Here is a 72,089-nt window from a genome sequence, read left to right as displayed (position 1 = left end):
GTGGAGACCCCATTGTGCTGCTATTCTTAAATATCTGTGGTGTATATTTTTCCAACTCATAGGTTAAAGAGACTGAAGATGTCTATGACCTCCTGAGATTCCCTAGGTCAGGACAGCAAGCCATGAAGTCACCCAAGAACAGAGAGTATTCTGATTCTCATAGTCAGAAAACCTGAGCCCAACAGATTAACCTGAGACCCAAGAAAAAAAATATACAAGAATTCATCCCCTCCCCAAGTCCTCACATAGCTTGTTGGAGGTGAATACTATGTGGGGCAATGCTATTCTTCTCAGGGATTGAGGTGATGGGGGGAGAGGGAGGGTTGTAGAAAAGTGTTTAAACTTCCATTTTTACTTATTTTCTAAGTGAATATCCTGTTATAAAACCAAAAATAGTAATAATGAGGAGGAAGATGAAAACAGCAACAAATGAGTGCTGAATATACTGTCTCTCATAACCTTATTTAGAGGTTGGATTTTTTTCTTCTTTTAATGAAAAAAAAAAAACCTGTTCCTACCTGTTACATGTCAGCATATTCCAATATTTTTTGAATTAAAGAAGAGTGACAAAGGTTAAACCGTGATATTTACACCTTGGATGAAACAACCAAGAGCCAAACGTATGATGAATTCTGTGCTTGGGAGATTTTCTCTGATCTGTCTCAGTATTTTTCATTCATGAGAATAATGAGTAGTGTTCTCTCAGGACAGAAACAAGTGCTTAATAGGATCATATGCTTATTTGTCAGAAATGACTTTCTTTGAATATTTGCCTAGAAAATAATAAAGATGGAAGAAATAGCTATATATGAGAGGACTCCAATGTCTTTTAACTGTTTAATGTTAAATCAGAACTAGTTTAAACTGAACCAGATGAAAATATAATTGAGAAATATTTAACAAAATAAATTAAAATGAAACATATAAAGTATTACATTAAGAATGATTCAATATGTAGTCTTAATGGATTATTATGTATGGAGGAGAGGCCCCTATTAATATTTTAGTTTGATATTCCTGATGTGGAGAGTTAAGATGGAAGTGAGAGAAAAAGAAATGGAGGTTTCATTTGTACAAGGTTTTTAAAAAGAATTTTGACCACAAAAGGATAGGACAACTACAATGCTACTACGTAAGAACCATTTCTTCACTGGACACTGTGGAGACTTTTTCATGAGGTGATTTAGTAGACTGTTTAACCAGGACTGGCTGATTTACCTATGAAGAGAGAACAATTTTTGCATTGTATTCTTTATTACCAATGAAAATAAAATGAATGTGGTAAGTGAACCAAATCATATGTCTGTGATGATATTCTTTTCTGGCAAGGACATAGATGTGAAATGTCAATAGGTACTTTCTGTCTCTCATACTGACCAGAATCTTTGGACATACTACAATAATGGTCATCATCCAATTTGGTTTTAATTCAGTAGCATGGTGCTCATTTAACAAGGAGTCTCAGAGCCATTTCCATTATGTTCTCATAACAATGAAAAGTGGAAAAGGTTATATTTGGCACAGTATGTAACAATTACCTTCCAAATTTTTCATGTAGATGTAACAAAAATCAATCAATAAATCAAAGAGGACATCTATGAACTCCTAATTTGATTAACATCAAATGTAAAACATCATGAAAAAGCATCAAATATAAAATACTGTTGAATTCCAAAAGAATCTTCTTTACTGTTGATCCACAGTTCAGATGGCAATATTTACCCCCATAACATGTAATAATTTTGATAAAGAAATAAAATTTCAGAACTTCATTGATCTTTAATCATGGTAGCAAAAGTGAATTAAGGAAATTAACCTTAATTTGTTTTGAAATGATGAACTATTCTATGCATATGTTAATTTCTTAAGTTTAAGGTTCTAATAAAATTCTAAAGTAGAAAATGGCTTCCACTAGTTACAAAAGGAAGTATATGATAAATATATAATCATTTAATCAGCAAACAAAAAGAAAATTTAAATTTTAACAAATATTAAATTAATAAAACCCATCTGAAACAAGAGTTCATAAGTTTTGCTTTTTTTGCTATTTTTGCCCTCTTAAATAGCCAAGATTTTATTTTTATCTAAAAATTACAAGCTTAAGCACTAGACTCAAAACAAATTGAAGTTCTATGATGAGTAAGCTATGAGGAAACAAAGATAGTAGAACGATGACTTTGGTGACATGAATAGTTAGACTAAGGGCCTACATCTGACACATAATGGGTTTATGATTCTGGTTAAGTCATTTAACTTCAGTATTTTCAATAACAATTTAAGACTATAGTCATCTAAGTCTTGTAATGGATAGAACACTTTATATGGAACAATGAAGAATTGAGTCCAAATCCAGCCTCAGACACTTACTAGCTATGTGACCCAGGACAAATCATTTAACCTCTCTTCACCTCAGTTTCCTCATCTGAAATAAGAAGATAATAATATCTACATCACATGGTTCTTGTGAGGATAAAATAAGGGAAAAAAACATTGTAAAATGCTTAGCACGGAGTCTAATACATTGGTTGCGGCTACTGCTACTGTTACTGCTGTTCTGCTGCTGCTACTACTATTACTACCACTTCTAGAGTATATGGGATGTTCACAGAAAACTAATACCTCTGGTGTGAAGCCTTACCCAACGCTTTTAAGAACTTTCTTCCTTTGGTGTCCACCTTCTAGCCAGTTCTTACTTTTGTCTCCAAGAAGCTATAGCAAGAGCAGAAACCACACCACAGTAAATCATCTCCTTGGTAGGTAGGCTAATTCAGGTTTTGGGTAACTGACCTGTTTTAAAAATATTGGTGAGGTATTAGGGTGTCTACCCTAGGAATGTGAAGACTTTCCCTAGTGGAAAAGATGAATGAGAATAATTTTTTCATGATGGCCATGAAGGTGACTGAAAAGGTGTTATGGAATACTTAAGAGCTTGATGGGATATTGAAGAAGAAAAGACTAAGGACTACATTTAGAGTCGTCATTCTTGTCTTTCTCTTGGACTTTGTTGACTCTGGAAGAGAGTGAGGCTAATGATTTTGTGTAACTCTCATATAAATTCAATTCATTCATGTCAAAAGATATCACCAAGGATAAAATTTAGTTCCTCATAGTACAAAGGACAACAACCAACCAATCAACCACCACCACCACTACTACTACTATAAACTAGATGGCAATAATTATTGGTATTAAGATTTGCCTCACTGGAGTCACTTCAGCAATGCTTTTACAGGTCTAGGTCAAAAGGGAAAAAAAGGCAAAGAGAGAAGGGATAAAATGTAAAATAATTCAACCAGCAAGAAACATTTCATAGAGTTCTCTATAATAATATCCAAAACTATGTAGTAACTGACATTTTTTTAAGAAGCAAAAATGAAAGTGAAAGGACATAAAACAATTGAGAAAATCTGAAAATACTCCTGATATTCTACACTTGTGGACTTCCATAAAGAAGGCACACTTTATATCTTTTCTTTGGAGTCATACCTATATTTTATAATGTTGGAACATTTTTATTATCCTTTTTCTTTCCATTTACATTGTTGTAGACATCTGGGTTATTTTCTGACTCTCCTTACTTTATTATGCATTGGATCATTTATATTTTTATATTCATTATTCTTTGTATGTTACCCCCTCTAGCACACTAATATTCCATTATATTCATTGATTACAATTTGTTTAGTCATTTGCCATTTAAAAGATATCTACTCTTTTTCCAGCTCTATGTTACATGCAAAAAACGATATTGCCATAAACAATTTGGAATATATATCAATGGCCTTCTTGTGATATTATGTGACTTGAATTTATTTGTCTAAAGGTATGGACTATTTTTGTCACATTATTTGCATGATTTCAAAATGCTTTCCAAAATGGTTTTACCCAGGAGTGTGCTAAAGCCAGATGTCATTAACTGGTAAAATATTATTAAATATTGATTACATATATTTTAGAAAATATTAATAACACATTAATTCAAAAGTATATGGGCAAAGACATGTTGCAAAGTGGCTCAGTGAATAGAGAGATAGACATGGAGATTGGTGGTCTTAGAAACAAATTTGGCCTCAGATACTTCCTAGGTGTGTAACCCTGGGAAAGTAACTTAATGCCAGTTTCTTAGCCCTAACTGTTCTGCCATGAAAAAAAAAATCTAATATCAATTCTAAGACAGAAGATAAGGGTTTTAAAAACTACATATCCATATTTTTTCTCTGAGATCCCATGTTAAACATTTAATAGTGAAATACTGTATTATTCTATAAACATCGCTTGGACTCAGAAGAAGGATAGTGGAAGGATTAGGGAATGATGTTTTTCCCAAACTGATGACTATCAAATAATGATTATAATGACAATAGTAACTGGCATATATAGTGTTTAATATTTGCAAAGTGCTTTACACTCACAATCTCCTCTGAATCCCAAAATAAATATTGTGTACCTTATTACTTCCCACATATCAAGTATTGTATAGCAGTCTACCCCTAGCTATGAGCAAGGGAAACAGTTAGTATGTACAGAGTGGTTTAGAAGAGAGCATGCTCAGTCTTGAGCATGCTCAGTCTTGCACATGGCTAGGAAAGCCTCTGACCCTTGACCCCAGCTTCCCCCAGGTTAGGCTGAAAAACAGGTTTCTTTGTGCTCACCTGGCTAAGAGAAACCACACCTATACCTTGTCATTAACCAATGATAATCATGCCTGTGTATTGTGTCATATCAAAGAGATTAAGTACCGGGCCACAGCAGGCTCCGCTCTCTTTTCCTCACTTGGATCTCAGCTCTCACTGATGCCTGTCCTTGCTGGAGCTTGGCCTCTGGCCAAGCTCCATCTTTGATTCCTTTCCTGATCTACCTCTCCCACCTCGGACCTGACCTTTGGCCAGGCACTTTCTTTTCTCTATCATGTCTCCGACCTGTGTGGTATTAAATTTGGATCACTGGATGGGTATAAGCCTTCTGAGTAGTCCACTGATGGGAGTTTTGCTGTGGCTCCTTGATAATTAATAAGGCCTGGATTTCTGACTCATTCCTGCCACCTCATATCTCTAATTTGGCTCTGCCACCCCCCTCGCGGAATACAGAACTTCTATTCTTCCTCTATCTTCCTATCTTGAGGCTTCTCGCGGGTTCGATGAAGCTTCATATTGACTATTTCCTATGTTGTCATCTTTGCCAGTTTGTAGATTGTAGAGTGAAACAGCAGGTTTGTTTTGATGTGGAATTCTGTTACTATCAGTGATTTGGAACCTGTTGTTCATCTAGATGTTAACAGTTCACAATTATTTTGAGAAACATTTATTCTCTTTTGCCACTTTTTTATTGGAGAATCACTGATGTATCACGTTACCATATGACCTGCTCCTTAATTATATTTTAGTTATACACTGTACCACAACATTAACTAACATTGAAAACTCTGACATTCTTCTATGATCATAGACTCTTATCCTTCTATCTCTTCTTAGATACCCTATAACAACAATGGTGAAACTTTTAGGGACCAAATGCCCAAATTTCAAGTCTCATCATGCATGTGAGCCACCCACCTTACCCCAGAAAGAGGATGGAGGAAGTGCTCTAATTGGGCTTCTGGGCAAAGGGGTGGGTGAGGGGAGAAATATCCTCAGGCGTATGTAGAGACAGGGAGGGGAGCAGCTCCCTCTGGCATGTATGCCATAGGTTTGCCAACACAGCCCTATATCCTCTAAGCCTATTTTTATTCTCCATTAATTTATTTCAATAGTTCTATTGCATGCTTACATAATTTATAATAACAATAGAATGCAAAATAAGAATGCACAAACTTTATTGTGTACAATAAAAGTCATGTTCTCAAACTTCAATATCTAACTTCATTATTGCAAAACACAACTTTTTGTTCCTCCTTAAGTGATTCTTAAAGAATTTTCTGTTCTTTAAGTCTTTACACAATTCCTCCTTGCCTTCTCCATCTCAGCTATGGACCTCAACTCTTATTTCAATGAGAAAACTGAAGCCATTGGATACAATTTCTCCCTTGCCTCCTTTTTATCTAAAATCTCTTGATATTATTTCCCATTCTCTCCTACTTGCCTAAAGTCTTTGACAATGAATTTGTTTTTGTTGTGAAGACTAAAGCATATACATGTGCCCTTGATCCTAGGCTTTTCCATTTCCTCCTGCATATTCCAATCAAAAATATGCCATTTCCCCAGCATTCTATGCCTTCTACAACCTTCAATTATACCAAGGTCTCCATCATTTTTTTAAACCTTTCACCAATATCAAATTATGTCATCAAGCTACAGTCTTGGGCCTCTCCTCACTTTCTCAAACTCCTTAAAAATCTGTTTCTAATCAATGCTTCTACTTCATGTTCTCTGACTTACTTCTCAACTCTCTACTAATTTGGCCTTTGAATTTGCATTTTACAAAAACTGTTCTCAGATGAGTTGTCAATAATCAATCTCATATTTGACCTTCAACAATTTGGAACTATACCCAAAGGGTGCTGAAAGACTGCCTACTCTTTGATCCTTCTGGGTCTATACTCCAAAGAGATCATAAGGAAAAAAAGACTTGTACAAAAATATTCATAGCTCTGCTCTTTGTAATGGCAAAAAAATGGAAAATGAAAAGATGCTCTCCAATTAGGGAATGGCTGAACAAATTATGGTACATATTGGTGATGGAATACAATTGATCTCAAAGGAATAATGAACTGGAGGAATTCCATGTGAACTGGAACAACCTCCAAGAATTGATACAGACTTAAAGGAGCAGAACCAGGAGAACATTATACACAGAGACAGATATACTGTGGTACAATCAAATGTAATGGACTTCTCTACTAGCAGCAATGAAATGATCAATGACAATTTGGAGGGACTTATGAGAAAGAATGCTATCTACAGTCAGAGGAAGAACTGTGGAAATAGAAACACAGAAGAAATACAACTGCTTGATCACAAGGGTCAATGGGGATATAATTGGGGATGTAGATTCTAAATGATTACCCTAGTGAAAATATTAATGGTATAGAAATGGGTCTTGATCAATGACACATGTAAAACCCAGAGGAATTGTGTGTCAGCTATGGGAGGAGGTTTGAAGGAAGGCAGGGAAAAAACATGAATCTTGTAACCATGGAAAAATATACTAAATTAATTAAATAAAATTTACAAAAAAATTTTCAAAAATGACCTTCAAAATTTTTTCTCCTTTTAGATACTTTTGTTGCCTCTGACAATGATTATCATTGCCTATACTATTACTTATATTTTCTCTGAATTCTATTAAATCTATTATCCCACATTTTGAAGAAATACTAACACATCACCAGTTTTCCTCTTCTCTGTCATGAATTTTAAGGTGAACCCATTCCTTCTTCTTAAGGTTTAAATCATATCTATTTCAGCAATCAGGATTTCCTTAAGAATATAAATTAGATAGTAGTACCCTTTGTTCGTTCCTTAACTTTTTAGCACATTTCAACTAAAACTAAGACAAGACAAGGATTTATCAGTCTTTTTGCTTTAGGAAAGAAATAATATGAAGGTAAAAAGTATTAGAGGACTTGTTTTACAATCCTTACTGATATCACAGTTCCCTACTGTGAATTTGGGAATGTATGTTTTCCCTCCTAGGCCTCAGATTCCCTATCCTAATTTGGGGATAGAGAGTGGAATTCAACCAGGTAATAGCTCTGTTTTCCTTCAGATTTTTATCTGAAATTAAACATGTAAATAAGTGGGGGAAATACTGAATACAGCAATATCCCATCTTCCCTATATCTGTTGGAAAATATTCAGTAAGGATAAATCAGCTATTTATTATTGTATTAAATTTTATTACTGTGTGTCATGTACATATACAATACATGTTATCATAATCATTATTATAATAATATTCAGTGAAGATAAATCTGTGACAGGATGGTTTCATTTCAAATCCTACAATAACTTGGTCATAATAGTCTGCACAAAATTAGTTAAGAATGTTGCATGGAAAACAAAACAACTCAACATAAATAATGGAATATTGTATCTGTAAGTTAGTAAAAAGTACACAGATGTATAAATGAATGGATAAATAGATAAATAAGTAATAAAACAAATATCCCTGAGACTTCATTAAAAGAGGCAGTAACTAGAATTAAAGAGGTTGGATTCTTGCTACATTTTGTACTGAACAGAACACCTGGGTAAAAAAGATAGTATACACAGGTCTTGTTTAATTTAAAGATAGAAATGAGTTTTTAGAAGCATTCAGAGTTCATTTCCCTATTCTTTCATTGATTTTTGAGAACACATGTTTCCATAGATTCATAAACTGGCACTAAAGTCTTATAAATTAGTATTTCCCTAACAGTTACCAAAAATAATACTGGATCAAACAGCATCAGAAATAAAATTTCTTTGAGAAACTCAAGATTAGGATATAGATTTTTTTTTAAATGACCATGAAAATATTTAATTGTGTTTTCTTTGGCTGTTTTGTATATTCTTGCTTTCTTGACTTTTAAGCTCCATGTGGACATAGACCTAGGAGTCTAATATAAACTTTAACTATGCAACAGATGCTTAATAAATGTTCAGTCTATTTAGTTGAAATATAAAAGCAAAATTCACAATAATCTTGATTTGCCCAGAATTTCTTCTTAGAAATTAATTTGAACTGGTGACCAATTATCATTTGAATTAATATTTTTAAATGTTATAATACATATTGAATGAAAAAAAATCCCCTCCTCCAGGGGAACTATTAATATATTTTAATTTTATAAAACTTTATAATTTTTAAAATATATATTTAATAAAAAGTTGATTATTAAAATATATATGTATTACATGTGTGCTCATAAATGCACACAATATACAGATTTATATATTTTCATGCCATGTATGATTGTGTGCACATGCGTCCTTAGAAGTGCTTTGCACACATTTCTTCCTCTATCCACTAGCTCATTACTGAAATAGGCAGAGTTAAAAGAATTCAAACTGAGAGCATAATTTCATGGGCTTTTTGATCTCTCCATCCCTTCCTCTCTCTCTCTCTCTTCTCTCTCTCTCTCTCTCTCTCTCTCTCTCTCTCTCTCTCTCTCTCTCTCTCTCTCTCTCTCTCTCTTTCTTGTCACTCTGAAGGAAAACTGCCTTTGAAGTCAATAAGAGGGACACATGCAATATAGAATCAAAGATGTAGTAAGGATTATAAAATTACTCTTTTTTTTTATATGATTAAATTTTTTAAAGCCAATTGAGAAATACTTTGGCGAAAGTTGTTTAGAACAGAAATAACATTGCATGAGATTTTCTCAGCACACAAGTTAGGAACTTTGAGAAGCTTCCTTAACAATTTGGCCCTCAGGACATGAATAAGCACACAATAATCTGTACTTCAGGATACCTACAGTTTTGTCAGCATGAGAAAATATTTTCCATCTTTAATCTATTTAGTAAGAATTATTTCCTTTTTTTTTTAGCATGGTGCACATCTTCCCATAGCCCCTATTCCTCATGTATAATTACTCAAGATTTGTCAGTTTCTACATTTAAACCCTCTCATCCCTATTCTTTACTTTTTTGGATGCCATGAAACCTATTTTAGGCTTGCTCAAAAAAAGCATAGTATTTCAGGTTTTGGAAATAAAATGAATCTTATTAAGTCTTTTACAATTATACTTCTTATTTGAACAAATATAGTTTGCTGCATGATAATGTATCATACTGAACAAGATCAGTTTAATATTTCCTTTTTTTGTAAAAAATAAGATAATATCTCCTTAGTATATTATCAATAGCTACCTTCTGATTATAACCTACCTCATAGCCTAGGTTTTTAGGTAAGCTATTTCAAATTATAATCCCATCCATTATTTTATCATTACTATTTTAAAATTTTCATTCTCAATAACTGAGATTGGCTCCCATACTCCATCACTGCCAAAAGGAACATTTCATCTATTCACACCCTATATAGGAGTTCCTTTTCTGTGGAAGTTTCACTAATTTGCTAAATATTATTGATTGCTCTCAGACTTGCAAAGACCATTGAGGCTAAGTGGTCCAACATTTACAAGAACAGACTCTCCCCTAAAATCCACTTAGAAGTGGTCATTCAACTTTTGTTTAAAAGCCAAAATGAAAGATATTATTACTTCCAAATGTAGCCTATTACACTTTTGGAGACTTCTAATTAACTGAATTTCTTCTCAAGTGTTAATGTTAATTTTGATAATTTTCAACCTATTTCTGTCCCCTGGGATCAAGAATAACTATCTATTCCCTCTTTCACGTTATGTTCCTTCCAAAATTTATATTATATCACTCTCTATTTCTATGATTTCAACCATGCTATATTTTCAGGCAAAATACATTGATGAAGTACGCAATATGTGCCATGGAGTGAACTGAATACTAGACATACCAACAAAAGCAAAACATGATGATCTCCCCCAAGAATAATATATCCTAACTGGGGAGATAGCATACAAAAATATGCATAAAGATATACATGGTATAAACAGATAGTCATCTCAGAGAGAAGGTAATATTGTGTGTGTATGTGTGTGTGTTAGGGATAAAATGGAAAAATGGGGGGTGGTTCCGGCAAAGAATATGACTTTGATTTAGTTTTTGAGAAAATCCAAATGCAGAGGTGAGAGAAAGAACATTCCAATTATGAGGAACAGAAAATGTAGGAAGACATGGGAGAGGAAGATGAAATGGCATATGAAGAGAGTAAGAAGTATCCGTAGGTCATAGAGTGACTTTGAACAAGTAGATGTGACTTTGAACAAGTCATTTAAATCTCATTTACCTCATCTATAAAGTCTTAGCAATTATATTCAATGGTCTCTAAAATTCTCTGATTTTCGTTCCTTTTTTAATTCATTTAAAGCTTCTGAGTGCCTATTATGTAAAAGGCACAGGGCTAAGTACTATTTAAGAGAAAAATATGTAAGATATAATTCTATCCTCATGAATCTTATAATTACAAGGAATATGAGATATGTGTACAAATACTCCAAACAAAAGGTAGTATATGGAAAGCATCTTTAATAAAAGTTCCACAATAATATAGCAAAGTAGTGAAGATAAAGGCCATATTTTAGTGAATCAGAAAATAAAAGTTGAAATTCAGAAGCACCCACTCCGTATCCAATGTTGCCTTTAAAATATAATTCATATTTACATTAATATTAACTAACATACTTTATAAATGTGTTAAAATATATCAATTTAAAATCAAAATAAGGAATTGCATGTTAGTCATTTATTCAAATGTGTATTTATTAAACACCCCATCTTAAATCATAATAATGTAATTTCATTTTAATCCCTTTTCCTAGCACAATGATCATGACTTAGATACTATAAAGATTTGCATAAAAATAAATGTACAATAATCAATGTCATTTTTTTCACTAAATTTTTGGTTTGGGATATTTCAATTATTTTAAATAAAAATGTTAATTATGTAAACATATAATTAGTTTATTATTTTAATTATTGATTTTAATTTTAATTAAATTAATGAAAATATTTTTAATATCCATATGTATGGATAGAGCAGATTTAGATATAATACAAATAAACAAAATCTCTTTAGTGTCTTTAACACATTTTAAGAGGGTAAAGGAGTCATGAATACAAAAGTTTGAGAAGAGTTAACTTAAAGAATCTATCATATAATCTTTTAACGTCACATAGAGCATCAAAGTGTTAACTTCTAGTAGAAGTTCATATGGCTAAATGTATCAGAGGAAAACTTTAAATGAAGGTCTTCATTGCCTTGGGATTAACATCCAATGAATTCTGGTGATATATACACAAATGTGTATGTGTCTATGCATATATTTATATCTCCTAATGAAATATAAGCTGCAAGCTCTTTGATGGTGAGTACTGTTTCATTTTATATATATTCTTTATCTAGTACCTCCCACAGTCCCTGGTATATAATAGATCCTTAATAAATACTTATTGAAATGATTTTGATGAAGAATTTCAGTGTTCTAGGGGAAAAGATAGATATAGATTAGATAAAATCACAATAGATTTAGATCCTACTGTTTAACTAGGCTAAAAATATCTATTATATAGAATTGCAAGATTTTAATTTTCTTTCTATTGAATTTTATCATATTAAAGTTAACCTAATGCTCTAGTCTGCCAAGATCCTTTTCTTCTTTTCTCTATCACACAGTTTGCTACCAAATTCTTCCAATTTGGTGTCATATAAAAACTGGATGATCATTATATCTGTGACCTAAAGGTTGACTTAAAGATATGTTAGGATTACCTGTGGAGAACAGACATTTTTACCTTGTAGAAAAGTAACCAGAGTCATAACAGTTGTGTTCAGTTATTTGGAATAGTATCATGGAGAAAAGGATTAGTCTGGTTCTACTGAAGTCCTAAAGACCAAACTAATTGCAATTAGTGAAAATTGTCAAAAAGTAAATTTAACCTATATATTGGGGGGGAATGCTCCACCAATTAGAAATTTCCAAAAGTATAATGTCTTGCATCAAGAGATTGGGAGTTTCCCCTTTTTTTTGGTGATCTTCAAGCATGGGCTAAAAAGCCACCTGTTGAGTACACTATACACCTAGGAATATACTGCCTTCAGGCATGGTTAGAGTAGATTACTTCAGAGTTACTTTCCAGCTAACAAATTCCATGATACATAAAGGCTGAGTAAAGGTCATGACAGTTGGTGATAAATACATTACTGGCAATGTGAGAGGGAGCAGTTTTATTTTAGTAATGAATTTGAAAGCTCAATTGTAATATGAATCCTAAAAATCTGCTTCCTTCTCAGAATGTATAGGACGAGTTTTAAATGCATTATCTTGATTCCAAATTTGAATGGTTCTTGTCTTTCCTTTCCCTTGCCTTAAATATTATTCTTACCTCACATTTTCCAGCACAGTTTAAGATTGTCCTTTATTGATGGGGGATAGTTTTTGATATTTGTTTTCTCTACAAAGTACTACTTTCTTTCTCTTAATTCTTTCTTCCTAAGCAGTAATGGATAGAACACAAGACTTATAGAGTTAGGGAGACCTAAATTTGAATCCTGTATCAGAAACTTCCTACTTCTGTATTAGACATTGTCATCTGTGAAACTGTGAGACATATGATAAAAGCACTTACAATGCAGAGTTGCTTTGAGAATAAATTGGGATACTATTTGGGAACTATTTGACTAACATTAAAATTCTACATAATTCTATAATTCTATATTAATACACATATACAAATATAAAATTTTATATAAAATCTACAGAATTACACATAATAAAATATTCTAACATAAAATCATAAACTATAGCTATCATCATTGTTCTTATAATTCATTTCTCCTTTTTAAAAGACAATAAACATTTTTAATCTTATTTATTTATTTAAAGAAACCCTTATCTTCCCTCAAAGAATCAATACTGAGTATTAGTTCTAGGGAAGAAGAGTGTTAAAGCTAAGGCAATAGGGATTATGTTACTTGCCCAGGGTCACAAAGTGAAGAAGTGTCTGAGGCCAGATTTGAACCTAGGACTTATTGTCTCTAGGCCTGGCTCTCAATCCACTGAGCCACCTAGCTGCCCATAAAAATTTGGAGAAAGATATCTCCTTTTCAAAATAAATTCAGTTTTTATATGCGGCAATAAAGAAATCATTGGTAACTTTAGGAAGAGCAATTTTAGTTTAGTGATAACCAATTTGCAAATGACTGAGAAGTTAATGAGAGGGAAGGAAGTAAATTGAACAAGTATTTACAATTTTTAAATGATATTTTACTAAATTAAATATAGATACATTTTTAAATAATTATTTTCTGACATTTTTCTATCTATCTTTTCTCCCTTTCTCTCCTCTCCTGAAGATGGCAGGAAATATGATATAGGTCATATGTGTGCTCTCATGAAATACATAGTTCCATATTTGTAATATTATGAAAGAAAACCTATTGTTTATACAAGAAAGGTGATTGACAAAGGAAATTAAGTAAAGAATGGAATGTTTTTATCCTCATTCATACTTTATCAATTCTATGATTATGGATAGTGTAATATTTATTGGGAAAGGAAATAGGATTGGGAAAAATGGGATAAATGGGGAATAATGGGAGGTTTGTATAGGGGTAAGGAGGAGTTAAAGGGAGAGAGGGAATATTGCTTGGTGAGGCAAGGGAGGGAGATGCCCCCTGCTGAGAGGAAACATAAGGGGTCCAATAAGGATGGTTTGCCTTTGAATGACTGAAACTGAAGTTCAGCTCCCTCTATGACCAGAAAAGATAGTCCACTTATCTGACTGTGAATTCAAATAACATAAAGTTTAATAGCTAGTTGGGATTGGAGTTTTTCTCAGTTTCAGACCTGAGGCCAGGCCCCAGAGGCTGGCGGAGAGTTTGTCCCACTCCCATCTTGTTCTAATTCAGAATCTTATCTGTACACAGAAAGCAAACAAGAACAATTCTATACTTTAGAAGCCTGTGCCTTTGGGCTGAACCAAGAAGAGCATGCCACTCCAGACTGGGCTGAACAAGCTCCTCTCTCCACCAACACCCAGAAGCAAGTCCCACCCTGCAGGAAGGAAGGACTCATCACAAGACCCTACTGCCGCTCCCAGCAGGAAGGAAGTGGTAGTCACAAGACCCAACTGCCACTCCCAGTTGGGCCCTTCCCCCACAAACTGTCAGTCTTGTTTCCTTTCCACAACAGCCTTTTCTATTATAAGTCACTTTGAATTGTCTACACTGCTGATAATAGGTCATTCACAATTGATATTTAGCCATTATTGTTGTTACTGGGTACTTGTAGACAACTTTTAATGCAATCAAATATTAATAGTTTCAAGCAACATCATGTGTCATCTATTCTTGTCAAATGCCCCTGATTTTATAAATGAAAGAACTTTAACCCAGAGATTATGACTTGATCAATGTCTCACAAGTGTTATGAGTTAGAGGCAGAATAATAACTTTAAGAGAGAGTAGTAATCCTTGAGGCTTATTATTATTATCCAGAGAAATCTGACTAGAGAAATCACTTAAGTACATTAGGTCTCAGTTGAGCTTTTGGAGATGATTATTCTAGTTATTCTTTTCTTATAGTTTTAATGTGATATTTAAATGATATCAATATATTTAAAGTATTTTTCAAAATTTACATAAATTTATATATAGGTATATATGCATTAGTTATTGCTCTTAAAATATGAATTTCAAGCACTTTTGTATGAATCATTGTTAAAGAAAGATTTCTTAGTTATTTAGAAATATAAACCCATTTAGACTTTATTAGGTGGTATATAAGTTTTATATCTCCTGGCAGGGTGGGAAAATAAACAGTATAAAATTAGCATTAAATTAAATTATTTCCATGTAAACTAAATTCTAGAAGATCCATCTCTGTTCAATATAACTTTAGATAAAAGTGTTTGCCTCAGTTAAAAATCCAGATGGTATAATTAAAGGCATAAAATATATTGACCTTGTCTACTAATTTTTTAAAAAAGGAAGAAAAATACCTTAGTAAAATCAAATATTGTCTGGAGAATACTTCTCAGAAAGCAGATCAATTTTTTTGTGTAAATGCTGCATTCTGCATTACAAAATACATCTAATACAAATGTAAACACAAAAATGATTTCTAGAAAAAATAAAGTAAAAGGGAAAGTCAAATGAGAAGAGATAAAAAACAGCTAGAGGAAAACTGATAGTATGATCTGTGGCAATAATACAACAAAAGAATTATTTTTAATAGAAATAGGACCTAAAAAAGAATAAAACATTGGAAGTCTTCCATATAATTAATTCATTCATCACAATTAAAACATATAGCTTCAGCTTAAAAAATCTAATTATTGATTAAACATTTAGACTCTATGATCACTCATCATCAAAATTAAGAAGAGCTACGCATTTTCAGAAGTTAAACCTAAAGCTACAATGTGAAGAGATTCAGGAAGATATTTGAGGATTAATAGCAAGAGGTCTTGTACTCTGTTCTCTGAGGAGGAGAGGGCAACAGAAAAGGTGAGCTATGAAAATGGAGAAAGGAAAGAGCAATTAAACATGGGGATAGTTTTGAATAGAGAAAAATTGCATATTGTGAAGTAATCCTCTATGGGATTGCAAAGACTGATCATGGAATGGATCACTTATTATCTTGGTTCTTTACTGTATAGGCTTATCTTTTAAACCTTAAAATTTCTTAGACTTATGAATGTTGGAAATGTTGGAAATCATTGGGAAATTTCACACTTGGAAAAAATTTCCTATTGATAGTAAGAACTCTATTGGAATGTGAAACCCCTTGGAATGGGAGGATCCTTCTCCTCCCTACTTAAGACTACTTTAGGACAGAAACCTTTTGCTAAACAATGGAAAGGGCTTTGACCTATGCTTAAGCATAGAACAGGAAGTTCTTTGAGTCATGATTGATTTTAGAATTGATACAATAGAGATATTTGGAATGGCAGAACCAGGTCTTGGAAATTGCAATCTCCACCCTACTCAGTCCTAACAGGATTTAGGAAGGGCTGCAGCATAGATCAAGATTTAATTATTTGAGAATATGACCTACAACAGACATGTGCAAAGGAAACAGACCTCTGGGGGGTCCTGGGTTAAGCCAGAGCCACCATTGGCACAGGGGAGACATCGACAGTGATTGGTAGATGTGAGAACTGAGGGGAGGGGACTTAGATGGTTTCCTTAAAGATAGCGGGGTCTGAGGAGAGAAGGGGGAGGTTTTGCTCTGAGCGAGGTGGCAATGAAGGAAGACTGAGGAGGTTGCTCTGTGGGAGTACCAGGAGAGAAGGCTGGCTCTGAAGGAGGAGAATTCTCTGGAAACATTTCTTGAAAGGAGGCTCTCTTGAAGGTGGAGCCTGAGGTTGGCATGAGAAGCCTTACCTAGAGAGATCTTGGGTGAGTGATAAAACCAACTGGCTGATTTATTCATTCTTATTCCTTTCTTACTTTCTCTCTTTTTCTATTGATTAATCAGTGTATTACAAATTAAATTTCTCTATAAAACCCAGTTGGCTTGGGCATATTCATAAATTGGGAATATATTCCCTGGCGACCATCTTATGTTTATATAAAACCAAGACACAGTAGAAAACATATTTCAGAGGTCATAATTGTTATATATTTCCCTTGCTCCCAAAACATTTTTAATTATCACAATCTCCAAAGATTATGAAGTATTTAATCAGTAACTGAAAAGATAAAATATATTATTTTTCCATGGGAGATTTATTTTAAGATAGAATCTAATGTTGTCAAGGATTTCTAATACAAGTTTCCAGATTTTCTATATTAAATATTTACCAACACCCATCCTGTTTTCCCAATTAAAAGTGCTTGGACAGACAATTTTATACTGAAAATTTATATAAACATTGTGTTTCTGTGATGCCTTAAGAAATATTTGGCCAGACTTTGCAAAATGTTGGGGAACTATGCCGTGGACCCTAATAGAGGAAGTCTACTTATGAGTGAAAAAAGTCAACATTCCGTTCTTATTACCCATAAGTCAGTTACATTTTTCTTTTTAAAGGTCAATCAATGACAGCATGAACTTTTTCTTTTCCAATACTGAAAAGTAGGAATAAATTGCTTCCACTATATATAGTAGAACTATATACACTGTTGGATAAGTTTTAATTCCAAAAATCACAGAAAGTGACCTTCTTTATAATATCACTATTGTTTGTCTAGATTCAAAGATAGCCTCTGTGACAGTTTTCTTAAGTTTTCACAATACTGATATTCCTTGTCAGGATGTCATTCACAAAGTGAATTTATATTAAAGCAGGTGATTCGTCAAGCTTTGGTTATAAAAGTTCAAATATTTTCTATAGTGACACAGGGATCCATAATACCTGGACCATGGTATTCTGGGAAAAAAAATTTAATTAAGGTAAGTAAACAACTGAAGAAATTGAATAAGCCAAATGTATATCTAATGCAGTTAAACTTTGCCAAATAAAATTTAAAATATTCTCTTTCAAATATGATGCATCCCACTTTGACATTTTAGTCACATGTCTATTCCAAAAGCAATTGATTGAAAAAGGAGAGCAAGGAAGAAAGAAAAAAAATGAAGGAAAGTTTTGTATTTGTAAACATGGATAAATGAAAGCATTTTAGCACTCTAAACAGAAATATGAAAGTTTTAGTGAGAAAAGGTTTATTTTGCATGTATTTGCTTAAAGAGTCAATGGGATATTCAAGTAAAAGTCCATTACATACATGACTTTTCAAGCCTAGAATTCAAGAGAGACTACATTTGATAGTTATTTTTTAAAAGAAAATGATGTAGTCCATGGGATATAATTGATATTACCAAGGAGATTTTTAAAGGGTTTTAAGAGCGGTAGCAAGAGAACCAGTAGAAAATAGTGTCACAAAAGTCACAGAAGAAGAAGAAAGCTTCTGGGAGGAAAAAGAAGTAAACAAGTGTCAAAATTAAATGTCAACAAGAATAGGAAATATAGAAGGAATAGGTAATAAGAGATATAGCAAGTGAGAAATAAATAGAAATCTTGGAGGGAATAATTTTCAGTAGAAGAGTGTTACTTAATTTTACAGTATTAAACAACTAATTTCTTTGTAATAAAGTATAGATAACAAAAGTGGACACACTCCAGAAATTGATAGTACAAGATGGGGGAAATATAAAATGTTAGCTTAAAGAAATGACAATATCAACTAAAGTTATCTTAAGAATGGTGGCTTTTCAAGGTAGGACATAGGGAGGGAAATTTCTCATGCCTGTACAAAGTGAAGAAATAGTAGATGAGGGAAAGGGAATGATCTCTCAGGAAAGCTTTAAAAGGAGATTAGAAGAGATGGTATCAACAAATGGTGGGTTAGCTTTGGTAATGAGAAGATCTATCTCTTCTTTAGAGATTAGAAAAAAAGGATAAGATAAGTGAAGATACAGTTGGGATGGAGTAAGGTATACAGTGGGGTAAAATTAGGAGCTCAAAATAGCTAATCTCACTTTTACTCAAAAGTAAAGGAAAAAATCCTCTTTTGAGAGAGTTGTAGTGGGGAAGCAGATTAAGAAATTTTGATATAGTCTTTTTTTTAAACCTCTTCATCAGTGATTGTTAAAGAAAAAAAATCACCAAATAGAATTTATTGCATTATTTGTTAAATTGATTTATTCTGTAATAATTAAAGGGATAGTTGAGTGATTGAAGAGGTACAGGGGATAAGGAAGGTTTTGTAACAGGCAATGGAGGAGTTGAAGGGATAAAGGGAATATGACTGCCAATGAGGTAAAATAAGAGAGATATCCTTTGGAGAGGCTATCTTTGAAAATTGGGTGTCCTGAGAAATGGGCCACCTATGATAGCCTGAGTGAATGTCTTCCATATTGATTAATATTTAAGATACCCCAGAGCAGGTAAATATGGACCCCCCTGAGGGACAAGCCTCCTCCCAGACCAAGGTTGCTCAGCAGGGGTCAAATAAGGACCATTTATGGTTGAATGCCTGTCCTGAGGTTCAGCTCCCTCTATGTCCCCTGAATGGCAGTCCTCTTATCTGACTGTGGTTATTTAAATAAAGAATAATTTTAATAACAAATTTGGATTGGAGAGGTATCAGGGAAGGCAGAATTGGAATTTCCCTAGATTGGGATTGAGTCTCTCTCAGCTTTTGAGCTGAGGCCAGGCCTCACAGGCTGGTGGAGTGTTTCTTTTATTCCTATCTATGCTATATATATACTAGCTTTCTTAAGTTCAAATACATAGCAGGAGATAGCAAGAGGAAGAAAACGTTCTGACAAGAACTGGGTGGACTTGTCTCTTTGAGCTGACGCCCTTAATGAGTGGCCTTACAGTTCAAACTGCTCTCCTTAAATCCTTTTGTCCAATGACACGATCACAGGAATCCAGGTAGAGCACATAGTTGGGAACAATCTAAGAATAGAGGTACTTCTATTCATAGACAGGGAGAGAGGGCCCCTTCCAATCCATGGGCCAGGAAAGAGAGTCCAGAGACCAACTGTTACTCTCCAAGTACCCCTCCCCTCACCAATTGTCATTCTTGTCCATATCTTCTCTCTAACATTCCAATTGCTGTTTGTTCCACCTGAGTGGCAGAAAATTCCAAACTTGCTTCAGTTTTCCTTTCCACAAAAACCAACCAGCATGTATTAAGAGCCTCTATTGCACCAGGAACTAGATACTAGTTAAGGTTGGAAAACATGAACTTTTAGTAGTTTTAGAATGGTTTGGTCAGAAAGACCTGAGTTTAAATCATGTCTTAAACACTTAACGGGATCTAGCTCCACTGCTCAAAAATAGGATCCAAAATAGAACTTAATACATAATGTTGGTATGAAAGTCAAATGAGGTAATATATAGAAATAATTATGTAAATATGCAATGTTACATGCTGGGACATGCTGTCTGTCTTGCATACAATAGGTGCTTAGAAAGTCTATTGCCAGTGGGATGAGTTCTCCTTTATACATTGCTGTTTTTCTTTGACTTATCATATGGTATTCAGTCATGAACAATATATTCAGAGTTTAGGTGAGTTGTGTTTACATGGTTGCGATGTATGAAGCAAATAAGTATTCAAGAAGATATTGCCACTGAGTGTCAAACAAAGATACCATACTACTTGATTTATTTTCCCTTTTCCTTAAATACAAATCCCAAAACATGTGATGTAGTAATGTAGAATAATGCATGCCATAAACAAAGACTAGAAAAATGCTGTTAAACATTTTTCATTGTACATATTTCAAATTATCAGATAAACAAAGTCTGTTTTTGCCTTTTTGTAAATAGCTTTATTACACTGAGTTGCTTCACAGTGATACTTGCTGAACTTGGATTTTTACCTGAACTAAAAAAAGATGTTAAAATTCCCTTCTCAAAAATCAGCTGAAAGTGCAGTTCTTAGCACTTTCTCCACAATTCTTAGTAAAAAGTGAACCATATTGAGATCTAGTGATATCCCTCTGGATTTGAGTCTTTACCAGTCTGGAATGAATAATTAGGACACTTTGGGGCTAGTTTCGTTGTAGACTTCAAACTACTCCTAACTTCAGTTAGTCTATTCTTCACCTTTCTTTTATAAAACTTTATATGTCAATGTTATGTTTTTAAAAAATAATAACATGCTATTAGCTACAGATAGATGGGAAAGGATTACAATATAATGTCTTCATTGTATTAATTTAATTCAAGATTAATTTTTGTTTCAGTTGCTTCAGATATTTACTCTGATGCTATTAACTTTCATATTTCTGTCCACCTCTGCCTGATTTGATGAGCTGCAACATCTCATTTTCAATAAGATCTCTCAGGTGTTAGAATTTCCTTACAGTATCAAGTAAACTTTTTTTTTACTCTTGACTTGCCACATTCTGAAAAGTTTCTAAACAATGAACTCTTTTAGGTCTTATCTCACTTTTAAATTCTTTCTATGTTCACACAAACTTCCATATACTTTAGCCTATCTATATCATCTTCTTAAATATTCTTCAGTTCAAATCACAACCTCTAACTTAATCACCCTACTTTTGTAATATGCATCAACTAGCACTGGGCAGTTGAGAAATTTAAAAACCTAGGAGACAGAAGGTATTCACAAGGGAATTTTCAACTCATTTCATGGTAACTTTGTTTATCATCCAATAAATGGATCGAGGAATACTTAAATTAATTGCATCCAACCAATGATGCATGAAAATCATCTTGTAGTCTAAAAAATATATAAGTTTGGGCTATTACAGAAAAGATGGAAAGGAAAATCTGTATGTCTATATGGGAAGATACTAATGCTAGACACAGTGATGATTTTTAAACAATATTTTATTTATTCATGAGAGAGGTAACAGCATTGCTAATTTGGAAAGTGAAAATACCTGTATCAGCTATAATTATATAGGCTTTTAACTTAATAGTTTCTTGTAGTGGTAAAGAGATTCTATTAATCTCTCCCTCTGTCTCCTTAAGAGGCAAGAGAGCAGGATTTCTAAGTATAGCACAGGTGTCAGTGAGCCAGATCTAAAGATTCTCTTTATCAGGAAGACCAGGAGTGAGATAAGGAAGGCTCAGTGATAGTTAAAGCCTTTTGCTTCTGGATCTCAAGAGCAGGAGGTCTGTCTCTGAGGCAAGGGTCTACTGGCAATTGGCTACTGACATTTGGGTGATATAAACTCATTGGAGAATTACTGTTGATTATTTATGAATATAGATAGTAAATCAATTTTAGATAGTATGGGTTAGAGCAGGCCTGGTGTTTGCAGGCAAGAAGAACTTGTCCTTTGAAGACAATTAGAGGTAGGTTATTAGAAATTTAGATAGTATTAGGAATTGGCATAGTCATAGGGTATTAAAATAATAATCTCTCTTCCTTTTCTATTTTCTACCTGTACTTCTCAAATTAAACTGTTCTATTCAACTCTTCTCACTTAATCTGGAAGTATAATCACAGTATTCTTTTTTTTAAACCCTTACCTTCCGTCTTGGAGTCAATACTGTGTATTGGCTCCAAGGCAGAAGAGTGGTAAGGGCTAGGCAATGGGGGTCAAGTGACTTGCCCAGGGTCACACAGCTGGGAAGTGTCTGAGGCCAGATTTGAACCTAGGACCTCCCATCTCTAGGGCTAGCTCTCAATCCACTGAGCTACCCAGCTGCCCCCTATCACAGTATTCTTTAAGTAGTAGTGGTAGTCTCTCGGTGACCGAGAATGACAATTGTCTTTGTGCATTATCATCTATTGATGTACCCTCATGTGGCTTTGAAGTCCAAAGACTGAGGTGCAAAGTTTGTGACATATGGGGCCTGGGACTCCAGTTGTTACAGGAGGTGCAGTTGTGGCCTGGTGTCCACGTTAGATAATTTGGTAATTTAGATAATCTTTAACTGTGTTATTCAAGAAAGATTTTCCTTAGGAAATGTTACCAATCTACATCTAGAAAGAAAATATAATCTTCTACATTCAATGTTGAGTAATTCATCCATTAACAAATCTTTTAAACAATGATAATGAAGCCTGATTTCAATACCACTTTTATTCTCTTAATGCTCACATGCGTTTGGCTACAATGACCAAAAACAAATATGTGAAAGTTGAAAGCAATGTAGGGAAATTAGGATACTAATATACTGTTGGTGGGGCTATGAACTGTTACAACCATTCTGGAGAATAATATGAAATTATACTGAAAGGTCCTTAAATGTATACATACCCTTTCACACTGAAATACCACTATTGAGTCTTTATTCTAAAGAGATGGGAGATAAGGGCAAAAGATCTACCTGTATTAAATATTTTAGAAATTCTTTTTGTAGTGGGAAATAACTGGAAACTGAGGAGCTATCCATCATGTGGGATATTGCTGAACAAGTTGTTGTATATGGTGGTAAGGGAGTGTCATTGTCATAAGAAATAATGGACAGGATGAATTCAGAAAACATGGAAAGACATATATGAAATGATGCAAAGTAAGGCAAACAGAATCAGGAATACATTGTATTTAGTAATAGAAATGTTGTATGACTATGAACTGTGAAAGGCTAATCTATTAGCAGTAAAACAACATTCCAAGATATACACAAGGAACTCATGATGAAAAATGCTACCCACAGCATAAAAAAAGAACTATTGGATTGCAGAACCAGAGTGCAGAACAGTTATTTCAGAACAAAGCATTATATCCTCTACTTTATTTCCTTCAAGAGATTTTTTAAATCAAAATGTGATAGGTCTTACATCATGAATATATTTCATGAAAGCACTGCTATAACTTTTATCAAACTATTTACTGCCTGGGGAGGGAAGTAGAGGTAGGGAGAGAATCGAAATTGTCAAATATCAGAAAAAAATTGTCAAAAGTTGTTTCTATGTGTAATTGAAAAGAAAAGTTAAAAAAAGGTGTCCCTATCCTGTGAGTTATTAGGAGGGGATCTAAATAAATTCAAACTACTCTTTCCATAATAGTTTAAGAATATATACAGATCCCAAAGCCTTTTCAAGAGGCTTTGAAATTCATTGAAACGTAGAAGACAATGAAACCAAAATAAAATAAAGGTCAATTGCCTGAACTTTTAGAAAAACTATATACTGAAAGAAAATTAAAATCATGTGATATAGGGAAAATGAAAAGTAATAACAGAAAATTATAGCATTTTATGGAAGTTGGGTGACATAGTGGATTGACTACTAGGTCTAGAGTCAGTAAGAGTCATTTCTATATTCAAATCCAACCTCTACACTAGCTGTCTGACTCTGGGTAAATCACATAACCTTTTTTACCTCAGTTTCTTTGTCTGTAAAATGAATTGAGGAAGGAAATGACAAGCCATTCTATTATTTTTGCAATCATGAATGAAAAGACTGAGCAACACCAATACCACTTTATCTATAAAATGGAGATAATACTTTTATTAATATACTCCCAGGATTGTTGTGGGAAAAGAAATTAGTAAATATATATATATGTAAAGCTGTATAAATATAAATATTCTTTTTTCTTAATTTTACTTTTAATTATAATGAAATGAACAAGCAATGATTAGTAATTTATTCCATAATAGGAGGATAATTTCATAGGAGTTTTAAATAGTAATATTATTTATAATTGGAAACACTGAAATGTATTTCCACTACCATATTTTTGTAGCAGAATTTTTGGATGAGGACTAAAAGATTTCAAGTATTATTCCTAATTCTTTCCCCTGTCATTTACCTGAAGAATTACTGATAATAATTTCCATATACTTCTCTCTATGTCCTGCCTTTTTTGTTCCAAGGTATCAGGTTCAATAGTTGTTTGCATTTTTATTCAAAAGAAGAGTGCCGTACAGGAGAATGACATTGAATTTGGAGTCAGAAAAATTGGATACATATTTCACCTCCAGTCAGAATATTTATCCTGCCATTTATGACCAGAATAGTATTGTATACTTTTTAAAAAACCACTATAAATACTTTTAAAAAACCTCCATTTCCTTCACCTGTGACCTATGAAGTTTTAATTATATGACCTCTAAGATCACTTCCAGATTTAGGTCTATGTTCCTATAACTTATTTTTCCCTATTCTTCATATTTCACTCTAATATCTTTCTGATTACATTATCATCACCTATCATATATATACATATATGTATATTTGAGTTCTTCTAAGTTAAACATTGTAACAAAATAGGAGTCCTTCATACAAAGTGCTTCAGGAAAAAAATATGATGTGATCATTGCCACTATCTATATCAATCACTTCTTATATTTTGTAGTTCTCTTTTTAAAAATTTTATTATTCTCTTTTATCTTCCAAAGTGAATTTTTCATACCAATTAACAAAATCACTGTCCTTTTCCCTTAGTCCTTAGTCTTTTGCTGCAAAGACAAATCATATTATTTGTTTACATGGGAAATGATCAGTGTATAATGATGTCACTGGGACTGATGAATCTTTGCAGATTTTCAATCATATTCTAGATTCAACCATGTCTTACAATGAGGACACATCATATCTCTCAGGAGAGAGACCTCTCTCATTAAGCCATTTCTTTCCTTTATGTGGACAGGAAAAGGACACCTTTATCTATCTATCTATCTATCTATCTATCTATCTATCTATCTATCTATCATCTTTCTATCACATATCTGTTCATTTTAGAATCCTATTGAGGATGTGTTATTGATAATTGTTCAGAAGACTTGTACCCTTTATAGAGGATACAGTAATTTCTTCTCCCCACTTCCTTTACTTTTCAGTTTCTTATTCTTCCATTTTTCAACCTTCTGACACTGGATCTAATTTCCCTCATCCCCTTAAGTCTTTTCATTCTTGGCATCCTTCCCATATTATTATACTTTCCTCTATCTGGGCTAGAAATATTTCATTCTTCTCTAATAAACTAGAAGTTAGAAAGGGGATTTCCAAACCCTTCACAGGAATAATCATTTATATTGTTAACTTGGCTTCATGGTTTTTTCCACTACATTTGATTCAAAATATCATACTATAATTTAAAAAAGGTTTCATTTTAGTAATATCTATATCATGTAATATAAAGATTTTTAGATAGTGCTAGGTTATGGTAACATTTTATACATTTAAACATTTTATTTTAAACATTTAATATTTTATATTTTATTTATGAAGGTCAATTTATCATCCTGATCCATTTATAGCCCATCTATACATGCATAATTCCCTAAAAGAAAAAAATTTATCAAATTAAAGCTAGTGGACACTTTTCAGTCATCCTCTGTTCCTTCAATTGTTGGTAAAATTAATCAGAAATTTTTAATAACTGCTCTAATGAAAAAACTGGATATTGTGTGCATATATTTTTCATTATTTTGATTTTGATTTATAATTTTTTAATGTTTCTGGAAGTCATTATCTTCTAATTTATCAACTCTAATTTTTAAAGACTGAATTTCTTCCATGACCTTTGGATACTTTTTTTCCTTTTGATCTGTTCTTCTTTTCAAGTCATTCTTTTCATCTTTTAACTTTTTGTCTCATTTTCCAATTGGTCAATTCTGACTTTTATAGCAGTATTTTCATGATTTAATTCATGTGCCTCCATTTCCTGATGACCTATTTTGCTTTTTAAGCTGTTTTTCTCCTTTTCCCAATTTTATTCAATCTCTCTTATTTGATTTTTTAAAAATTATTTTTGAGCTCTTCCAGTGTTTGCATCCAATTCCCTGGACTTTTTTTTGAGGTTTTACTTGATGTTCCTTGAGTCTCATCCTTTTCTTTGGTTCTATTCTTTGTTTTATATATCCATAGATGCTTTTGATCATAACTTCTTTTTTCTGTTGTTTACTAGAATACTTTTCCCCTCCTTGTGGAGTGTACACTCATTCCTCTGATAACTAGACCTGGGTTTTTGAGCTATTTTGCTCTTAAGGGAATCTTAGGTTTTCTCTCTACTCTGCTGATTTGTTGGATTAGACTGGTTGAGCAGATGAGCAGAGCTTATCTGCCATGAGGCCAAATTTATTTACCAGTGTTCCTATAATAAGTCTCCTTTCCCTTTTTTTTTTTGACCTAGATCTGTGCAGATCAGTAGCTAAGGATCATATAACAGTATATGTGCAAGTTGTAATTTGAACCCAGTTAAATAATTCAACTATTCCTTAAATTTTGGGGGTTTTACTATATATTTTAATCATAATGAGTTAGTATCATGGTTTTTATTTAACTATCTGTCTTTACAAGTAAAATTAAATAAAATAAGTCATTCAACCTATATTTTCTTGAGTGTCTTTTTCATAAATTCCATTTGTACAGCAAATTGACTAGTCCAAGCCAAATTCTCATATTTAATTATTATAACAATTTTTAATTTTACTTTTCTTCCATATAACTAGCATCACAAGTGTAATGAAGAATTTTAGTTCATTCCTTGGGATACTTCCTCATTACTGAGAGTTATCTCTGTGGTTCAGTCAATTTCAGTCTTTTTCAACTCTTCATGACCAATTGGAGTTTTCTTGGTAAAGACAGATACTTCAGTGACTTGTTATTTCTTCTCCAACTCATTTTACACGTGAGGAATTGAGAAAATAAGGTTAAGTGGTTTGCCTAGGGTCAGAAATCTAGTAAGTGAGGCCAGTTTTGAGGTCAGTAAGATAAGACTTCCTGACTTTAGGTCCAACAGTCTATAAACTGTGATACTTAGCTCCCCTTAGCTAGCCTGAAATGCACCTTGAATACTGTAGTCAATTTTCTTCCACTCTTAGACATTTTCCCAATAGCCTCTCATTAGGCATTCAAGCTCCTCTCAGACATTCACTCATTATTGGTAAGAAAATTGCATCTTTAGCAGGGTTTTTTCTAAGTACACTGCACTTCCACCATATTTTTGGTATGGCTCTCATGCTTATACACTTGCAGGTTCTCACACACACATGCACACACACACACACACACACACACACACACACACACACACTTTTCTGGCAGTGTTCTGGCAGTAAATAGTAACCAAATGAATTTGGCATTCCTGGAAACACAATACTAATGAATTTTCCTGTGATTCCACTTAGCATTTCTGAAATCCCAGACAAAAACATTGCTTGTTTGCCATTACTCCCCAAGATGTGTAATCACTCCATCATAGAATATAAGTTCCTTGATGGCAAACACTGTTGCTACTGTATTCCTATTCTTACAGTTTGTCACAATGATTAGTATTGATTTAATCAACAATTTTACATTAATTCAATATTATGTATGTCATCTATATATTTGAAATACTGAATTATTCATATGTTACAAAGCATCTCATTTGCACTCAAATTTCAAGATCAATCACCATAGGGCCATTATTACTGTGTCTCAAAATGCTACCAAATAAGCTGATGATAACTCTTTCTTTTTGCTGCCATTCAAAAGCTTACACTGGCATATCCCATTGATTATTACACAATAGCCTTAATTACCATGTAGAAAAGGATATTTACTCAATTAGATATTAAAGGTAGTAACAACAAAGCATTTTTCCCAAGACAGGAATATATTATTTTCCTAAATACTTGGAAATCATAGACTGAAACTCTTAGAACAAAAGTAGTAGCATTCAATTAGTCTTGAATCTTTGATCTATGTAGTGTTTTCATGAAGATTTCCTTAGGTATAGTTATGTTTTCTGGTCCTTTTTAGACATAATAACTAATTCTTTCTGAATTTGGAGAGAGGGAAATATCATACTTCTTGAAATTAATTCCTTCCCTGAGAGGACTAGATTCCTATATTTGTTTGTGACATCCCCCACTTTCTCTCTTCTGACTTTGTCACCTTGTATATGTCTCTCTCTTTTAGTCTATATCTTATGTCTGTCTCTATCTTACTCTCTAAATACTCTTCTCCTCATTGAGAGAATGAGAGGAGAGAAAAGATAACTTTTTTCATCCATTTTAAAAATAGTTCTCTCTCAAGCTCTTGGTTGAAACTAGAATCCTCAATTGTTAATATTTTTTTGCTAGATAACTGATGATATTATGATAGTTCAGGCTCTCAGAACTGTGTCTAGCTAGTGTTCTTAATCAATCATATTTTCCCCTTCGTGGTCCAAGGGATTCACTCATCAGAGTGTAGGCAATCATTTATATATGTCAATTAACTTATTTTGTAATTTGATTGCAATGTTGTCACCTAATAATGGATCATAGGATAAACATTTTGTTAACTGAGGTATGAGATACTTGTAATTTCATCCTTTACATCCTAATAACTAGATTTACTGAAATAAAGAAAAAATTTATCTAATGGCATTTAAAAGATAAGAGTAAAATATTTTACTTTTTAAATTTTTTTATTTTAATAACAAATTTCCACAAAATTTTCTGAAGTTATATGATCCAAATTGTCTCCCTCCCTTCTTCCCTCACCCCTCCCAGAGCTGGTAAGCAATTTAATCTGGGTGAGACATGTATTATCATGCAAAACATATGACCATATTATTCATTTTCATAAGGAAATAATCTTATGAAAACAAAATCACCAAACATATACGCAAATAAACAAGTAATAAATCACATATTTTCATCTCCATTCCTACTCCAACAATTCTTTCTCTGGCGGTGCATAGCACTCTTTCATAAATCCCTTAGATATGTCCTAGATCACATATTGCTTTTAGTAGCAAAGTCTTTCATATTTGATCCTTCAACAATATTGCTATTACTATGTGCAGTGTTTACCTGGTTCTGATTATTTTACTCTGCATCACTTCATGTAGGTCTTTCCAACTATCTGTAATCATTCTGTTCATTATTCCTTATACCACAACAGCATTCCATCAGTATAATATACCACAATTTGTTCAGCTATTTGCCAATTGAAGGATATCCCTTTATTTTCTAAATTCTTTGCCACCATAAAAAAAGCAGTCACAATTATTTTTTTTATGCAAACAGACATTCACATTTTTTTTATTTCTTTGAGATACAGAATTACCAGTGGTTTCACTGGATTAAATGTTAGGTGTCCTTTTATAATTCTTTTGCATAATTCCAAATTGCCCTCAAGAATGATTAGATCAGTTCACAATAACACCAGCAATGTATTAGTGTCCCAATTTTGCCACAACCCATCCAACACTTAGTATTTTCCTTTACTGTCATATTGGCCAGTCTGATTCATTATGAGGTGGTACCTCAGAGCTGTTTTAATTTGTATTCCTGTAATCAAGAGTCATTTAGAAAAAATTTTATATGATTATTGATAGCTTTGTTTTCTTTATCTGAAAACTACCAGTTCTTATCCTTTGACCATTTGTCAACGTAGGAACGACTTGTTTTCTTGTAAATTTGACTCAGTTATTTCTATTTCTTCTTTTGGTAATCTAGGCAATTTATATTTTTTTTCTACATATTCATTCATTTCATTTAGATTGTCAGAGTTATTGTCATATAATTGGGTGAAGTAGCTCCTAATAATTGCTTTGATTTCCTCTTCATTTGAAGGGAATTCACCTTTTCATCTTAAAAAAACTGGCAATTTGATTCTTTTAATTCTTTTTTTAAATCAAATTAAATAATACTCTATTTTTCATAGAACCAGCCTCTAGTCTTATTTATTAGTTCAATAGTTCTTTTACATTACATTTGATGAATTTCTCCTTTGATCTTTACAATCACTAATTTAGTCTTTAACTGAGGATTTTTAGTTTGATCTTTTTCTAGGGTTTTGATGTTTTTTTGGTTATATGCCCAATTCATTGATCTTATTTTTCTCTATTTTCTTGATCCAAGCAGTCAGGAATAAACACTCCCCTAAGTATGACTTTGACTGTATTCCATTTTTATGTTTTTTCTCATTACCATTCTTTTCAATGAAATCAGCGATTGTTGCTATGATTTGTTCTTTGACCCACTTTTTTTGCAAATTACATTATTCAGTTTCCAATTGATTTTTAATTTGCCTTTCCATAAACCCTTATTGATTATAATTTTATTGCATTATGATCTAAAAAAAGTTAGATTTATTATTTCTGATTTTCTACATCTGATTGTGAACTTTTTATGCCCCAGTACAGGGTCATTCTTTGTATATGTACCATGTACTGCTGAAAAGAAAGTATATTCCTTTTGATCCCTATTCATTTTTCTCCAGCTATTTATTAAATCTAACTTTTCTAGGATTTCATTCACTTCCTTTACTTCTTTATCTTTCATTTTTGGGTTAGATTTATGTAGGAAAAGGTTGATGTACCTAACTAATATAGATTTCCTGTATTTAAGTTCATTTAATTTCTCCACTAAAAATACAGTTGCTATGCCATTTGGTGCATATATATATATATATATATATATATATATATATATATATATATATATGTATATATATATATTTTTTCAGTACTGATATATTTTTATATTCTATACTACTTTTAATCAAGATGTAATTACCTCCCTTATCTCTTTCAGTCATCTCTATTTTGCTGTTGCTTTGTCGATTTGGATTTTTCTGATTGCTACTCTTGCTTTTTTTTTTGTCTCAGTTAAAGCCCAATAGATTCTGCTCTAGTCTCTTAACTTTATTCTGTTTATGTCTATCTCCCTCAAATGTGTTTCTTGTAACCAACATATGGGAGAATTCTGTTTTTTAATGAACTCTGCTATCCACTTCTGTTTTATGGGTGAGCTCATCCCATTTACATTCACAGTTATGATTACTATCTATATATTTCCTTCTATCTTGATTTCCTTTTTTAATCCTGTCCTTTCTTCTTTCACTCTTTTCCTCCTCACCAATGTTTTACTTTTTCTATTTCTCTATAGAGTAAGATAGGACTCTATATTCCAATGAATCTGGATATTCTCCCTTGCCTGAGCCAGTTCCAATGAGAATAAGGTTTAAATATTACTTGTCACAAACCTAATTCTTCCCTCTACTTTTATAACATTTTGCCCCAACCTGTGCTTCCTTATGTGATATAATTTACCCCATTTTACTTCTCTCTTCATATTTATCTTAGTGCAATCCTCTTTTTCACCTCTAAAAGTTTTTTTACATAACATTCTAAAGGGTTTTCTACTGTACCCTTTGTCTATGTATGCTTCTTCTAACTATTATGATAACAACAAATTTTAAGAATTACAGATATCGGACTTCTGGTTAAGATGGCGGCTTAGAGAAAGCTGAAGCTCAGATCTCCGGAAAACCCTTCCCGACCGATCTCAAACTAGAAGCTCCTAAGGCGCCGAAATTCAAAACGATCAACAGCACAGACCCTGGGAACCCTCCTCCTGGACCTGGACCCGGTTCAAAAGGTACGGCTCCCCTTAAAAGCCAGAACCCGAGATCCCTCGGACCTCAGGGGTAGGAGCGCAGAGTCCAAGGCTCCCGGAAGCGGCAGCCGCGCCGGGCTCAGAAAGCAGGGTCTGAGGAACAACAACCCTCAGGGTCTTCTACCCAAGTCCCAGTCCGGGTGAAAGTTACTGCCTGGGGCTTCCGCTGCAAAGAGCCGGTTGGTCCGGGTGAAAGTTACTGCCTGGGGCCTCCGCTGCAGAGAGCTGGTCAAAACAACAGCAACCCTCAGGGCGGGCAAGACAGCCTCACAGGCTGGATCCTGTTATCCAAGTCTCAGTGAAAGTCTGTGCTCTCGGAGCTTGGGGAAGCGGCAGCCCATCCCCCCGCAGGCCGACGAAACAGCCTCACGGCCAGGGATTCTGAAGGCAACTTCCGGAAATCGAGCCGGGGGGAGAGTGTGGCCTCGTGGTCCGACCCTTCCATTCCAGTTCCAGTGAGGCATATTCAGTTTAACCCAGGGAACGCTCATAGAACCAACATCTGCCCAGGACTAAAGCCTCTGATCACCAGACAAAGACAAGAAAAGCCAATCCTCCATGTTCAGAGATGACAAACTCCACAGAAGCACAGAAGCCCCAAAATACCAAGAAAAATAAGAAGAAAGGGGCGACTCTGGACACATTCTATGGAGCCAAAATACAAAATACAGAGCAGATAGAAGAAGATATACAAGAAAATTCTCCAAAATCTTCCAAAGGAAATAGAAACTCTCCACAAACCCATGAAGAATTTGAATCAGAAAGGACCAAAAAGATGGAAGCCCTCTGGGAGGAAAAGTGGGAAATGATGCAAAAGAAATTCACGCATCTACAAAACCAGTTTGACCAAACTGTAAAAGAAAACCAGGCTTTAAAGCAAGAACTAATAAAGCAAAGCCAAAACACCAAGAAATTAGAAGAGAACATAAAATATCTCACCGACAAGGTGATAGATCTGGAAAACAGGGGGAGAAGAGAAAATTTAAGAATAATTGGACTCCCAGAAAAGCCAGAAATAAACACCAAACTGGACATGGTGATACAAGATATAATCAAAGAAAATTGCCCAGAGATTCTAGAACAAGGGGGCAATACATCCACTGACAGAGCTCACAGAACACCTTCTACACTAAACCCCCAAAAGACAACTCCCAGGAATGTAATTGCCAAATTCCAAAGCTATCAAACAAAAGAAAAAATCCTACAGGAAGCCAGAAAAAGACAATTTAGATATAAAGGAATGCCAATCAGGGTCACACAAGACCTTGCAAGTTCTACGCTGAATGATCGTAAGGCATGGAACATGATCTTCAGAAAGGCAAGAGAGCTGGGTCTCCAACCAAGAATCAGCTACCCAGCAAAACTGACTATATACTTCCAAGGGAAAGTATGGGCATTCAACAAAATAGAAGACTTCCAACTTTTTGCAAAGAAAAGACCAGAGCTCTGTGGAAAGTTTGATACCGAAAATCAAAGAGCAAGGAATACCTGAAAAGGTAAATATTAAGGAAAGGGGAAAAATGTTATCTTCTTTTACTCAAACTCTCTTCTATAAGGACTACATTTATATCAACCTATGTATACTAATATGTGGGGAAAATGTAATGTATAAATAGGGGGTAAAGAAAGACCAAATAGAATAATGGTTCTCACACAAAGATTCACAGGGGAAGGGGAGGGGAAGAAAACTCCTATAAGAAGGAGAGGAAGAGAGGGGGGGGGGTTTACTTAAACCTCAATCTCAGGGAAATCAACTCTGAGAGGGAAAAACATCCAGATCCATTGGGATCTTGAATTCTATCTTACCCAACAAGGGTAAGGAAAAGGGAAAACCAAGGGGGGGAGGGGGAGAGGGAGAACAAAAAGGGAGGGAAAGAGAGGGGGGAGGGGGAGGGAACAAAAAGGGAGGGACTAAAAAGGGAAACATCAAGGGAGGGGACAAGGGGGACTGATTCAAAGTAAATCACTGGACAAAAAGGTAGAGCCGAAGAAGAAAAGGTTAGAATTAGGGAAGGCAATCAAAATGCCAGGGAGTCCACAAATGACAATCATAACTTTGAACGTGAATGGGATGAACTCACCCATAAAACGTAGACGAATAGCTGAATGGATTAGAATCCAAAACCCTACCATATGTTGTCTTCAAGAAACACACATGAGGCGGGTTGAAACCCACAAGGTCAGAATTAAAGGATGGAGTAAGACCTTCTGGGCCTCAACTGATAGAAAGAAGGCAGGAGTGGTAATCATGATATCTGACAAAGCCAATGCAAAAATAGACCTGATCAAAAGGGATAGGGAAGGTAATTATATTTTGTTAAAAGGGACTCTAGACAATAAGAAATATCATTAATCAACATGTATGCACCAAATAATATAGCACCCAAATTTCTAATGGAGAAACTAGGAGAATTGAAGGAAGAAATAGACAATAAAACCATACTAGTGGGAGACCTAAACCAACCATTATCAAATTTAGATAAATCAAATCAAAAAATAAATAAGAAAGAGGTAAAAGAAGTGAATGAAATCTTAGAAAAATTAGAATTAATAGACATATGGAGAAAAATAAATAGGGATAAAAAGGAATACACCTTCTTCTCAGCACCACATGGCACATTCACAAAAATTGACCATACATTAGGTCACAGAAACATAGCACACAAATGCAAAAAAGCAGAAATAATGAATGCAGCCTTCTCAGATCACAAGGCAATAAAAATAATGATTAGTAATGGTACATGGAAAACCAAATCTAAAACCAATTGGAAATTAAACAATATGATACTCCAAAACCGTTTAGCTAAAGAAGAAATCATAGAAACAATTAATAATTTCATCAAGGAAAATGACAATGGCGAAACATCCTTTCAAACCTTTTGGGATGCAGCCAAAGCAGTAATCAGAGGCAAATTCATATCCCTGAAAGCTCATATTAACAAACAAGGGAGAGCAGAGATCAATCAATTGGAAATGCAATTGAAAAAACTCGAAAGCGATCAAATTAAAAACCCCCAGCAGAAAACCAAATTAGAAATCCTAAAAATTAAGGGAGAAATTAATAAAATCGAAAGTGATAGAACTATTGATTTAATAAATAAGACAAGAAGCTGGTACTTTGAAAAAACAAACAAAATAGACAAGGTACTGGTCAATCTAATTAAAAAAAGGAAGGAAGAAAAGCAAATTCACAGCATTAAAGATGAAAAGGGGGACAGCACCTCCAATGAGGAGGAAATTAAGGCAATCATTAGAAATTACTTTGCCCAATTATATGGCAATAAATACACCAATTTAGGAGAAATGGATGAATATATACAAAAATACAAACTGCCTAGACTAACAGAAGAGGAAATAGAATTCTTAAATAATCCCATATCAGAAATTGAAATCCATCAAGCCATCAAAGAACTTCCTAAGAAAAAATCCCCAGGGCCTGATGGATTCACCTGTGAATTCTATCAAACATTCAGAGAACAGTTAACCCCAATACTATACAAACTATTTGACATAATAAGCAAAGAGGGAGTTCTACCAAACTCCTTTTACGACACAAACATGGTACTGATTCCAAAACCAGGCAGGTCAAAAACAGAGAAAGAAAACTATAGGCCAATCTCCCTAATGAATATAGATGCAAAAATCTTAAATAGGATACTAGCAAAAAGACTCCAGCAAGTGATCAAAAGGATCATTCACCATGATCAAGTAGGATTCATACCAGGGATGCAGGGCTAGTTCAACATTAGGAAAACCATCCACATAATTGACCACATCAACAAGCAAACTAGCAAGAACCACATGATTATCTCAATAGATGCAGAAAAAGCCTTTGATAAAATACAACACCCATTCCTATTAAAAACACTAGAAAGCATAGGAATAGAAGGGTCATTCCTAAAAATAATAAACAGTATATATCTAAAACCAACAGCTAATATCATCTGCAATGGGGATAAACTAGATGCATTCCCAATAAGATCAGGAGTGAAACAAGGATGCCCATTATCACCTCTACTATTTGACATTGTACTAGAAACACTAGCAGTAGCAATTAGAGAAGATAAAGAAATTGAAGGCATCAGAATAGGCAAGGAGGAGACCAAGTTATCACTCTTTGCGGATGACATGATGGTCTACTTAAAGAATCCTAGAGATTCAACCAAAAAGCTAATTGAAATAATCAACAACTTTAGCAAAGTTGCAGGATACAAAATAAACCCACATAAATCATCAGCTTTTCTATATATCTCCAACACAGCTCAGCAGCAAGAACTAGAAAGAGAAATCCCATTCAAAATCACCTTAGACAAAATAAAATACCTAGGAATCTATCTCCCAAGACAAACACAGGAACTATATGAACACAACTACAAAACACTCGCCACACAACTAAAACTAGACTTGAACAATTGGAAAAACATTAACTGCTCATGGATAGGACGAGCCAATATAATAAAAATGACCATCCTACCCAAACTTATTTATCTATTTAGTGCCATACCCATTGAACTACCAAAATACTTCTTCACTGATTTAGAAAAAACCATAACAAAGTTCATTTGGAAGAACAAAAGATCAAGGATATCCAGGGAAATAATGAAAAAAAACACATATGATGGGGGCCTTGCAGTCCCAGACCTCAAACTATATTACAAAGCAGCAGTCATCAAAACAATTTGGTACTGGCTAAGAAACAGAAAGGAAGATCAGTGGAATAGACTGGGGGAAAACGACCTCAGCAAGACAGTATACGATAAACCCAAAGATCCCAGCTTTTGGGACAAAAATCCACTATTCGATAAAAACTGCTGGGAAAATTGGAAGACAGTGTGGGAGAGACTAGGAATAGATCAACACCTCACACCCTACACCAAGATAAATTCAAAATGGGTGAGTGACTTAAACATAAAGAAGGAAACCATAAGTAAATTGGGTAAACACAGAATAGTATACATGTCAGACCTTTGGGAGGGGAAAGGCTTTAAAACCAAGCAAGATATAGAAAGAATCACAAAATGTAAAATAAATAATTTTGACTACATCAAACTAAAAAGCTTTTGTACAAACAAAACCAATATAACTAAAATCAGAAGGGAAACAACAAATTGGGAAAAAATCTTCATAGAAACCTCTGACAAAGGTTTAATTACTCATATTTATAATGAGCTAAATCAATTGTACAAAAAATCAAGCCATTCTCCAATTGATAAATGGGCAAGGGAAATGGATAGGCAGTTCTCAGATAAAGAAATCAAAACTATTAACAAGCACATGAAGAAGTGTTCTACATCTCTTATAATCAGAGAGATGCAAATCAAAACAACTCTGAGGTATCACCTCACACCTAGCAGATTGGCTAACATAACAGCAAAGGAAAGTAATGAATGCTGGAGGGGATGTGGCAAAGTAGGGACATTAATTCATTGCTGGTGGAGTTGTGAACTGATCCAACCATTCTGGAGGGCAATTTGGAACTATGCACAAAGGGCGACAAAAGAATGTCTACCCTTTGACCCAGCCATAGCACTGCTGGGTCTGTATCCCAAAGAGATAATGGACACAAAGACTTGTACAAAAATATTCATAGCTGCGCTCTTTGTGGTGGCCCAAAACTGGAAAACGAGGGGATGCCCATCAATTGGGGAATGGCTGAACAAACTGTGGTATATGTTGGTGATGGAATACTATTGTGCTCAAAGGAATAATAAAGTGGAGAAGTTCCATGGAGACTGGAACAACCTCCAGGAAGTGATGCAGAGCGAGAGGAGCAGAACCAGGAGAACATTGTACACAGAGACTAATACACTGTGGTATAATCGAACGTAATGGACTTCTCCATTAGGGGCGGTGTAATGTCCCTGAACAACTTTCAGGGATCCAGGAGAAAAAAAAAAAACACCATTCATAAGCAAAGGATAAACTATGGGAGTGGAAACACCGAGAAAAAGCAACTGCCTGAATACAGAGGTTGAGGGGACATGACAGAGGATAGACTTTAAATGAACACTCTAATGCAAATACTATCAACAAAGCAATGGGTTCAAATCAAGAAAACATCTAATGCCCAGTGGACTTACGCGTCGGCTATGGGGGGTGGGGGGGAGGAAAAGAAAATGATCTATGTCTTTAACGAATAATGCTTGGAAATGATCAAATAAAATATATTTAAAAAAAAAAAGAATTACAGATATCTTACCATATAGGGATATAAACAATTTGACCTTATTGACGCCCTTACATTTTATTCTCTTTTGAATGTCTCTTCCTATGCTTCTCTTGAATTTTGTATTTGGACATCAGATTTTCTATTTAAGTCTGTTCTTTTCTTTGTGAATGCTTAGAAATCTTCAATTTTATTTAATGATAAAAATTTCCCCTAAAAGAATATAGTGCATTTTGATGGGTAGATGATTCTTGGTTATAAAACCAATTTCCTTGCCTTCTGGTATATCATATTCCAAGTTTTCTGTTCTTATATAGTGGAAGCTATTACATCTTGTATAATCATGACTGAGGTTCCATGATACCAAATTATTTCTTTCTGACTGTTTGGAGTATTTACTCTTGGCCTGGGGGCTCTTAAAATTGATTATAACATTCCTGGGAGTTATATTTGGGGATTTACTGCATGTGGTGATCTGTGGATTCTTTCAATTTCATTTTTCCCTCTTATACAAGAATATCAGGGGAGTTTTCTTGATTAATATCTTGTAATATGATGTTCAGGCTTTGTCTATGGTTATGGCTTTCTGGTAGTTAAATAATACTAAATTTATCTCTCATGGATCTATTTTCCAGTGTTAAGATAGTTTTATTAATTTCTACTTTTTATATCTAAGAGGAAAAAGGAGTAATATTTTCTTTTCAGTAGGAGACCCTCTGCTGTGCTACTTGTCAGTTAGTGATAGTTAGAAGGGCATGGCCAAGGGATGTTAGTCAGTTGGAGAGTTGAAAAGGGCTTTTGGTCTCTTGGTCCCCTGGGGAGAGGGGAAGATGTTTCTGTCTCTCTCTGAGAGCAGTTTCTGGCTCTCTCTCTGAGATTGGGTGTTTTTTTTTCTAAGGACTTAAGAGCTTTATTGATTATTAATAAATTTGGTAGATTATGTATATAAATAGTGGGTATCTTATTAGACTGTGAGTGTAGGAGAGTAGGTGAGGTCTTCATCCTACTAGAAGATACTGCCCTCTGAAACAGATAGATTTAGGGTTTTTCTAGAGAAATTTTAGTTAGGATTGGGATCTGGGATACAGTTATAATCATATTATAAGACTACTTTCAGTTTTCTCCTTCCTATTTCCTAATAATAAACTAAGTATTTTGCATTAAAAAAACTGTACACTGGTTTTGATCAAACTCCTCCCCACCCAAAATTTAACCCTTCATAGTATCCCCCCAGAGATCCCCTGGGGATACCAGTCTCCCCAATGGAGCTTTCAAATAAAATTATCCTATACTCTATATATATGAAAGGAGAAAACAAAACAATTCTTGCAATATACAATTATCAAATAATATACAATTTAAAATATTTAGTTACAGAAATTACAATCACAAAATTCATACTATACTCGACATAAGTAAAACCTATTTTTATTATACTTTACAGAAATAAGAACCTAAAGATATAAATTCAAATATACCTTACAATGATTATAAACACAAAAAATTAAAGAAGAAAATAAACAGGAAACATATACATATTATATATCTCTAAAAACAAACAAGAATCTTATATTCCTGTAAAAATAATCAGGAACCATATATATTGTAATGATGGGGAGTAGAACAAAAGAACTTTTGGGGGAATTGTAAGTTGAATACTCTACAGTGCATGAGGCAGGAACAGCAATTCAGAACTAAAGATGAACTTCTGGGAAATTCTCCTGAATAGGGGGGTCTTGGGTGTGGAGACACAGAATGGAGTGGAAAGAGGAGCTATTTTTTGGGAACATTCAAGACACCTTTGGGGATTTCTGACACCGACAGAATATTAACATCACTAGTTCTTGTTTAAAATATCGCTGGTTCCTGTCAAGAAACCTAATTTCTTCAAAGACTTTCATTCCATGAACTATTGAGATACTGGACTCAAATCAGTGAGTAATGTTCTCTTCTCTTTTTCTACCTCTCCCCTGCTTACAAGAAAACCCAGTACTTCAGTAATTAGTTTTAAAAAAGATTTAGGGCAATCTACAATCCCTCTAATCTCTTCCCCTTTACCCCAATTAGCAATTAAATCAAATAAGCAATCAGATAGGAAATTCAATCTCATTTATTTACATATGAGAGTAAGCCCATTGGCAGACTCCAATCTTGTTGCCAGTTTTCAAGAAGACATATGGGGGAGTGCTGTGAGTGTCCCAAATCAGCACATATCCAAATTGAGGTCCTTCATACCTCTCCTTGTAAAGAAGACTTTCCTGCCACTCTTGAGGGCCAGCATGGCCACCAAGGGGCAAACCTTCACTGAGGGGAGATCTCTATTTTGTCTCCCTGAAGTAATTCAGGGACTCAGGGAAGGAGTTGTGAGGGAAGTCACTTTCATCAATCCTTTCCTCACTGCCTTTAATCCTAATTTCTCCATCGAAAAGAGTATGAGTCCCCAAAAATTACAATATGCAATTAATATATATCTAATATTTACCTCACATGTGCAATTTATATGTTATATGTAAATATAACATATGTTTATATAATATTACATATATACATAAATATATAACACCAGATTAGTTGGTTTGTCAAGGAGATATTTCATATTTTATTCTATTTTTTATTCTTTTGGTTTTGATTAATTTTTTTCCTATTGTCTCATAAAGTCACTAGTTTCTATTTGTCCAATTCTAATTTTTAAATAATCAATTTCTTCCATTATCTTTTGATATTCCTTTTCTTTTGGTTCATTCTTTTGTTCATGGAACTCTTTTCCTCATTGAATTCTTTTTACTTCTTTTTTTCCGTAGGTAGGTCTATTTTTATACTATTTTTTTAGGATTTTTGTGCCTTTTTTATTTGACAAATTTTGTTTTTTTTAAGTTATTATTTTCTTTTTGTCTTACTTTCATTTATTTTTCTTATTTTCCTTTGACCTGTCTTATTTTATTTTTTAAATTCCTTTTTGAGTTCTCCTAGTTCCTGAGATCAATTTTCATTTTAGTTTGAAATTATGCAAGTGGTTGCTTGTATCACACCATCCCATATGGAATCTGTGCTTTGCTTTTTGTCCCCATGGAAATTTTCTCGGGTTAGGTGTTTCTTTTGCTATTTGCTCATTTTCTAGCCCTTTCTTTTTTTTTTTTGCCTGTGGACTGGGAGTTCTAAAAACTGCTGATCCTGTCTGCTCTGTTAATGGCTTTCAAGACTCACCACTGTGAGCTATTTTGCCTTAGGATCAAGGAATTCATTACAGTGCAACCATGAATGGGCCAAGAACTACAGATTTTCAGGTTTCACTGGAGGCTGGTCTTATGTCCTGGGACTTGAAGACGTAGGTGTGGGGAATGGAATACTTTATTGTTGGTATAGGCATAGTCGCAGGATCCCAAAGTTGACCTATGCTGAGGATTAGAACCTAGTTGAAGAGGTGGAGGGTGGTCAGCCAGCACTTTTATGTGTGCAGTTTTGGTTCTGGTTCTCCCTTATCCCATGAAGATCAACTCTGTCTGTGTACCTTGCAAGTTTTATTCATCAGGAGATACCCTTCACTCAGTTTTGCTGTTGGTTTTAGACTCCTGTCATTCATTTTGAGGCAGTTTTCAAAGATTTGTTTAGAATGGTTCTCATAATGGATTCAACATTTGCTCCAAGTCATCATGGGGGTTCCTCTTCCCTAATATTTGTTATTTTAAAGAAAGTGAAAATGAATCAGTAACTTCATCTGAAAGAGATTATAAAATTCTCATAAAAGCAGACTATTTATTAAAGTGATATTACTTTCGAGCTATATAGATATCTAATTGAGAGCATTTTTTTCAAAATGCAAAAAAGAAAAAATGCACCTGAAACTAATTATAATTTCACCTATCAAAATTTAAGATGCAATAAACATTTCCTATTAATATACACATATGTGAATATTTATTTGTTGTTTATTCATTGTTCAGTTATGTCTGATGTTTAATGTTTCCATTTGGAGTTTTCTTTTCATAGATAGTGGATTGGTTTATCATTTCCTTCTCCAGCTCATTTTATAGACAAGGAACTGAGTTAAGTAGGGTTAATTTTTTATTCAGAGTCACATAACTAGTAAGTGTCTGTGATCAGATTTTAACCCAGTATTAGAAGTCTTCCTAACTACAGGCACTGAATAATATAAAATTCAATGAATTCCTCAATTAAATAAACTTTTTAGGAACCTGTTACTGAATTTGGGATAAACCTATTTCTGTGTTATAATAGATTTACCTTATTATTGTTGATAGATCTTTTTTCCTCTTTTAAATGAACCCAGGAGGCCTGAGCCCCCATTTTAAAATGGATAAATAATTATGTGTACAGGGTGATATCATCAATAAATAATATGCAAGTAAAATGTTCCTGAAAAAATATGGATAAAGGTTTTATAACTAAAGAAGAGGTAGAGAGGATCATGAGAAATAAAGTATATATTTTTAATCATGTGGAATTTAAAAGATTTTGTAGAAAAACAAAAGAAAACAAAAATTAAAAATAAATAAATGCATCCAAAATTAGAAGGGAAATTGGCACCTAGAAGGATATAAAGTAAATTTCTCTGTAAAAGATCTAATTTCTTAAAAAATATATGGAATTAAGCCAAATTTATTTTTAAAAAGTCATTTTTCAATTGATAAATGACTAAAAGGAATAAAAACTATTTTTAGAAGAAGAATAAAAGCTTTCCATTGTGAATTTTAGATTTACTCCACCCTGATTAGTTGAACAAACAGGAATGTAAACACCCCTACTTAAGGATTAAGTGTTGAGGGTTTAAGGATAATTTTAGCATTGTGACATAAAATCTAAATTTAATTGGTTGCCAGGGAAAATCCCAAATAATAAAATGCCCAAGTCAGCTGGAAATTTTATAGTGAATTAATTGATATAGTAGAGGAGATTAAGAAGAAAGAAGGAAAGGGAGTAGGATTTCTCCCGCCTACCTAGTACTGGGCAGGAAGATTAGGAGATCTAGAAAGTAAGGTTTTGGAGTGTGAAGAAGTAAGGAATCAACCTGAACTCCAAAAGGGCTCAGCAAAGATGCTCAAACCTGAATCAGCTCAAGGGCAAATGCACCACCAAACCCAGACAAATAATTGCCACCACTCCATGATGTTGGAACCCCTAGCACACTGCCAGTCAGAGTCACCTCTCCAGGGAAAGAGAGCTAAGAGAGCCAGTGATGTGCCTTATATAGACAGTTTTACATCACTTTCCTGCATCTCATCTGTACCAATGATAGCTTAGCTGACTTAGGACAGCCAAGGGGTTTGTCCATTTTTTCTGCACATGTCTGTTGAAGGCCATTTTCTCAGATGATTAAATCTTTGAGTATGGTGCAGGCATCCTGACCTTGTTAAACTGAGTAGTGTGGAGAAATGTAGAGTTGCCAAGACTGATTCTGTTAAACCAAGTGTCTCCATTGTTACTAATCAGGAAATAGCTAAATCAGATCTTCTAAGGTAAGGTCTGATTAGGGTAGAATAATTTTAAAATTCACTAGGAGGATGGCCTATGACAGACATATGCTAGCAACTGACAAATAAGAAATAACTAACAGACCCCCTGGGCTGTCCTAAGTCAAGCTAAAGTTACCATTGGTACCTGTGAGATGCAGGAAGTGATTTAAAACAAAAGTATATATATTTGTGTCACTTCCTTTTGCCAGGGTCTTTTTGGTGACAGAGTGTTTGAGCTTGGGGTTTCTCTCTTGGAGGCCTTGGGTTTGGCAGTGGTGTGACAAATGGCAGAATGTCGATGTCTGGTTATGCCTACAGCTCTTGTCCAGGTTTGTTGGTCAGCTTCCTTTGTGCAGTGACTGGGAGAAGCCCAATAGCATGGGTCAGGTGAGGCATCTTTAATGAACTCTCTCAGAGTTTAGGCTGATTCCTTTTTTTTCCCTTTCCCTTTCGTAAAATGCCTTCCTCTTAGGAGGCCTCTTATCTAGGAGGAGGCCTCCTGGCTGAAAGGTCTCTGAACTCCCCTTGGCTCAAGCTAGGCTGGAGAAATCTTATACCCTTTTACCTCTCTCTTCTTCTTAATTCCTTTCCTCCATATTAATTAAACTACCATAAAATTCCCAAACTGACTTGAGTATTTTTATTGGGATTTGAATTAATCCCTGTTGACCAACTAAATTTATATTCAGTTTAAAAAAATCCTAAATTTACCCCTTACACCATAGTCACACAAAAAAGTTCTAAATCACTAATGATTAGGAATATATAAATTAAAATAATTCAGAGATACTGCCTCATACCTAATAAATTGTTGAATATGACAGGAAAGATAAATGAAAAATGCTAGAAGAGATGTGCAAAAATGGGGACATTAATGCTCTCTATTGATGGAATTGTGAACTGGTTCAACCATTCTGGAGAGAAATTTAAAAATGCTCAAAGGGCAATACAACTTGACATGCCCTTTGACCTAGTATTACACTAAGTATATATGTATAAAAAGAAACAGGAAAGTAAAAGGACATATTTGTACCAAAATAATTTTAACAGCTCTTTTACTGGTAGTGAACACTGGAAATCAAAGATTTCCATTAATTCATGAATACTAAACTAATTTCAATATATGATTATGATAAAGTACTACTATACCATGAGAAATTTTTAGCAAGGTGGTTCCAAAAAGAAGCTGGTAAGACTTATATGAACTCATAAATAAGAAGACATGGGAGAATATTCCATATAGATAGAACATTCATATAAGGATGATGAAATGTGGGAGAATAAAGAAGTTTTCATTGATCTATCCAAACAATCCAAACAATTCCAAAGGACCCATGAAGTAAAAATACCATCCACATCCAGGGAAAGAGTTCAGATGGTTTCTGAGTATAGACTGAAGCATGTTTATTTTTTTTCTTCATTTTTGTTTGTGTATTTTTTTGCAATATAGCTGATATGGAAATGTTTTGCTTAACATATGGAATAGATATATTGCCTTCTCAAGGGTTAGGGTGAGTAGGATGGGAGAGAATTTGGATTTCAAAATTTTAAAAAAATCTTAAAATATCTATATATATAATTGGGAAATATCTAACAAAATGAATTATATATGATTATATATATATATATACATATGCATATATCTACTTATCTAAATGTACTTGGAAGTACCATTGCATCTATATATTCAAAAGTATTGACTCTTTCAATTTGAGTATTTTAAATCTTTAATTATTAAATATAGTAAATGAATATTTTCCTTAGTTAAAATAATTATAATTAATGCCAAATGTCAATTTAATATAAAATTAAATTCTTCTCATATTACAGCATGATAATCTAATTAACATGGAATCTGTAAAGACTATATAGAACTAAAATTAATAGAAGATAAGGATTTAATAGCTGTGTAGTTTATATTAAAACAATTGTAAGTAAAAGTAAGATTCTGGTTTCTTGACAAGCTGCTTATCAATGCCAAAGGAAATCAAATTTCTGACAACCATAGTGTCTTACATTATACTATTAGACATTTTAAAATATCAATTTTGTTGTGCTATATTACCTCATTCAAAACTATGATTTTAGTAAGTAGGCATCTATGAACCTATGTCAGAGGAAAGAGTTGAACTCATATTTTCTGATTTCATGGCAAACCTTTTACCTATTCTAATACAGTACCTCCCATTTTGGCTCTGTTATCTGTCCTTCTATGTTTTCCTACTTTTGTTTTTTCTTAACTATATTTTCAAAGTTATGGTTCAACCATTACAATTATTTTAGAAAATAACCATCAAAATTCTCTCAAGTGTTTTTGAGGGACATATTTTTAGCTGATATACTTGGATTTACAATTTTTAGATAAATGATCCTCTCTTTGACAATTCATCAAAATTCCTTATTCAATTATTAATCAAGCAATAAACAACTTTCTATTAAGTACTTTTAATTTATTTCCAAGGAGATAGATGATATGGTCTTGCTTAAAGTTTTTAAAAGTCTATCTAGGGGCAATTCAAACTATGCTTATATCCTAGAATGTCTTATATTATACCTTCCATCTATCAAAATCCCATGTACCACTCACAAAGCAGCTTAACTCTTATTCTTTTATGATGACTTTAGTCCTCATTGACATTTAACAGTAATTACATGGTGCTACATGATTATTCCTTGACCTACTCCTATAACTGTTGATGCATGTGTGTGTGCATGCATGCATAAAAGGCAATATGGGGCACAAATTTTATTTCTATGCTTTAATACAAATTGAGAGAAAATTTAATTTAACATACTGCCCAATTTATAATTACTAGAGAAGAATAAAAAAATCTGAAAGCCCATCTTCCAAAAAAAATATTATTCTTTGGTAGTTCTTGTACCTTCTGAAATTTTGGCATTTGTGAAATCTCACTGTAATGCTGATCCATTGCCTTTATAAATTCTTATGGTGTTTATCACCAGCATGACTACATAAGTTATCTCCCAATTGTTCTTTGAGGATCATGTACACATCTAATATTTCTTTTATTTAACTACCTCTTTCCAAAAGCACATGGCCATAGCAAAATTTTTAGTGAATAATTAACAGTAAGTATTTGTTTATCAACAGACACATTTACTCAATATAACATTGATTACTAATAGCACCTTTTATTCTTAATAATAAGGATTATATTTGTACAAACTGTGAAGTAAAGCCATTAATTCATTGTGCAGTTCCTAGAATTTTCACAGGTTTTCTTAACCAATCATAGCTATAGATGTAGAATGTAATATAATTATGAGGTCATATAGCTCCTATTGGGCCTCATTGTTCACTATCTCACATTTGCTTTATTCTCTGGGGATCTATTCCTTCAATGACATGCTTGAATAAACACATTATCACCCATGGGAGATGAATATTAATGAAACACATATCAAGGAGTAAATAGTATTCCATCTCACACAGTGTTTGCAAAGAATTATTTTAAGAGTAATGGTAAAAATTAAAAAAAAATTACATTTCGGCTTTTCTTCATTATACTGCATGACCATGCATATACAAACAGGAAGTGGTCCAGCTATAAAAAATGTGTATTAAGTGTATGTGAAAGGAAAGGAGAGAAAATTACACAGGTTGATTTGATTCATACACATAATAGTGACCAAAATTTTAGTTATTAACACTGCATTTTAAGTGCTTGGTACAAATTCATTCAACACTTAGTTCTATAGGCATTACAAAATATTATCTCATTTTTATCTTTAAAATAACTAAGAGATGGGAACTACTTTACTCATTTTATAATTGAGAAAACTAAGGAAGACAAAATTTGAATAGCTTGCCCAGCATCACACAAGTCATCTCAACTTTGATTCTAATGCTTCATTTACTGTGCAACCAGTTGCTTTACTCATTCTTCACCTATTGAAGAAGTGTCAAAATTGGCAAGACTTCTTCATTTCTTCTTGAAAATAGAGGCTTCCTTTACACATGTATGATAGTATAATTTCTGACACTTTTTAAACAAAATAAACCAAAAAATAATTTGGCTGGGCAGAGTTTTCACAGTTTGACAGTATTGATGCAATTATAATGAAAGTCATTAGAGTTTGTATCTCAAAAATTTTTCTTGGTTATATATTTCTGGTTTAATTATATATACTCATATTAATTTAATGAGAATTATGTATTTCTGAAATATCTGTACATTTTTTCACAAAATTCTCTAGATTTTATGTTGTACATTAAGGTAGAAGTAGGTCCTAATCTTAGAGAGGAGAAAATCCTGCTCTGCATCTTTCATCTAGTTTCATCAAGAGTGAAGTTGATAATAGTATAAAAGTGGGTATATTTTTCATGACTATATTGATGAAAATAATACAAAACAATCAAGCATGTAAAGAAGGCAAATAATATAGACAATCTAATAGATAAACATAGAAAGTAATAGCATCAAATCCTACATCTAGAGATTGCGGAGGAATTCTGAGTTTAATCATTATTGGCATAAATTATTATGAATATATATGTTAAGAAAGGGAATTATATTTGTGAAATTGTTAAAGTATATCAATCTTTCAATACTATTTTAATGTTTTCCAATTAATCAGATGTGTAATCATCCTAAACTTGGGATTCAAATTCAGAAGTTTTGAGAACATTTTCCAAATATCTAATTCTTTAAGTTATAAAGTAAGTGGATAGGTTGGGTAAATATTGGGGAGGGATAATATTCAAGTACTTGACCTACCCATATAAAAAGTACCTTTTAATGTAATGTTGTGAACTGAGAAAAAAATATAACATATGTATTCAGCTTCAAGTTCCATCACTTTTCTTTAGATATCCCTCAGAAATGGTATGTTGTTTTGTTGATGTGTCCCCTCACACATACCTTTTAGAATCTATGAAATATATGTCATGTAATATATACTATATAATAATGTATAATTATCCTAAAATCCAAGATTTAAAAAATTTTTGGAGAAATTTCAGGAAAAGAAATCCATCAATATCCTGAATCAAGAAAGTGGATTGTTTGGAGAAAGTGCTATAAGGATGACTGTGGAAACCACATACTGCATCAAAAGATCCAGGTTGAACTTTGGGATATAATGAACTGAACTGAAGGGGGTTGAACATATTTATTCTTAATGTAAACCTTTATGCCAAAGAGGAAGGCCTCATAATTGGCTTTTTGTCAACAAGTCTATCAATCTTTGTTTTTGCTTTCTTTCTCTTTTATTTTCCTCTTATCCCAAATTTTTTGTAATTTCCCCTTAGAAAGTGCAATATTCTGTATGGCTACAGTAAGGGAATCTTTAGAGCTATAAACTGTTTTTTGGCAAAGATTCATTGGGGAGACTAGGCATGTTAATCTTCCAAAAGCCTCAAATAGGGAGATTTCAACAAGCTTATCTCCAAATAGAATCAATGGGGGGATTGTGAGAAGGGATACTTTTGATTTGATTTAATAAATAAGGTACTTGGAATTCCCCCTCCTTTTTAATTTAACCAATCAGGGACCTGGAGGTTTTTTGAAATGTGTAGGTATACAAAGTATACACACGCCCACAATGAAAGAAGTTGAAACCAAAGAGACAGGAAATTGATCCCACAAGCACTAACCTCCTGGGTAGTGCCAAACAAATTAAGGAACTATGATTGGATCCTTAGACATGATGAGGAAGAGTTAATGGGTTGAGAAAATGACTCAATAAGAAGAGACCAAGGGTCTGGAAGACATTCATATTGAGATTCAGATTCTGGTGGAGATTCTGAAGGGAAATTCCCTCTCTGGCTCTGGTGCTGGTGGCACCTGCTGAAAGGACACTCAGATTCCTATTCTGATTCCCATTCAGATTCAGATTCTCTCTCTGGCTCTGGTGCTGGTAACCCCAACTGAAGAGACATTATTGTATTGGTGATTCTTGTTGAAGATACTCTCACAGACTTCTGGCTGGAGATTGGAAACCTATTGGTGGTGATCTGGATTCCATCAGAATGGCACCTATGGTATTTAGCTAGGCAACTCACTACCTTTTTTTTCCTACATTTCCCTCTCTTTTTTTACTATCTCTAATTTGATTAAACTAAATTTTTAAAGCTACTAACAAACTCCTAATTTATTTTTAAATATTACAATTTGGCTACTTTTAACTATTATAATATAATGTACATTTCTGACTGATGCTAAAATAAAAACCATAGAAATATGACTCCGAGCATCTAAAGGCATAAGACAAAGAAATGGTTTTATGACACTTGAATTTCAGGCAAGTTCTAAGATCATAAAAATAATTTAAGATAAAATATCTTAGTAATTGAAAGCAAAGCATGTAGACAACTGAAATTTTAATTCTATACATAATTCTGATATTACATGAACTATTGAGGACAATCAACTTATTTGAATAAACATTTTCATGACATTTTATAGGCAATTCAGTGGTGTATTTGATAGAATGTCAGACCTGGAGTTGGGAAAACCTAGTGTCAAACACTAGTTGTGTGACCCTGAAAAGTCACTTCACCCTTTTTGCCTTAATTTCACACATGTTAAAAAAAGGAAATTGAAAACATCTCCAGTATTTTTTCATCAAAAAATTATAATGGTTCAGGAATCAAGATGACCATTTAGAATCTTCAAAAGTTGAATCCTCTGTGAAAATGTTTCCACACCATTCAACACAAAGGTCTTTGAGGGGGACATAAAACCAAATATAACAATAGGACAGAGCTAGAAGAACCCGCCTGCTCCATTCAACTTAAGAGGTACACAGAGGAGGTTGAATTCTTGGCTTTAATGAAAATCAAGAAGGAAAGTCCAAGGACCCTTCCCCCACCTACTGTGCTGAGACTCAAGTGGTTCCTGGTATTTTAGGGCAAGGGTTACAGCCCAAAGGGAGTGCTCTGCTGCCACAGCTATACAAGGTTCAGGGCTCTGACCACAGCTGGCATGGGGGCAGTTGTTAGAGAAGAGGAAGATGAGGGCAGCTTTCTCATAGCCTTCATCCACCACTCTTCTATCTTGGACCCCTGCCTTTAGAGGTTTTGGCCTCAGGGTATATCCAGCTCTGCAGATTAATTCATCAAGATTAATTCAGTCTAACAATAGTGCAGATAAGAACCCTTCAGAAGGGAAAGGAAACTCAGTCTCCAACACCCTCACCCCACATACTGAGCTAAGATCTGCAGTAATAATACTACTGACTGGCATGCCAGGGTGAAGGCTGCAACAAAAATACAGTACCTTGGTACCACCATGAGAAGTTTAGGGCTCTGACGAGGCAGCTGACAGGGAAGCAGATGGCAGAAATGAGTAGAGAGGATGACAAGGGTAACTACCTTCAGCTTCCATACCTTAACCTTCAGCTTCTTCTTGAAATTGGGGAATATCTGGCCTCAGGGCTCATTAATACAACAGGTCAACTGCATCATTCTAATCTAGGTAATCAGTAGAGCAAAGAATAAACCCCTTCAGGACAGAATAGCCAAAACTCATAGATCCAGAAAATAAACAGAGGAGTAAGAATACAGCTAAGGACTGTGGTGGGGTTTGGGCTGGGGAAAAGGAAAAAATATGAGTAAGCAACAGAAAAAAAAATAAATGATAATTGTCAGTATCTATCCTGATAATGAAGAAAGAACAAATTGAACAGAGGAAAACCAAGGAACACCAAACAAAAACTCGAGAATTCCAGCAAATTGGACATAGGCTTTGGAAGAACTCAAAACACAATTCAATAAACAAGTAAGATAAGCTGAAGAAAACTGGGAAAAGAACTTAAAAGCAAAAGAGGACATCTGTAAACAGAGGCACATTAACTTAAAGAAGAAAATTGTGCCTTGAAAGCCAGAAATGACCAGCTTGAAAACAAAGCAAAGAACGTTAAAGATGACTTACAAAGAAAAAAAGTCCAAAAGGAAAAGGATTATCAAAAAGCCTGGACATCATTCTACAGGAAACATCCAAGAAAACTTCCCTTACATTCTTGAACAAGAGTGAAAAGTTGATACTGAATGAATCCACAGATCATGTCCTGCATATAATCCTCAATTGACAATGCCCAGAAATGTTATAGCCAAGTTCAAGAACTACCAGACAATGGAAAAGATACTACAAGCTGCTGAAAAGAAACCATTCAGGTAACATGGAGCCACAGTTAGGATAACCTAGGAGCTGACTGCAATCATAATGAAGGACTGGAAGTCATGGAATATAATATTCTGAAAAATCAAGGATACTGGATTTACATCAACTACCCAGCAAAATTAACTATATTCTTGCAGGGGAAAGTATGGTCTTTTAACAAAATAAAAGACTTTCAAGCACTCCTAAAGAAAATACCTTACTTAAACAGAAAATCTGATGCTCAAACATCAGAATCACCAAAAAGTAAGAAACAGAAAAAATTAAGTGACACAATAAGTTCAAATGATTTGTATTCCTATGAGAAAAGTTATTATTGGTAAATCTTAAAAAGTATTATTATAATCAGGGTAGCTTGATGTATTCTTAGAGGGTACAATAGCAAACTGTAAAGGATAAAAAGTAAAAAATATATAAAAAACTAGGCTTAAAAGGGGATAATACTAAGAGAAGTGAGAAAAGAGATAAAAATGAAGTAAATATATATTTCCTAAAGAATCTTATGGAGGGAGACAGGGAGAAGACTAATACATGGAAGGTGTTAGCTATGGGTAATACATAAATCCATAAGAAAAAAATTCTACTTTCAGATATTATACCAGGGAGAAAGGGAGGAGAGGAGCAGAACTTCAAGATTTAGTGTACTTGAGGTTGCATAGAAACTTTAATTACAAGTTCAAACTGGGAAGGTATCAGGATAGAGCAAAGGATTTGCCCTATATTTTAGCACAGATTGATTTTCAAGGCTCTCTCAACTTTTGAGCTGAGCCTGTGCCTCACAGGCTTGTGGAAGGTTTCTTTTATTCCTGTTCTATACCATATCTATGCTAGCTTTTTTAAGTTCAAAGTCTTTAGCAGAAGACAGCAAGAGGAAAAGAGATTCTGTCCTTTAGAGCTGGTTGGGCCTGTCTCTTCAGGGTAATGCCCTGAAAGACCAGTGCTAAACTTCAAGCAACTCCCCATAAATACTTTTGTTCAATGGCATGATCCACAGGAGTCCAGGTAGACCAAACAGTTGGAAAAAATCCATGAATAGAGGTAGTTTCTATCCTGAGAGTCAGGTAGAGCTCTTTTCCATCCCCAGGTCCAGGAAAGAGTTCCACTTGAGAGCAACTGTCACTCTCCAATTATCCCCTCCCCCCTCCAACTACCTTGACTGTCAATCAATACTTTCTGCAACATTTCAAATCCTTTCTGCTCAATTCCCCCACAAATTTTATATACATTGAAAATGACTCAGAGAGGAAAGAACAACCATATCAATTGGGGCAGAAAATTGTATCATCCCCTATAGAGAAGTAGAAAGATAGTAAATGGTAGATGTGGAAGGGATAAATACAAGGGACAGAGTCTGGGGGGGTCTTTTAAAAGGTACCACAGTAAGGGGGGATGAATAAGAGGGCAAGTGCTGGGAAGGGAAGTAATCTTAGATAGGGGAAAGGAGAGAGACCAACTAAAAGCAAAAAGTTGGAGGGGAGGGTAAGAGGGATAAGAGAAAAGGCAGAATCAAAGGAGGAAGTCAAAATGAAAGGGAAAACATAGGCAGTAATAATAAATGTGAAGATGAATGTGATGAACTCACCAAGAAAAAGGAAGTAGATATTCAAATGGATTAAAAAACATAATACTTCAACATGTTGTCTACAAGGAAAAAAATTGAGGTAGGTAGAGGGTAAAGGTAAAAGGGTAGAAGATAATTTACTGTGTTGCAACTGAGAGAAAGAAAGCCGGAGTAGCAATTATGATCTTTGACAAAGCTAAAGAAAAAATTGATCTCATTAAAAGACATAAGGATACTAATTACATCTTGAAGAAAGTCAGTATAAATAATGAAGAAATATCAACATTCATGTAAACCAAAAGGTACACCATTCAGATTTCTAAAGGAGAAACTAAAGGAGATTAAGGATGAAATAGAGAATAAAACAATACAAGTGGGGGACATCAATCTTCCCCTATCATAACTAGATAAATTGAACCAAAAATAATTAAGGAAGAAGTAAGGGGAATGAATTAAATGATAGAAATATTAGAGCTAATAGATAGCTGGAGAAAAATAAATAGGAATAAAAAGAAATATATCTTCCTTTCAGCAGCAGCAGATGGCATATATACAAAGACTGACCATGTACTAGGGCAAAAAGAAAATTGCAAGCAAATGTAGGAAAGCAAAAAAAAAAATAAACACAATTTTTCAGACCATAATGCAATGAAAATCATGATCAATAAGTGGATATAGAAAGGCAGATTTAAAACTAATTGAAAATTAAATAATCAAATTCTTCAAAACTGGTGGTTTAAAGAACAAATCAAACAAAAAATTACTGATTTCATTGAGAAGAATAACAATGTGGAAACAGCTTATCAAAATCTATGGGATGCAGCTAAAACAGTACTCTGGGGAAATTTTATAACCCTTGATACATACATCAACAAATCAAAGAGGGAAGTGGCCAATGAATTAGGCATGCAACTTAAAAAAAATACAACTAGAAAGGGAACAAATTCAAAATCCCCAGATAAAAAAAATTAATTGGAAATCCTGAAAATCAAAGGATCAAATTGAAATTTAAAGAACTATTGAACTAATAAATAAGACTAAGAACTGGTAATTTAAAAATAACAAATAAAATCAATGAAGTACTGGTCAATCTAATAAAAAAGAAAGAAGAAAATCATATTTATAGTATCAAAGATGAAAAGAGTGTTCTGACCTCTAATGAAGAAGAAATTAAGGTATTTATTAAAAACTACTTTGCCCATTTATAGGGCAATAAATATGACAATCTAGGTGAAATGGGTGACTATTTACAAATATGTAAATTGACATGATAGATAAAAGAGTAAATAGAATACTTAAACAATCCCATCTGTGGAAAAGAAATTGAAAAAGCCATCAAGGAACACTTTAAGAAAAATCCCCAGGAACAGATGGATTCACAAGTGAATGCTATCAAACATTTAAAGAACAACTAATCCCAATATTATACAAAGTATTTGACAAAATGAGCAAAGGAAAAGTTGACTAAATTCCTTTTATGACACAAATATGGTACTGATTCCAAAGTCAGGCAAACCAAAAAGAAAGAATGAAACTACGGACCAATCTCCTTAAAAAATAGATGCAAAAAATATAAATAGAATTGTAGCAAAAAAAATCAGCATGTTAGGATTATTCACTGTGATCAGGGGGTATTTATACCAGGAATGCAAGCATGGTTTAATATTAGGTGAACCATCCATATAATTGATCATATGACCAACTGAACCAACAGAAATCATATGATTATTTCAATAGAGGTAGAAAAGACCTTGAACAAAATAAAACAAACATTCCTATTGAAAACAGTAGATAGTATACGAAAATGGGCCTTTACTAAAAACCATAAAAAAAAAATATATATATATATATATATATATTAAAATATCAGCAAGTATCATCTGCAATGGGGATAAGTTAGAAGCTTTCCCAATATGATTTGGAATGAAGCAAGGAAGCCCATTATCATCTGTATTATTTAACATTTTACTAGAAACACTAGTAATAGCAATTAGAGAAAAAAAAAGAATTAACAGTATTAAAGCAGACAATGAGGAGATTAAACTATGATTCTTTGCAGATGATATGATGGTCTACTTAAAGAATCTTGGGTAAAAAGCTAGTGACAATAATCAACAATTTTAGCAGTTTCAGAATATAAAATTAACCCATATAATCATCAGTATTTCTATATATTTCCATCATATTTCAACAGCAAGTGTTAGAAAGAGAAATTCCATTTAAAATCACCCTGTATAGTACAATACATTTAGGAATCTCTGTACCAAGACAAACAAAGGAGTTATATGAACACAACTACAAAACAATTTTCAAACACTTAAAACTAGATCTACATATTTGGGAAATAATTAGTTCCTCATGGATAGGAAAAACTAATATAATAAAATGAAAATCCCACCCAAATTAATGTACTTAGTCAGTGCAATACCTATCAAAATACCAAGAAACATTTTTATTGAATTGGAAAAAATGATAACAAAGGTCATTTTTAAGAACAAAAGATTATGAATATTAAGGAAACTAATGAAAAAAATGTGAAGGCTGAAGGCCTAGCAGTACCAGATCTTAAACTGTACTATAAAGCAGTGATAATCAAAACAATATGACAGTGGCTTAAAGGTAGAAGGGAGGATCAATGGAATACACTTGGAGTAAATGACATCAGCAAGCTAGTATTTGATAAACCCAAATATCCCAGCTTTTGGGATAAGAACCCACTATTTGAGAAAAACTTCTGGGAAAATTGGAAAGCATTATTGGAGAGACTAGATTTAGATCAACATTTCATACTCTATAACAAGATTGATTCAGAATGGGTAAATGGCTTAAATATAAAGAAGGAAATTATAAGTAAATTAGGTGAACATAGAATAGTAAACCTCTCAGATCTATGGGAAAGGAAATAATTTTAAGACCAAGCAAGATAGACAATATTACAAAATATAAAATGAATAATTTTGATAACATTAATATAAAAATATTTTTTACAAGCAGAACCAATGCAAACAATATTAGAAGGGAATCAACAAATTGCGGGGAAAATCTTTATAACAAAAACCTTTGAAAAGGGTCTAATCACTCACATTTATGAGGAGATAAATCAATTTTACCAAAAATCAAGCTATTCCCCAATTGATAATTGGGCAGAGGACATGCATAGATAGTTTTCAGATAAAGAAATCAGAGCTATCAATAAACATATAAAAATGTTCTAAATCTTTCATAATTAGAGAAATGCAAATCAAAACAACTCTCTGGAACTGCCTCACACCTAGCAGATTAGTCAATATGACAGCAAAGGAAAATAATAAATTTTCCTGGGATGTTGCAAAATTGAGACACTAATGCATTGCTGGTAGAGTTGTGAATTGATCTAACCCTTCAGGAAGGCAATTTGGAATTATGCCCAAGGGGCTTTAAAAGAATGTCTTCCCTTTGATCTAGCTATACCATTATTAGGTTTGTACTCCAAAGAGATAGTAGGGAAAAATACATTTGGTAAAATATTCATAGCATCTGTCTTTGTGGTGATGTAAGGAATTAAATAAAGGGTTTGGACTAAATATATGAGAATTTTAAGATAATACTCTAGACACTGATTTTAAAAATTAATACAACTCAAGTCAAAATGACTTTTAGCAGCTTTTATTCATAACAAAGTTGGAGAAATGCACTAAGTAGAGAAATAAAAGAAAGCGTAGTGTAAGAAGTCTAGCTAATCACCTTAAATGTTGCTCCAATCCCTCACTCAACCCATGCAGAGCTCATTAACCCCTCAGCTTGAGAATAAGGTGTTGAATTAAGCAAGGTCCCACCCATGTGGCCTCCTCCAGTAAGGAGAGGTCACAGTGGAACTAATCTCTCCAGAAGTCAGAAAAGGAAGGTCACCTTTTCACTCACCAGGAGAAGATCCATAGGGAGAAGATCCAGGAGCAATATTACCAGAAGCAGCCCAAGAGACACAGTCCCTGTCCAAGCTCCTTCAACCTCAAAATTCAGGACTAAGACCTCTGGCACAGTAATTTCATCATCTTTTATAGTTCTTTTTTATATCCCTTCCTGTTCCTTTCTCCAATTTATAGGAATAAATTGAAATCTTTAAATTTGCTTAACACTGCTCAGAGGGTAGACAATCTCTTCTGGAGTTGTTACCCACTTTAGTAGGTGGTTTGTGGACCTCGTCTTCTTAGTATTAAGTAGTGTAAAGATTAAAATTTTGGGGATACTGAGGCAGGTAGAAATCAGTTTCTCTCTGCAAGGAGTATTACATTTTTAGAGGTTTATTGAAGATTAAAATATAAAGAAAACACAAGTAAGAAAAGCACATGTCTAGGCCCAGAGAGCCCATTCACGACCACTCACATCTTGCCTGCTAGGTGGAGAGCCACATGTGCTCAGAAGCTGAAGTAAAAAAAAAGGGCAGAGCCTATTCACAACCAGGTTAAATACCCCATATCGCTCTCGGCCCAGGTGAGAATTCAGTGATATTACAAAGCATTCTGGGGAAGTGGAGCAAACACTTCTGGGGATTGAAGTCCTGGATTCCAGTCTATTTTTACATTTTCCATTTGAAAGGTGGAAAGCATAAAAATAGTCTTGAATCCAAGACTTAAATCCCCAGAAGTCCTTGCTCCACTTCCCCAGAATGCTTTGTAATATCACTGAATTCTCACCTGGGCTGAGAGAGAGATAGGGTATTTAACCTGGTTGTGAATAGGCTCTGCCCTTTTTTTTTTACTTCAGCTTTGGAGCACATGCGGGTCTCCACCTAGCAGGCAAGATGTGAGTGGTCGTGAATGGGCTCTCTGGGCCTAGACATGTGCTTTTCTTACTTATGTTTTCTTTATATTTTAATCTTCAATAAACCTCTAAAAATATAGTACTCCTTGCAGAGAGAAACTAATTTCTACCTACATCAGTATCCCCAAAATTTTAATCTTTACAGTAGGAGTGTCTACTCTTTTGGTTGATTAAATTTAAATGTAGGCAAATGGAGAGTCAATCACATCTTCACAGAGACAAAAAAAAAAAACTAGAAAATGAGAGGGGTGAATATCAATTGAAGAATGGCTGAATAAAATGTGGTATCTGATGGTGATGGAATACTATTGTGCTGAAAAGAATAATTAACCTGAGGAATTCCATATAAACTGGAAAGACTTCCAGGAATTGATGCAAAGAGAAAGGAGCAGAACCAGGAGAACATTGTACACAGAGACTGAGACACTGTAGAACAATTAAATGTAATGCACTTCTCTACTAGCAGCAATGAACCAGGGCAATTTTGAGGAACTTATGAGAAACGATGCTATCTACATCTAGAAAAAAAAAAAACTGTGGGAATAGAAAAGCAGAAGAAAAACATGATTAATCACATGGTTTCATGGGTATATGATTGGGATAGTTGACTTTAAATGATCACTCTATTGTAAATTTTAATAATATGGAAATAGAGTCTGAAGAATGAAAGATGTAAAACGCAATGGTATTGTTCATCAGCTCTAGAGAAATTTTGCCTAGTCCAGGAACTTCCAAGAGAAGATGATATCTAAAAAGGGGCATCTCTATATCAAATTTGGATTCAATGCAGGGTTTGGAGATGTGGGAGATGCATTTTGTTTGATTCAACATTTTTGTTACATGAGTTTTGTTTTCCTTTAAAATCATGCTGAGTCAGGTGAGAGAGAGAAAATAAATGCTAATTTAATTGAAAAATAAAATTTACAAGGGTATTGAAAATATAAAATACAGTCATGTCCTTAATTTGACAGAAAAAGAGAAAATTATAAATGGATTTGCAAAGTGTTAGACATAAGGAGGCAACTGGGTGGCATAGTGGAGAGAGTGCCAGAAAAAGTCAGAAAAATCCAGTCTCCGACATTAACTATATTTGTGACCCAGAAGAAGTCACTTGACCTTATTAATTTCAATTTTTGATCTATAAAATGAGCTGTGGAAGAAAATAGCAAATTACTGTAAAATTTTGGCCAAGAAGGATTTTGCCACAGCTAAAATGACTGAACAACAACCTGAATCACAGGTAAAACAAAGTAAAATAAATATCTTCACTAGAACATTGAAAGATTAATATATGTGATTCTATTTTATTTACAATGCTTAATTAAATGTGACTACTTAATTAATTATAGGGGAATTTGATTGTAAGTTGAATAGCTTTGTATAAACATTGAACCTTCCCTGCCGAACTATCAAATCCCTAAGACATAGCAAATTTAATAGAATTTTTAATAGTCTATATTTAGTTTTTGAGTAAAATTTTTCTAATAATGAGTTCACTTAAGTTTTTTCATGAAATATTAATACTTATAGTGATTCCTTTCACCAGGTTATAGTTTTAGACCACCTTTTAAAAAAAGATTCAAAGAGATTTAGTATAATTCTTATGAAATTCTTTTAGGAAAAAATGTAATATATTTTGTTACTGAAAAGTTTGTTTTCTCAATCTAGATACATAACATTAATCAGCAAATTATATTAAATCATTTTTCTCAAATTAACAAACTTTTCAGTTGTCAAATAATTCAACTTAAAATGCTTTATTATTTATTTTGATTTAAGAAATACTTTTTTTGATTTGGAGATCATATTATAAGAAATTATCAATGAAAACTGTCCTGAGATACTCAAAAAAAAGATAAAATTGAAATAGAAAGAATTCACTGATCAACTCTAGAAAGAAATCCTCGAATGACAATTTTGAGGAACATAACTAAATTAAAGAGCCACCAAGCCAAGGAAAAGTTGCAATAAAGAATCCATTTAAATGCCATGAAACAACAATCCAAATTACAAAGGAACTCAGGGCTTCTATATTAAAGGATCAAAAGACACAGAATATGATATTCAGAAAGGCAAAAGATTTATGTTTACAAACCAGAGTCACCTATCTAGCAAAACAAAATATATAACTTCAGGGGGAAAATGGGCATTCAATAAGATAGAAGATATTGGAGGGAAGGAGAGGGGGGAGGAAAAGGGAGCATGAAAAGGGAGGGGCTCGAAAGGGAAGCATATCAAGGGAAGGGACTAGGGGGACTGACCTAAAGTAAATCACTGGTTCAAAAGGATATAGCTAAAGAAGAAAGGTCAGAACTAGGGGAAGATATCAAAATGCCAGCGAATCCACAAGTGACAATCATAACTTTGAACGTGAATGGGATGAACTTACCCATAAAACTTAGACAAAGAGCAGATTGGATCAGAACCCGAAACCCTACCATATGTTGTCTTCAAGAAACACATATGAGACGGGTTGACACTCACAAGGTTACAATTAAAGGTTGGAGTAAGACCTTTTGAGCCTCAACTGATAGAAAGAAGGCAGGAGTTGCAATCATATCTGACAAAGCCAAAGCACAAATAGACCTGATCAAAAGGGATAGGGAAGGTAAATATATTCTGTTAAAAGGGAGTATAGACAATGAAGAAATATCACTAATCAACATGTATGCACCAAATGGTATAGCATCCAAATTTTTAATGGAGAAACTAGGAGAATTGAAGGAGGAAATAGACAGTAAAACGATATTAGTGGGAGACTTGAACCAACCACTATCAAATTTAGATAAATCAAACCAAAAAATAAACAAGAAACAGGTAACAGAGGTGAATGAAATCTTAGAAAAATTAGAGTTAATAGACATATGGAGAAAAATAAATAGGGACAAAAAAGAATACATCTTCTTTTCAGCACCACATGGCACATTCACAAAAATAGATCATACACTAGGTCACAGAAACATGGCACTCAAATGCAGAAAAGCAGAAATAATAAATGCAGCCTTTTCAGATCACAAGGCAATAAAAATATTGATCAGTAAGGGTACATGGAGAGCCAAATCAAAAATTAATTGGAAATTAAATAATATGATACTCCAAAATCAGTTAGTTAGAGAAGAAATCATAGAAACAATTAATAATTTCATTGAGAAAATGACAAAGGTGATACATCCTTTCAAACCTTATGGGATACAGCTAAAGCAGTACTGTAAACCTCAAAATTTCTTAGACTTATAAATGTTAGAAATTTCACCATTGGGAAATTTCATACTTGAAAAATTTCCTATTGATAGTGGGTCTTGGCTATTGGAATGTGAACCCCATTGGCATGGGAGGTTCCTCTCCCTCCCTTCTTAAGATTACTTTAGGACAGAAACCTTTTGCTGAACAATGGAAAGGACTTTGACCTATGCTTAAGCATAGAACAGGAATTTCTTTGAGTCATGATTGATTTTAGAATTGATACAATGGAGATACTTGGAATCAATCTCCACCCTATTCAGTCCTAACAGGATTGAGTAAGGGCTGCAGCCTAGATCAAAATTTAATTATTCCAATCTCTACCCTACTCAGGTTAACAGGATTTAGAAAGGGCTGTAGCAAAGGATCAAAGATTTAATTATTTGAAAATATGACCTTCAACAGACATGTGCAAAGCCAGAGACCTCTGGGCGGTCCTGGGTTAAGCTAGAGCCTCCATTGGCACAGGGAAATTGATGGACAGGTGATTGGTAGATGTGAGGACTGAGGGGAGGGAACTTGGATGGTTTCCTTAAGGATAGGGGGGTCTGAAGACTGGGAGGTTGGAGGAGTTGGTTGGAGTGGTTGCAGTGCGATCTGAGAAGCTTGCTCTGAAGGAAGCTGAAGGCGGGGGCTCTGAGACTGTTTCTCCATTTTGGTCACGTGAGTAATAGGGACTGATCTCCTTTCATTGCCCCAGCTATCTAAGGGCTTGGGCCTTTTGGCCCAGCCTAAACAGAAGGGGTATTTAAGCCCTATTCCCTTCTCTCCCCTTTCTCTCTCCCTCTATCTCTCTATCTCTAATTCCTTTCTTCCTCCTTTTTGTAATTAAAACTCCATAAAAGGTTGACTGCTGATTTGAGTTTTCATTTAGGAATTACATAGCTGAATTCCTTGGCGACCTTAAATTAATATATATCAGTCTTTTAAAAGTGATTTCCTTGTCACAGTACTTAGAGGAAAATTCATATCCCTGAGTGCATATATTAACAAATTAGGGAAGACAGAGATCAAGGAATTGGAAATGCAAATCAAAAAACTTGAGAACAAACAAATTAAAGCCCCCCAGAAGAAAACCAAACTAGAGATCCTAAAAATTAAGGGAGAAATTAATAAAATCGAAAGTGATAGAACTATTGAGCTAATAAACAAGACTAGAAGCTGGTACTTTGAAAAAAACAGACAAAATAGACAAAGTACTGGTCAATCTAATTTAAAAAACACACCCTACACCAAGATAAATTCAACATGGGTGAATGACTTAAACATAAAGAAGGAAACTATAAGAAAATTAGGTGAACACAGAATAGTATACATATCAGACCTTTGGGAAGGGAAAGACTTCAAAACCAAGCAAGACTTAGAAAGAGTTACAAAATGCAAAATAAATAATCTTGAATACATCAAATTAAAAAGTTTTTGTACAAACAAAACCAATGTATCTAAAATCAGAAGGGAAGCAACAAATTGGGAAACAATCTTCATAAAAACCTCTGACAAAGGTTTAATTACTCAAATTTACAAAGAGCTAAATCAATTGTACAAAAAATCAAGCTATTTTCCAATGGATAAATGGGCAAGGGACATGAACAGGCAGTTCTCAGCCAAAGAAATCAAAACTATTAATAAGCACATGAAAAAGTGCTCTACATCTCTTATAATCAGAGAGATGCAAATCAAAACAACTCTGAGGTATCGCCTCACACCTAGCAGATTGGCTAACATGACAGTTATGGAAAATACTGAATGCTGGAGGGGATGTGGCAAAGTAGGGACACTAATTCATTGCTGGTGGAGTTGTGAATTGATCCAACCATTCTGGACGGCAATTTGGAACTATGCCCAAAGGGTGATAAAGCTATAGCACTGCTGGGTTTGTACCCCAAAGAGATAATAAGGAAAAAGACTTGTACAAGAATATTCATAGCTGCACTCTTTGTGGTGGCCCATCAATTGGGAAATGGCTGAACAAATTGTGGTATATGTTGGTGATGGAATACTATTGTGCTAAAAGGAATAATAAAGTAGAGGAATTCCATGGAGACTGGAACAACCTCCAAGAAGTGATTCAGAGCGAAAGGAGCAGAACCAGGAAATCATTATACACAGAGACTGATACACTGTGGTACAATCGAAGGTAAAGGACTTCTCCATTAGTTTCAATGCAATGTCCCTGAACAATATGCAGCGATCTAAAAAATACTATCCACAAGCAGAGGATAAACTGTGGGAGTAAAAACAAAGAGGAAAAGCAACTGCCTGGCTACAGGGGTGGAGGTGATATGACTGAGGAGAGACTCTAAATGAACACTCTAATGCAAATACGAACAACATGGAAATGGGTTAGAAACAGGAACACATGTGATAACCAGTGGAATCATGAGTCGGCTATGGGAGAGGGAAAGGTGGTGGGAGGTGGGGGGAAGAAAAGAAAATGATCTTTGTTTCCAGTGAATAATGTTTGGAAATGACCAAATAAAATAATGTTAAAAAAAAGAAAAAAAAGATAGAAGATATTCAAGCATTCCTGAGCAATAAGCCTGGCCTAAACAAACAACCAAAAAAATTGAAGTCTAAATACAAGACACAAGAGAAGCTCAAAACAGAAAGATTTTGTGGAGGATTTCTATGTGAATTGGAAAGTACTCCAGGAATTGATGCAGAGCAAAAGGAGCAGAACCAGGAGAATATTGTACACAAAGACTGATACATTGTTGCACAATCAAATATAATGGACTTCTCTAATAGAAGCAATGCAATTTATGAGAAAGAATGCTATTCAAATCCAGGGAAAAAACTGTGGGAGCCGAAAAGCAGAAAAAAAAAAAAACAAAAACAACATATGATTGATCATGTGGTTTGATGGGGTCATGATCAGTTATTTTATATTAAAAGATCACTCTACTGAAAATATGAATAACATGGAAATAGATTTTTGAACAATGATAGATGTATAACCCAGTGGAATTGCTTGTCAGTTCCTGGAGGGGGGGTGGAACAGGGATGGGGAAAATCATGAGTTCTGTAACCATGAAAAAATATTTTAAATAGATGAAAAATTAACAAAAAACTCCCTTACCAGTCAGTGGTAGTACTGGCCCACGAGTTGCCACTATACTTTTATCCTAGAAGGTATAAGGAGACCCAATCTCAAAAAAAGAAACAAACAAAAATTTTTAAAAAAAGCATTAGTAAACACTGATAACTCAAAGTCAGAACTGGTATAATTTCAGGATAATGATTAAAATAAACTCCTGGCAATCTGTTATAGAAGGAATCATATAGGATAATAAGCTACACACTTCTCTCCTTCACTTTCCCTACCTTATTTCTTATGAGTTTATACTTGTTTAACTTCCTACTCTTCAATCAGTTCACTAAACACTAAGTCCTGCAAAGATGAGAGAGATTTTGCTCTTGATCCATCATACCAACATTCCAATTGGGCACTAGAGGGTCCAATGGAGACAGTGTCATGGGGAATCCTTTTTCCTAAACTCTGTGCCAATGTTCTCATTGTTCCTTCCTTCTTTGTATAGATACTGCCCTACCATCAACCCCTTTTGAATGACTCCAAAGACTCCTTTCTTCTCTATCTTGAAAGTCAATTCCCTCCTTCTCAATGGTTTCAGTTTGACCCCTTCCAACTTCCACTCTGTGTAATTGAAAATCTGTTACCCTAAAAATTTACATTTCCCCAAGAGTCCACTGACTTCCTGTTGTTATATACTTCCTGTAAACAGAGGATATTAGCGAGTGGTCAGTCCTATTGGGGCTTTATCTTGGACTTGCAGCCAGCATGGTGGCAATGGTGTGCTAAGCTCAGGGATTTTGAAATGGGCTAATCAGCCATGGGTTTGCAGTCTTTATTTTGTATTCTCTTTATTCCTTGATTTCTAATGATCATTAATAAATCTCCAAAAATATAATATTTTTATGAATAAGATTAATTTTAATTTTTATAGTTTTGGGCAACCAGAAGGGATGAGAAAAACTGTCAATTTTTTTAAGATAGCCTAGATAAACTTTAATCCATGTTTCTCCTGTCAAGGCTTTAAGCCAACCCTACCCATCCTCTATTTGGAGCTACTGCCCTGCTCCTGCTAGTTTGTATGTCTGTTTATTTTCTTCTTTCACTACTTTTTGCCTGGTTGCCCTCCCTACTGGCTGGTCTATTTTAATCCAGAGCAATAAAGCAGAAGATATAAGCCTCTTCTCTAACCCATCTGCTTGAGCCCATGTTCCTCAGCTCCTCAATGCTTCCTCTGGCATTATTGTTGCTTATACTGCCTGCTCTTGCTTCTGAATTCTCCTCCTAATCTCAGGCCCCAGCCTAGCCCCAGCCCCAGTCCTGTTAGGCTGTTGGTAGCTGCAGCTGTGTCTTCAGAATCATGAACTAGCAAGCAAAAACTGATGTGTATTTCCCTTAGGCAACAATTAGCCTCCCAACTCCACTCTCCAAGGGGGAAACTAGCATTTTACCTCGGGGGAAGGGAAGAAGGAAGTTACTCTTACAAAGAGGAAGTAAATTACAAAAATGATTCATTCCATGAAAGAGCAATGTGTTACCTATTTCAAACAGTTTCCAGCTTTAGCATGATTTTTCCTGAGTGGACTAATCCTTTCATTTATCTTTTCTAAGATTCAGGGGAGAAAACTCATCTCCTCATGACCCTTTGCCATTTGGGCCTGCCCAGTCTCTAAGATTCATGTAATTTGGGATTCCTCCTCAACATGTTCAGTGTTCTTCCTCACTAGGGGAAAGCCAAAAAAAAAATCTGACAGAAGGAATCTAGATGGATAGAGAAAGGAAATAAAGACTAGAGGTGATAATTTTAAGGCTCTTCAGACTACATTGTTTTATGAGAGCCTCTTTATTTTATTGTATTTTGCTGACTGTCTACTTTAAGATTTAATTTTGTTGTTTTAAGTTCATATATTAACGTATTCAATATTATTTTGTTACACTGAATCAGTTTAATCTACTCTGTTTTAACTACAGATATATTCTGTTACCTTTCCCCTATAACTATTTTGAACAAATATTATAATAAGCCCACATAAAAACACTTTTTTTTTCCATTTTGGCTTTATAAATTGTCATGCAGAAGATGGATGGGCTCTGTCAGCCTGGTTAACAACCTTTGGTAAATGTAATGAGCTAAATAACTCAAATTGATTTACAGGGGTTTTAGACATGATTACATTTTTTTCAACAACTCTGACTGATCATTTTGCCTACCTCTGAGTTATTTGTAACAAGAGGTAAATGGTCCATTTTAGTAGTGTAAAAATGGAGATTTGAACCCGGACTTCAATTCCCAGAGGTCCTTGGCAGTTCTCAAAATTCCTTGTAGTCTCACCTGAGTACAAGATCACAAATTATTATTTAAAGGGGCTCTCTGCCTACCAGCTCTCTCTCTCCCTGCTTCTGCTTCCAAGCACACTCATCTCTCAACATTTAGAATAAGTGAAATTGAATGGGCCTTTTGGCCCTCCTAGTCACATGCTTTCTTATTTTGTATTTTCTTTATTTCTTAATCTTTAATAAACCTCATAAAATATAATATTTTTAGCAGAGAAACTTATTTTTAATCTTAACAGTTTTGGTGACAAAAAGGGACAAAAAACTCTCAATTAAAAAAATATAGCCTAGATAATGATTTCTAAGCCATGTTTCTCCAAGGCTTTTTAGAAATCCTCTTGATTCATCTTGCTCTCAGCTCCCGGCTCCCAGCTCCCGGCCCTGCTTTCCTGCATTCCTGCCTGCAGCCATCCACTTTGGACCTGGTCCCAACACTGCCCACCCCGGTGGTCTCTCTCCCTCTTGCTCACCTGGCCCAGCTGATCACCCAGGCTGCTGGTAGCAGACCCAATTTCTTCAGGATCAAAGACAAGCTGGTCAAAAATGGGAGTGATTTTTTCCTTAGGCTACAATTAGCCTCCACATGGACTGGTGGCAGGGGATCAAAGTGAGGGAGAAAGGAAGAAAAGAAGGAAGAAGTTTTTTTCCAAATAGGAACTTACAATCATGACCTCATATCTTTTGACTGTACTGATACTTTTATTTATTTCACCTAAGTGCCAGGGGAATAATTCAGTTCCCTGCTACTCTTAATCAAATTTGATATTCCTCACTATGAGGAAGCAACTCAGTGGCTCAGTGAATTGAGAGCCAGGCCTAGAGACGGGAAGTCCTTGGTTGAAATCTGTCCTCAGACACTTCCTGGTGGTGTGGCCCTGGACAGGTCATTTAACCCCCATTGCCTAACTATTACCAATATCCTACCTTCTGACAATAGGCATCTAAATGGATACTTTTAAAAATAACCCAAGGAACTTTAAAGAGACTGGAGGTTATATTTTTAAGGCATTTCAGACTCCAATGTTTTATAAAATCTCTGTATTCTATTGCATTTGCTGATTGCTTTATTTAAAGTTTAATTTTGTGATTTTAAGTTCATATATTACTGCATTCAATACTCTTCCATTAAACTGAACCTTTTTAATGTACTGGGTTTTAACTACTGTTAAATTCTGTTGTTTTTCCCCTATAACTATACTGAAGGAACATTATTGAGTAAGCCCATATAAAAACAGCTTTTCTATTTTTGACTTTGTAAATTGTCACATAGAGGATAGATTGACTCCATCAGAAATTTGCTATAACAACCTTTGGAAAATTTAATGAGCTAAATATCTCTAATTGATTTTAAGGGGTTCTTTAGACATGATTTTTACAATTTTTTTCTTAACCAGAAGTAAAATAAAATTATAAACCCCAACTCCAGAATGTATAAAAATGTGAATGGAAGCTAGGAAATTAATCCCAGCCCCTATAGGACCCTTGGAAGGCTTCCAAAAGTGGAGCATCTCTCATTTATAACTGTTCAGCTCACTTTACTCAACCAAGGTTGAAAGATTTACTACATCTGAAAAACCTATGTCAAGTATCCATTAGCTTTAAATGTCATACAGCAGAATCATGTAAAATATGATAGTGGGATTGTTTTCTATTGTCATTAAATGGTCTATTATTATTGGAGATTTTGATACTTCTTGAATGTGCATTACCTGTGGTACTTTTGTTCTTTATAAAAACTGTTACTTTGTAAACAGTGGATCATGGCCAAGTTTGAAAAGGAAATGGATCTCATTTGTGGTGAGAAACTTTGTATTCTCCCTTTCCTTAGCTGACACAGTGTGTCAATGATTGTAAGACACACAAACATGTATATATAATTTTTATTTTAAAAACATTTATTATTGTTTTGCTTGCATGTGCAATATGTTATTTCAGTTTTCTTTTTTCTCTTCTTTTTGTATTTGAAGCACATGTCACTAGTATTGAAAAGATTTTCATTTTTATTTTACAGTAATATAGTTTAAAATACATATGCCCTAATGTCAATGCATACCCCAAAGCTTTAGACTATAAAAATGATGCCATTGATTATTAAAAAAAAGATTATTGGACTTTGCTTAATTATTCTGTTGGATTCTAGGAGAAGGGAATACAAAAAGTGCCTTTGCACAGTGCCAAAGAAGCACAAAACTACTAGCATTGTGCCAATAGAATCTTATGTGGATTGATGACAAAGAGCACAAGGACTTGATCATGTGTGAGACTAAAGGTGGTAGCTGTTTAAGATGTGTTAAATGTATGACTTCCTTGTACCACATACTGTATATAAAATAAACAACATTGATTATTCTGGCTCCATCCTGGCTCCAATTTTCTCCTATCATCCAGTCTCTTTTCTCTCTTATAACATGGAAACTTGCTGTACTCTTGGCTACAAATGGGTAAGTGAAATATTAATGTGTTTTGTCCTACAGACTTATGGGATAGAAATTACTTTAATTGGGCCCTGATTCAAGCACCTGTTATAAATTTATTTTTCTTTTAGTTAGAAATTTTACAAATAAGATTTTGAAAGTCTATATTTCATCCAGAAGTTATTTTTTCTATTTTATTTGGATTTTTGATGGTTTTGATTTTCTCTTGCTAATTGATTCATACACCTCATAACTCAGCCATGCATTCCTAAGTGATCCCTGTGTTTTTAACCACCCTCTTCAGAAGGGAATGTATAATTATTCTAAAATTCAAAGTTTAAATTATTTTTGTGAGTATTTTTAGTTTAAGAAATGTGCTACCTCTCCGAATCCACATGCCCATGGCTGATTAGCCCAATTAAAATCCCATAACTTAGCTTAACATCAACACCATGCTGGCTGCAAGCCCAAGAAAGAGAAGGGCAGGCCTGCCCACTCAATTTATTCCCTGACTACAGAATGTACGTAATGATACAGTGTTAGTTGTGTCTCCCAGTTAGTTGGGCTCCCAGGAAATGTAGTTCTTTTTTAGGGCAACACTAAATTATGGGACTTTGCTTAATGACTCTTTATGGTTCTGGGAGAAGGGAATACAAAGAGAGCTTTCCTCTCTTTGACTTGATGTCTCAAGAATGATGGTCTTAAGCACAGGGGTTATGCACAGGCAAATTAGCCATGGGCATGTGGTATTTTGTATACCTTTTATTACTTTATTTATAATGATCATTAATAAATGTCCTAAAATATAATACTTTTATTATTAAGTTTCATCTTAATTTTTATGCTTTTCAGAATTCTGTAGAGATTAGATTCCAGAGGAGGCCATGCAGTTTTTCACTAACAGGTCCTCTGGCTAAACAGGTCCTCTGACTAAACAGGTCCCCTCGCTGAGGATCCTCTGGTGGAAGGCTAATTAGCCCAGCCTGAGTTGAGCCAGTCCCTGAAGAAACATTTATGGTTATAAGATAGACTCCTTACTCTAACTTCTTTCAAATTTCTTTAATACTTTCCTCTATTTTGTAAATGATGCTGATAAACAAAATGTCATTTTGACTTGAATTATAATATGGTGACCACATTCTCTTATATTTAGTCAAACCATATTAATTTTACCCACTACAATATGGAGATAGAGAAAAAAAATCTACTGAAGAAGAGATCACTTCAGAGCTACCTGAGGACTTCTAGGATGTCTAAGAGAAGATATTTTCAAACCACAGTATTCAGATAGGGGGGCATCTGAGATTTAAGATGAAATATACTGAATAAATTCATTTGGGAATTTGTTTACTGGAATACAAAGGGACTTGAAGTTAATGTTCATAATCATTATTATGTTACTAGTGTATTTTTACTTCAAAGATACCTATGCTTGCTGAGTTTTTCTTGTTGCCTTGGGGCATATAAATCTCTCATTTAAATTTTGTTCATGGTTTAATATATTTTCACTGTGGTTTGTGATAAAATTAATCAGTTTTGTTATTCTTGGCCCACTTCACATTAGTTACTGTATTAAGGCTTGTTCTGAACTTGAACCAGGAAGGAAAAAGAAAAACTCTGGATGTAGATAACATTCTGTCTCACAAGTTCCTCTGGATTGTCCTGGATCATTGCATTGCTGCTAATAGAAAAGTCTATTACATTCACTTGTGCCATAATATATCAATCTCTGTGTACAATGTTCTGATTCTGCTCCTTTCACTCTGTATCAATTCCTAGAGATCTTTCCAGATCACATGGTATTCCTCTAGTTCATTGTTCCTTTGGGCACAATAGTATTCAATCACCAACAGATACCACAGTTTGTTCAGCCATTCTCCAATCTACAGACACCCCTCATTTTCCAATTATTTTCCATCACAAAGAGAATAGCTATAAATATTTGTGTATAAATCTTTTTCCTTATTTTTTTCTATGGGGTACAAACTCAGCAGTTGTATGGCTGGGTCAAAGGGCAAGCAGTCTTTTAGAGCCCTTTGTACATAGTTTCAAATTGGCCTCCAGAATTGTTGGACCAATTCACAACCCCAGCAACAGTGTATTAGTGTCCCAATTTTGCCATGTCCCTTCCAACATTTATCACTTTCCTTTGCTTATATATTGGCCAGTCTGCTAGGTGTAAGGTGGTGCCTCAGAGTTATTTTAATTTGTGTTTCTCTAATCAGGAGGGATTTAGAACACTTTTTCATGTGCTTATTGATAGTTTTTATTTTATCACATGAAAACTGCCTGTTCAGGGCTGGGAATGAGTCAATTATTTGTAAATTTGACTTAGTTCCTTATATATTTAGGGAAATTAAAGATTTGTCAAAGAGTTTTGACAAATTATAAAAATGTTCTCCCACTTTGTTATTTTCCTTCTGATTTTGGTTGCATTGCTTTTGTTTATAGAAACACTTTTTAATTTCATATAATCAAAACCATTCATTTTACATTTTGCAATGTTCTCTATCTCTAGCTTGGTCTTAAATTCCTTCCTGTCCCACATATTTGACAGGTATGCTATTCTATGTTCAACTAATTTTATTATTTCATTCTATATATTTAAGTCATTTACCCATTTCAAATTTATCTTGGCAT

The sequence above is a fragment of the Monodelphis domestica genome, chromosome 6 (genome assembly GCF_027887165.1).
Source record: "Monodelphis domestica isolate mMonDom1 chromosome 6, mMonDom1.pri, whole genome shotgun sequence".
Lineage (NCBI taxonomy): Eukaryota > Metazoa > Chordata > Mammalia > Didelphimorphia > Didelphidae > Monodelphis > Monodelphis domestica.
Note: the sequence above shows the minus strand (reverse complement) of the source record.